This window comes from Cryptomeria japonica, chromosome 1 (assembly GCF_030272615.1).
Source record: "Cryptomeria japonica chromosome 1, Sugi_1.0, whole genome shotgun sequence".
In the NCBI taxonomy this organism is placed as follows: Eukaryota; Viridiplantae; Streptophyta; class Pinopsida; order Cupressales; family Cupressaceae; genus Cryptomeria; species Cryptomeria japonica.
In genome coordinates this window covers 381,559,675-381,631,763 of record NC_081405.1, presented here as the reverse complement: position 1 = coordinate 381,631,763, position 72,089 = coordinate 381,559,675, and positions in this window count along the sequence as shown.

Below are 72,089 nucleotides of genomic sequence, written 5' to 3'. Positions count from 1 at the left end.
GGCCAACAGAGCGTTTTCGAAGCCCTCGCTTTGAGCTCTCTCTTGTGCCCTCCATTTCTCCTCTCTCCCTCATTTCTTCCCTCCTCTCAACATTCTTCAACGTATCTCTCAACAATTCCTCCTTTTCAAAGACCGCCCCTACAATTTCATTAACAGCAGACATGTAAGGCTTTAATCTGCATTTCTCCCCCTTGTGAGCCTCCCACTCCTCCTTGCCCCTGTAATAATCATCATAATTTATCATTTCAACATCATTGTGATCTGCCTCATACCCCCTTGCAGCTGTTTCATTGCAAACCCTCGCTACTTCAATGAAAGGGTTATAATCCTCACAATCCCTGTCTTTTCGCTTCCTGGCCATGAAAGGATGCATGTGTTGAAAGAAAGGGTTACTATCCTTCACACCTTTGTAGGAAGCCACAAGATTCTCCCACTTGTCCCGGCAATGCCGGGCATCAGTACTCAAAGCCTCTGCAGATTCGTTCCATATCTCTAATTTCTTGCCCCGCTCTGAAAATCTGGGCTCAAATTCAGTCCTGAGCCTAATCAATTTCAAAGTTTGGGCCATTGTCCAATCCTTTGATCTTTTCTTATGATGTTGTCTCTCCTTATTCTCTTCTCCTCCTCCATCTTCCTCAGGGTTTGAAGCAGAGTAGGCAGAGATGGAGACCCGCTGTTCAGCCATTGTGTATATCTGCCCAGGCCATGGCGGGGATTTAACAGTCTGGAAGGAGAAATCATACTCAAACTGCCCAAATATCAGAGAGAGGCTGAGAATGGCAGGGGATTTGAAGGTGGGAATTTGAATGATGGTACTGGTACAGCTGTGAGTGATATGGAGAAAAAAATGGATACTGTGTAGAGTACATTTTTCACTGCTTGCTCAACACTCCCTGCTTGCTTATTTTTTGACAATTAATGTAATGGAAAATGAAATAAATAGATGAAGATGTATTTATGTCCTAGTTAATTTCCTAGTTTTAAGATATATATATTTTTTTTAGAAATAGACAACTCAATTACTAATTTTAAATTGTTTTGGAAAATGAGAAGTATTGTTCTAATTAACTTTCTTAATTTTGAGATATTTAAAGAAACAGAAAATTTAATTAATATATTTTTCTGCTTCTAAATGAATAACTGTATAAACTAGTATACCTATATTCTAAAAAAACATATGTAAAATAATGCAAAGAGATATCACATAATTTTCTTTCATGTTTATTAGTTGTCAAAAACGATAATGCTACACTCTTTCAATCTCATAACAGTTTCATATATTTAGAAACAAGTGGCAATGATTCTATTTTATTTAAAGTAATAAAATAATACTTATAGAGAAACTGTTTTAATTATTTAATTATTTTTTACGCCCAAATTTTAAAATTAAAAATTATATTTATTTTTGTTTAGGGAAGAACAAGATGATAAATTATTATTTATAGTTTTTATTTAAGAAAGATAATATTAGATTTTCTATTTTTTAATATCAAGAATGTTAGATTCTTATCTTTTAGGAAAGGTAATATTAGATATTCTAATATTTTAATATTTAAAATATTAGATTCTTGTCCTTAGTTTTATTTAGAAAAGATAAAATAATTAATATGTATTAGAAATTTTAGATTCTCACATTTTGTCTTATCTTTAATTTTAGTTAAGAAGTAATGTTTGGTCAAATTTAAAATATATACATGATGTCAGTGGTAATACTTAAGAATGGTAGAAGACACACGTTGATTCCATTAAAAGAGGGGGAATTGTAATAGCATCTAGATTTGTTTAGGGGATGAACATTTTACATTGATTAAATTATAGATTCATAAAAGATACCATGCAATAAGATTTGGACATTGTTGATAGCATATGTGGACATCATATGAAGCAATATACCAAAAGGGTTACCAAGTGCAAGAGGTATTTCATTACATGGATCCCAGGAAATCAAGTGATTCATAATAAAAGAGGTGTGTAGAAGCATAGGAATTTTTAGGGCACATGAATGAAGTATTATTAGAAGTAGAGTGTTAGTCAGAAAATATGAACGACATGTATAAGGTGAAAAGGAGACATAAATAGGGGAAAGGACCCAATAGTTGAGCATGTACCAATTGTTGTGAGGGTTGTTGATACCTTTTGTTCCAAAAATTGAACAAATAAAACCTATTGTTTGAAACAAAAAATATCAATTTTTGTTAGGAAATGTACCAACAGTTGTTAGGAAATGTACCAATAGTTGTTAAGAAATGTACTAATATTATAAAAAGTAACCAATCAGGTGATGCCATGTCAGCTGCACAACTATTGGGGTCTCTTTTGCACGCCTATTGGTCCTGAAACCTTAGTTATAAGCAGGGGACTTGCCAAGTAAGCTAATGTAAAAAAATCGGAGTGATTTGAAATTTCCAAGTAGGATTTTGAGAAGCGCGAAGTTAGGGTGCACAACTACTGGGTCCTTTCCCCTAGTTTATGGTTGGAGATGAAGTAAAGGTATCTTACAAAGAAAACATTTTTAAAGGAACATATTAGAAGTTTAAGATGAAGTTTACTCTTTCTAAAATTATCAAAAAGAATAGTAGTATTCAATATTACATATTTATATTAGTATTAAGAGAAAGAAAATAGTGGTTTAGAATAACAAAAAAGAAGAGATTGAGGATGTAGACACTAAAAATGAACTAATGGGATTTAAACTTGTAACCTCTCTTTCAAGAACACAAGTTCTCCACCATCAAACCAATTCAAATGTACATTAATTAAATAATTTTTAATTATTTAACTAATTCATTTTTATTTATTCTCTGGTTTGCTATTATTTAATTAGCTAGCCCCGTGTCTCTTGTAGCTGCTTATGTCAGTTTGATGATGATTGTAATGAATAACTTCATCATATGTTGTCATTGATGAAACACATACACATACATATGTTCATATTGTCTACCGGTGTGACTTCAAAGTTGTTTATACTACAACCGGTATACTAGAGGTTTATATCTAACTGGTACATGGTGACAACCGATATATACATGGAGACAACCAGAGGATATACATAACTCGACATCAACCTGAAGATCCAACGGAGATTATCAAAGGAGCATCAAAGGATAAACGGTTTATATGCTTAACTCCAACCGATATTCATTTATTATGTGATGAGTTATCACTAGTCGTGATGAGTTATCCTTACCGATAATTTTTTGGCGGTATTTTTGTGATGAGTTATGATTGTTTGACCAGATACACTGCACCTAGGAAATTGTGATATGATTTCTAGAGGCTGACATGAAATCTAAATGTCTATATATTGACATCGCAATGAATTATTTTGTATGAGCGAAGGAGATATGTTATGTGATGATTTGATGTGAAGGCAAAAGTGTTAAGTTGTAGAGTATGTTGGTAATGAAGTGTTGAGTGCGCAGAAGAGGATCTATACAAGCAAGTTGTGCTACTACTAGATCACACCACCTGTTGTTTTCTAATCACTGCAACTGTCAAATCCCCTAACCGGGTAAGCTCTAACAAGCTCCATTGTACAAATCCTCTAACCAGGTGATCCATTAGTTTGGATTTAGAAATCCTCTATCGAGGTTACTCCTTACAAGGTACTACCTTTTACAGGGTATAACTTTTAACTAAGCTTTGTGATCTTTAACAGGATTCGCTCCTAGCAGAGCAACTTTTTGTAGACCTTAACCGACCAGTTATCTATTACTGCAAATAGTTAACTTGCGAGTCCCATCTCACTATGGTTTTTCCCATTTGGGTTTTCCACGTATAAACACTTGTGTTATGGTGGATTTTTTACTTATTGTGGATGCTGTTATATCATTTTGGATTGCATGCATATTGTTTAACCAATTTGTTAAGTATATCTACCGGTTAGTGTTTAAAGTAGTATTATTTTTGGTGTCACTGATTCACCCCCCCTCTCAGTGCTTTACAAGTCCATCAATTGGTATCAGAGCCTAACTTCTTTAAAGCCTAATCGCTTGGAAGGAAACCCTAAAGCCACCATGGGGGATATGAGCTACTTTGAGATGGCTAGAGAGCTTGAGGCTAGTAGAAATGAGCTTGAAACCCTAAGGGTCAAACTGAAAGCTTCTTAAGTCAAAAGGAGAGAGCTAACTAAACAACTGTTAGAAATATCTGATAATAGTTCTTCAGATGAGGCCAATATTGATGCTTTAGCTGAGGAAGTTGAAAAACTAAACAATGAAAATCTAAATCTGAGGAGAGAGCTAGAAGGCCTTACTATCCACATGAGCCAGGAACTGGAAGCCAGGAGAACTGCTGAAGATCTCATCAAGGAAAGAGATCACGAGATTGCCAAGATCAAGCGAGAGAATGCTACTTTACAAGAGCATTGGAATGCAAAGAGAGAAGAAAAAGAAAACTTACAACTAGATCTTGAATTATCATCATCTCTGAGAGATAATCTGTCAAAACATAATGAAGATCTTACCAGACAACTCACTGAAGCGAATGGGAAACTGGAAAAGTTCAACAAAAGTTCTACCTTGCTGGATGAACAAATTCAATCACAAAGGATGAAAGGTGATACCTCTAGACTTGGTTTTCACACATCTGAAAAAGGAGAATCTTTCAGTACCAAGAGCAACACCCATAAGGACAAAACTGCTCCTAAGACTAAAAATCCTACCGGTAAGAAGGTCTTTAAATCTATTTTGTTTGTTTGCCATAAATCTGGTCATACTACAAATGTATGTAGAAACAAACCTAATGGAAATGCAAGCTACAATACAAATACTAGGTATATGTCCAAGAAATTTGAAAGTCATTGCTTCACATGCAAAATGTATGGACATAGATTAATTGAATGTAGATATGGAGCAAATAATCCAGTACCAAATATGAATCCAAGACCAAATGGCAACTGGATGAGAAATTATGATAACCAGGGTAAAATCAACCAGTTTAGTCCATTTGAGATGGAAAAGGTAACAAATGTCATTTGCACCATCTGTAACAACTTTGGTCATGTGGCTATGAATTGCAAAAGGAGAACTGGAAGAGGTAATGCAGGACCTTGGAGATCATCTAGAATGGCCTTCTATCACTGTCATAAACTGGGACACATGGAAAAGTTTTGTAGATCCAGAAAGAGCAAAGCGATTAATCCTTCTAAAGATCAGAAAGGCAAGAAAAAGGTCAATATTGAAGAAAACAACGAAGAAATGAATCGAATATGGAAGAAGAATGATGATTTACCTGGAGAAGAAACTAATTCTTCACCTAGTGTGGAGAATCCTACACCAGTGAACTAAGCCTTTTCAATATGGCTAAGGAGAGCATAGCGGTAAATCTACTTCGGGACCCGTTGAAAAGAATGAGTAGTAAGAGAATTTGAATGCATGAAATTTTGATAACTTTTTGTCAATTGGTTATCATTTGGTTTTACAACTGTCAATACTGTATGTATCTTTAAGCAGTGTAATTAGGGTTTGTAACCCTAACGGGCGATCATTTAATGCAGTAGGATAAAAGTGAGTTTCACTTTGTTATTTTTACCCTAATGCATTCGAGAAAGAATTTTTTAGCACTTGCAGAGCTAAGAAAGAATTGTTAGCTAATTTTAGTCAAAGTTGTATTGTGATTTGAGTGATCAAGTTGTTTTGAAGGTTAGTGAAGATTGAACTGGTGTGCACTTGATTATTCAACCGATAAATGAGGCAGCGTGCGTAAAATAAGGTATTTCTTTGAAAAATCCTGCTTCGAATCTAGTTTATCTGAAATGGCATCATCTTCTAAACCAGTAGAGAAATTGATGATCACATCTGAATCTATGGAAGTTGTAAAGTCGGAATGAATTGTGTCTTATAATGCTTTATCACAAGTTCCTAGTGGTGTCGTAGTGAAAGGAGATTTGTCCAACTACATTGATTGCAAAATTGAGGATTTAGGATCATTGTCGATATATTCTCAGTTGAAATCCCTTTGTGATAAAAATAGAAAGATTCAATCCGAGTATATTAGTGTTTATGAGAAAGGTTTTCATAATGCAACTTATTTTCTTGAAGATTTTGAAGAGGAACATATCCAAATTATTCTGAGTTGTGTTCATGGGGAAAACATGTATTTAGAAAGGACTCACACCATAACCAAGGAGGCTATTCAAGCAGTAACTGGTTTTTACTCAACCGATGAGGTACCTAAGCTGAGGCGAATTTCAAAAGAGAGAGTAAACACTTTAACCGGATCAACCTCTAATGGGTGTGCTTTTTCCATCAATAACATCAAGGACCCAGTGGTTAAGTTGGCAGCTATGGTTATAGACTACCGAATATTATATTCTAGCAGAATGAATAGTGTACCATCTGTAGCAGTGCATACTGCTTATAAAATGATAGCTGAAAATGCTAATTATGACATATGTGAGGCCATAAGAAGCCAATTAATGTTGAATCTTTAGTCTATCAAGAAGGACAACAGTCAAAAGTTTAAATTTGGATAGTTGTTGATTAGTCTATTCTTTTATTTCCAGAATTTCCTACCAGGAATTAGTGATCTTGAATGGTCTAAGGATCTACCAATAACTGCCCAAATTAAGAACAACATCAAGGCTGTGAGGAACACCTTCTCTACTGCAATGAATAAATATTTCAATGAATTTCAGAAGAAAATGAGTATGTGGTGAAACACTTCGCTAAGGACATTATTTTCATAGTCACCACTGATTTATGTTTGATGGAGGCTATTGAGCATAGAGAAGAAGAAATGAAAGACATGAGCTATGAAGTCAACTATGACTTATTGATCGGTTATGCCAATAACCTGTTGGCTTCTCCAGTGGACAAAAAGAAGGCAAGATTGGATACGGTTGAAGTTCAAACTGCAAAAGCTGAAACCAATAGTGTTCCAACCATAAGTGGTAAAGGTAAGAGGAAGAAGGCTAAGCAAGCACCTCCGGTGATAAAAAGTACAAGAGTTACACAGAGTGTTCAAACTAAAAATGAACCAAAACATAAAGTATATGCAAAGAAGGAGACTGCATCAAAGAAAAGAGGTCGAAAACTAATCCTCCAAGTAGAATCTGAAAGTACTAATACTGAAGAGGAACCCAAGAAAATGAAAGCAAATGGTGAAACAACCAAACCAATGAAAGAAGTGCCAAAGGCAACTATGCCTATTAATATCTTAACTTTTAAGCTTGGGATTAATTTTGAGAGAACATTGAAGACATTAGGAAGAAACATATTTGATAATGTCAAAGATCATTTTGATTCATTCAATGAAGATGAAAAGGAACAAATTATTCAATAGGTAATCAATTATTTGTGCCATTACAATAGATCACCTCATGATCTTGAAAAGGATATTTCTAATTCCTTATATATTATTCTGTTGAATAAATGGAAGGAAGTTGTGAAGAAAGAAAAAGAAATCATAGATGATGTATTTGTGTAATATTTTTCTAATTTGTCAAAGGAAGAGTTGAATAAATTGCTTGATAAGTACAAAGTCCAATTTGCTTTTGAGGCAAGAAGATTGAAGCTGCTTAGTGGAAAGGTGCAAACTGTTGAAAATGAGACTCATCAGATTGCTCGTAATATCCAACAGATGCAAGAGCTTATACATTCTTCTAAGGATGAGCAAGATACTGTTGATGCACCTGAAATGGATGAGGAAGAAATTGTGCAAGCTGATGTTGTCTATCTTGTCAAGGAGAAGGATGACACTATTTTCCAACGAGTCATACTTGTTAATGATATTCAAGATGCAATAGATCTATCTGGAAACATTATCGCACCAGATATGCAGCCACCAACAATTTCAGACTCACAGGTTACTTCAGTTGAGATAATGACAACTCAACCAGGAGTGGATATTCCACCAACCAAGGAACAACTAGTGAAACGCCAACTCCCACCGGTTTCACAGGCCACTCAGAAGGAAATTGATGGAAAAGTTGATACACAAATTTTTGAATAAGAACCAGAGAAAGAACAAGAGAAAGAGAAGATTAACAAGGTAACATATGCTGAACCGGTAAAATCATTAGTCATATAGCAGACTGATGATGATGATGATGATGACTCATTAGGCATCTCGGGGCCTATAATTATTGATAATATGAGTGCATCTGAAATGATGAAGATTGCAACTGTCATGCAATCTAGGGCACACAAGAAGAGACTTAAAGAACAAAGAATGGAAGCATAAACTATTCAGAATGATGTGGATATTCTGACAAGTCTACTACCGGAAATTGCTGCAGGACATTTGACAACTCCTATTTGAAAACTTGGTCAATTGGTTGCTGATGCATCCGATGAACTTAAGTCCCTAGAAGAAGTAGCACAAACTTATGCTGAGAAGAGTTACAGGAAGAAGCGTGGAGAGAAGCTTATGCAAGAGATTGATACAGGAAAACATGCTCTATCTCTTAATAAAGATTTATTAAGAAAAGCTATTGAAACAGGAGGGAAATTCCTTGCATCTACTTCAAATGTTTCACTCTTTTATTCTGATATCAATAACAGGCGAATTGAAACAGAGAAAGATCTAGAGAAGATATGAAATGCATATGTACCACTTCATGATTCTATTTTTTTTTTTGGCAAATTTGTGGATGATTTGCAAAATAGGTTAGATACCTATGATTTTGAAAAGGCAAAGAGATTCCGATCCCTGAAGGAATTGAAGAATCTACTCAAACTCCAAGTGGACATACTGCAAAGAGCCTACAAGAATGCAAAAGCTATTTTGGCTACTCCAGAAATATGTACACTTGATTCAATGGAAGAGTTCCATACTCAGATTATGACTACAATTGAGATCACTGAGAACTTGCTGGAGACATGGGAACATGCTTTTTCTCAATTGAAGAGAAACTTTAGTGACATTTTTCTAAGGATTGCACTGCATAAAACTTGATTTAGTTTTTCAGGTTTTTGTATATGTAAAACATTTTGATACAAATTTTTCTATATATATATATGTATTTTGCTTTTCAGTTTGGCATTGTTGTTAAAGGGGGAGTAGAAATATGTATGTGTGTTGTGAAAATTTTGTATGCTGTATGTAGTAAGGGGGAGTATATGTATATGTGCATAATTTTTTTTTTGTAAGCACACTTAGCGGTATTGCTGTAAAAATTTTAAAGTGTTGCCATCAATGCGAAAGGGGGAGATTGTTGGCTTGATGATGATTTTAATGAATTACTTCATCATATGTTGTCATTGATGAAACACATACACACACATATGTTCATATTGTCTACTGGTGTGACTTCAAAGTTGTTTATACTACAACAGGTATACTAGAGGTTTATATCTAACTGGTACATGGTGACAACCGATATATACATGGAGACAACCAGAGGATATACATAACTCGACATCAACCTGAAGATCTAGTAGAAATTATCAAAGGAGAATCGGAGGATAAACACTTTATATGTTTAACTCCAACCAGTATTGTTGTTCCAACTGGTATTCATTTATTATGTGATGAGTTATCACTAGTCATGATGAGTTATCCTTACCAACAATTTTTTGGTAGTATTTTTGCGATGAGTTATGATTGTTTGACCAGATACACTGCACCTAGGAAATTGTGATATAATTTCTAGAGACCGACATGAAATCTAAATGTCTATATATTGACATCAAAATGAATTATTTTGTATGAGCGAAGGAGATATGTTATGTGATGATTTGAAGCGAAGGCAAAAGTGTTAAGTTGCAGAGTATGTTGGTAATGAAGTGTTGAGTGCGTAGAAGAGGATCTATACAAGCAAGTTGTGCTCCTACTAGATCACACCACCTGTTGTTTTCTAATCACTGCAACAGTCAAATCCCCTAATTGGGTAAGCTCTAACAAGATTCATTGTACAAATCCTCTAACCAGGTGATCCATTAGTTTGGATTCAGAAATCCTCTATCGAGGTTACTCCTTACAGGGTACTACCTTTTACAGGGTATAGCTTTTAACTAAGCTTTGGGATCTTTAACAGGATTCGCTCCTAGCAGAGCAACTTTTTGTAGACCTTAATCAGTCAGTTATCTATTACTGCAGATAGTTAACTTGTGAGTCCCATCTCACCGTGGTTTTTCCCATTTGGGTTTTCCACGTATAAACACTTGTGTTATGGTGGATGTTTTACTTATTGTGGATGTTGTTATATCATTTTGGATTGCATGCATATTGTTTAACCAACTTGTTAAGTATATCTACCGGTCAGTGTTCAAAGTATTATTGTTTTTGGTGTCACTGATTCACCCCCCTCTCAGTGCTTTACAAGTCCATTAGCTTAAATCCAATTTGTGTAGTTAAGTGTTTCCATGCAAATTTAAAATTGTGAGAAAATGATAATTTAGAATGTTTTCCATATTTTAGTGGAGTGGCTAGGAAATAAACTCTGAAAAAAATGGGAGCTAGAAATAAGTAGCAATTGCATATAAAGACTAGAAATAAGTAGTTAAAATTGAACATGTGGATCCACAATTTCTCCCCCCTCCTTTAACATTTTATTTCCTTTTTTTTTTCTCAATTTTTAAGTGTAGGAATCATTATTAGTACTATTAATACAAATTTAATTTACCTTTAAATATGAAAGATAAATATGCGTGGGGCCACCTACTCCACAAATAATTCCTAAAAAAGTGAACATCTACTAACCAAAATAATTTAAGCAACAACATGGGAACCTACCCTAAGGCTGGGGTCCCATGGAGGGTAGCTTCCTAAAAAATAGAGCGGGCGCTACTGATATTTTTTAGGAAATTTTTTAAGGAGGTTGGTGGTCTCATGAATATCTTTTATAAGATGCACATAATAAAAACAAATAAAAACAATTCATTTCCTTATTCATTTCCCTCCAAAACTATTTTTTAATATAAATTAAATTTAGATTTTTGACAAGTGGCAGATAACATCCCTAAGCAGGTGGGGCAATTTCTAGCCCCACCCCTTTTGCACCCGCTCAAATTTGCATGCCTAAAAAGTAGGAGCTGCTATTTTTTTGGAAAAGATTCCAAATAATCACGTAGCACAAAAACAAATTCTTCATGAGACCACCTCTTCCACAAAAATAGAGCCCAAGCCCCTCCCATGGGACCCTAGCCTAAGTCTCTCTTCCATAATTAAATAAATTATTTTAATTTATTTAATTATTCATTTCCTAAATAAAATTCTTCTAAAAATAATGATATAATTTTTATTTATTTTTCCATCATGCATGTGGAATTAAATTATTTATTTATTTAATTCGATTTTATCCCTCATGCACCTCAACTTCTTCAGTTCATTTAATATTTTCTCTTACTTCTCTCATCCATTATTCTCTTCATTCAATTAATTCACTAAACAAGCAACCAATTAACTCCTATTTTTTGCCTCCAAATCCTCTCATTTATTTTTTTACCCTTAATCTTATGATTTGTCTCTCAAACAATCTCCATCCTCGATCAATATTATAAAAATTTACAAATTCGACCTTAATCCATCATCATTCTCTAACCACAATATTTGAGCTTTCATGCGATCATAATTGTAACTTGCTTGTGCGAAAATATGAGAGTAACACTACATTCATTCAAAGAGAGCTTCAATGGACAATGTAGATAAGTAAAGTGTTTGTATAAAGCTAATTTTATTGTTTGATTTATTTTTTATGAGTCTTATTTTACTAACATTTATATGAGAATTAAGCATTTTTATAGTCATAGGTATAGATTGACGCATATGTTCACAATTTCAACACAATTGACTTATCTTTGTACACATTAGTATCCTTTTTCTATGTAGGTGATCCCTAGCATTGTACTTTTGACCTTTACTATTAAATTCTTGACCTATGTTTCTTTGCATGTGTTTTTCTGGATTTTCTATATGTGTGTTGCCATGTGTGTGAAGTAGGGTACCTGCAGCTGCAACACAAACACTCAATAGATCATTACAAGCATGGTTAGCAAATTAAAATCAAACAAAAGATAAACCATGACAAAGAGACCTATCGCCTCCTAAGAGATGCGAGTATGAATTTGCTCTCAGAGATTAGATGAGCAATTCCAGTGACTTGACTACACCTAGATGGAGGATTTAAAAGGATATGATATGCAAACTAGATGAGTGTATGATTATGCTAGATTGATCCAAGAAGCTAATTAAGCTAATGAGATGCATGATTAAGCTAAGTGAGAGATTGATTATGCTAGAACATGATCAAATTAAGCTAGATCTAAGATGCAAAACATGATAACAATGCTAAATTAGAATGCTAGAAATGATATGCCTATAATAACAATGCATAAGATGAAAATGAGATGGGATCCTTTGTGCTCCAAAATGGGGGATATTTATAGGATTTCCAAGGCCAGGGGTGAGGTGGCAGGAATCAATGATCAAGATTGAGTCTGAAGATATCAAGGGTCAAATTGGAGGAGGTTGGAGAAGAGGTTGGAGGGAGAGACACTTCTCATCTCTATGGTGACAAGTGTCAAGGAGCCTTGCTCATAAGAGGGAAAGTGTCCAAGGGAGGAGACATGTGGCATAAGTGCCATGTGTCTCAAGGGGATAATATCCATCCCATAGGAGGTTAGGATGTGCAAAATAGGATAGGGTTAGTTAAACCCACGGTTAGGTGGAATGGGGTAGGTTAGGGGATGGTTCGGTTAGGTGGTTAGAAGTTAGGAGGCATGTGAGTAGTTTGAATTTGAAAATTCAAATAATAGGAAAAGGCTAATTAACTTTCAACAACTTATAAATTGATTTGTTTTAATTAATTAGGGGATTAGAAGAATAAATTAAATGGGGGAGGATTAATTAATTAATTAAGATTAATTAATCAAAGGGGATTATTGAAATGAACCCATTAAATAAATCCTTAGATTTATTAATAAGTAGATGAATGGGGAATTTAATCAATTTTATAATGAATTCAATTAAATTGGGAAGGGAGATTAATTAAATAATTACTTATTTAATTAATTATCTTCAGATTATTTTTAGGTGTATACATTTTTCCCCTCTTTGAAGCGAGGTCTGATGACGTGTTGATTCAAAGAATAATCTTATTTTGATGATGTTGATGTGATATTGGTTCATTAGGATGTCCCAGACATTGATTGATAAATTGAGATACAATGATGCCCCCTTGGGAGATCAATTGAGATAATTGACCTTTGGAGTAGTTGGATCATTGCAAAATTGATTTCCTGATTAGAAATGATTTAATTTCTGCAATGTTGATTGATGAAAGTGTGAGTTCTTTGAACACTATGATGTGGTTCTTGATGTAATGATTGATAGAGTTTGATTGAATTGATAAGATTGATAAGATCGAGATCTAGTCTAGTTTCAGGAATGACACCTCTTGTATAAGACAAAGATGATCAAAGCGTCTGGCTTCAGGAACGATATATCTTGTATAAGACATGATCAGAATGACTAGTTCCAGGAAAGATACATCCTGTATAAGACATGATAGGATAGATCAGATGAGATCAATTGATAGAATTGATAAGATTGATGAGATAAAGAACTGACATTTGGTTGATATCATGTTGCAAGAAGATTTAGATGGGTTGATGTTGGTACATTGGAGGGAATAGCATAAGATTCACTTTGGGTCGACAATATCCAGTGAGAGATGAGTCATCGTTCTGATTGCATATACACCTATGATGATATACTGATGATTCCTGCAATAGATTTGGCCTTGGATAAGATGATCTTTTGGGATCCTATGCAAGAATGAAATGCAAGCTAAATGCAAATGCAAAATGCAAATGAAATGCAATGCTGCAATCAGACCAATCACTGGGTTATTGCTTTGTGTCATCATTGATATTTTTAAAATGTGGGAAGTGAGTGTAAACATCGATGGTATAATTGAACCATGATGACCCGAGCACTACTTTCCTGGATGTTGATATTGCAAGATAGCACAAGCATCGAGGTATAATTGAACCAAGATGTCCTGAGTGTTGCTTGTGTAAAACAAGCAATATTAACCATTTCTATATGCAAATTGAAAATGTCTTCAATGCTACTCCGATGATCATGTCCTGAGACAAATTTGCACATATTAATGATTAATTTACAGAGAACAGACAAGAAAAATATCATGTTCCTTCCTTGTTCCTCTAGTCAAAGACATCCTTGAGTCACTCAGAAATCATGATAGTGAAAATCAAGATAAAATAGTTGAACCATTATTGTTAAAATCATTAGTCAAAAGGTATCATCCATTGATATGTGTGTGTCGTGCTTAGACTGACATGCGACAACTTGATGGTTGATAATTTAATCTTGTGTTCAATGTTGGATGTGTCTCAGTTTCGCTTGACAAGAGTTGCCTAACTATTAGTCTACTTGTTTGATGAAGCTCAAAACGATCAAATTTTTTTGCCCCCAGCTAGGTGCAAGATTTTTCCGCAAGTCTAGAAACAAATTTATTATGATATACCCAATGATCCAAACCATGGTGAGAAACCAGTTGCGATGCCTGCATAATTTACAAAGGCTTATTATGGATATGAATAGCATTGATGAAAATGAAATGCAAACAAAATGATGCATGAACTAATAGATGGAAGAGCTAGCTGACAGATATTGCTTGTTTCCAGGTTTTCACCATCTGTTTTTATTGCACTTTTTCCCATATTTGATTTTTTTTTCTTTTTGTTTTTTTCATTGTTTTTGTATTTTCTGATTTTATATTGTTTTTTATTTTTCTTCTTTTTGCATTGTTTTTTATTTTTCTGCTTTTTCACTGTTTTTTATTTTTTTGCTTTTTCACTGTTTTTGGATTTTCTACTTTTTCATTGTTTTTGGATTTTTTTGCTTTTTCATTGTTTTTGGATTTTTCTGCTTTTTCAGACATAAAACTTCTTCAGATGCATGCTATTGATGAGTTCCTCAAGCTGATCCTCGTCCTGTTTTGATAGCCGATAGGCTCCTGATCCAAATGTAGTTGTGACCACAAATGGACCTGACCAATTTGGTTCAAACTTCCCTTTCTTTTCTCGATCTACTTGATTGCGTGAATTTTCTTTTAGAACTAGTTCTCCAACTTGAAATGCTCGTGGTTTGACCTTGTGATTATAACTACGACACATTCTTTGCTGATACACCTTCAAATGATCAAAGGCATTTTGTCTTCGTTCATGGATCAATTCTAACACTTGTAGTCTAGACACTCATTGTTCTTCATCTGGGATAAGACCTTTTAATGATACTCATAGAGAAGGTATCTCTACTTCTATTGGCAGTATTGCTTTTGATCCATAGACAAGAGAGAAAGGTGTGGCGCCTGTTGGTGTGCGGATACTGGTACGGTAGGCCCATAGAGCAGGGTTCAATTAAATATGCCAATCTCTGCCAACATCATTTACTATCTTTTTGAGGATTTTCAGAATAGTTTTGTTTGATGCTTCTGCTTGTCCATTTCCTTATGGATATTAGGGTATGGAAAATCTTTGTTGGATCTTGAATTTCGCACATAGCTCTTGTACATCCTGGTTCTTGCATGGTCGCCCATTATTAGTGATAATGGTCATGGGTATGCCATAGCGACATATGATGCAGTTTAAGATAAATGCAACAATTTGTTTTCTTGTGATATTGATGAGAGGTACTGCCTCAATCCATTTGGTGAAATATTTTGTAGCTACAAGGATGAATTTGTGACCATTGGAGGAAGGAGGGTGTATCTTTCCTACTAGATCAAGACCCCATTGGCAGAAAGGCCAAGATGTTTCCAAATCATGAAGCTCTTGTGCTGGTGCATGGATTAAATTTCCATGGATCTGACATTGTTTGCATGTTTTAGCTATCTGAAAAGAATCCTGTTCCATAGTTGGCCAATAATAGCCCAAGCGTATGAGTTTTTTTGAAAGGGTAAGACCACTTGAATGAGTGCCACAAATGTCATTATGGACTTCATTTAAGGCCTTCTCAGACTCTTCTTGCTCGATACATCTTAAGAGAGTATTGTCCAGAGCTCATTTAAAAAGGGTATCCGCGACAAGAGTATAATGGGAAGATTGGCGAATAAAGTTTCTCTTTTGTTTCTTTGACAAGACAGGAAGGAGGGTGTTATCTTTTAGGTATGTATAAATTTGGCCATAGCGGGAGGAATCATGCCCAACAAGGTAACAAATAGTTTGGGAATCAGAACAATTATGTGTTGGTAAAACAACTCTTCTACCAGGAATTCGTAATGCTCTTGATTTTCCTGTGTCTGAAGTAAAGAAGCAAGTGTTGCCATGCCATCTGCTACTTTGTTGTCATTCCTCAGAATCTACTCACAATTTATTTCGACAAAGTAAATATTGACATCATCAACCATCTTCTTATAAGGCATTAGCTTTTCATCCTTTGTTTGATAATCATCATTGATTTGATTGATGATGAGTTGAGAGTCTCCAAAGACTTGAAGTTGTGTAATGTTTCATTCTATAGCCATTTTGATACCTGTAACTAAAGCTTCATATTTTGTTTTATTATTTTTACATGGAAAGCTTAATTTATATGATTTTGGAATTGTATGACTTTGTGGTGTGATGAGTAGAATGCCTGCTCCTGATCCATGTTATGTTCCATTATTGATGCTTGCTCTTGGACTGATATTTAGGTGATGTATTAAAAGATATGGATCTAACCCTTGAATGTCTGCATATGACCATGTAAAATTGATTTGCCATCTTTTGAAGGGTTCCAAATATTGTTGCACTTCGTGTTCTGATAGAGAGATTGCTGGATGTAGATCAATTGTGTCAATGGTAACTGCCTCTATTGGTTCTATTAGGATAGATGACCTCTGTTGATAGCATTCAAGTAAGGTGTCAAATCTCCCATCTTCTGGTGCCTCGAGGAGGTTTTCACCATTAGACGTGTCCTTTCTTTTTACTTTTTCTCACTCTAATGTTTCTAATAAATGGTTTTCAGCAGTAGACCTGATATTGTTTTCTTTATTTTCACTTTTGCGGCTAGGAGATTTGGCACCCACTTGACTCAAAGATACGTTAGTGAAATCCCTGGTGGGAGTTGTTGTGATTTCGATTGCATTAAGATATAAGGATATAGCATGGTCATTAGGAAAGGTATCAATGGTGGTATGTCTTTCATTTTCCCAGTCCATAAGTTCAGGATGGATTAAGGGTAAAGGATCCTTAGGTTGAATTATTTCAAAGATATTAGGGGTCATGATAGAGATGTCAAAGCTTTCAATATGCATTTCAATGTTTGGAATGATACTCTCATCAGAATGACCTCGCGCAAGTAGGTCCTGATTATCCTCGATTAAGTCTAAGACAACTAAAGGTGATCCTGATTCAAGTGGGCTAGTTCCTAACATTTGCCCCACATACACATGAACTACATCGACATCTACATCTTATTCTTCCCTTGCAATTTTAATTTTCTCTTGTTCATAATCATATTCATTTTTTTGTTGCTTAAAAGATGTGTCCTCATGTAGAGTAATTTGTCCATACCCTAAGTTTGATTTGTTTGTAGTCTGTTGAGTATGAGGTTGTATAGGTTCTGAGATACCTTCTTTTCTTTTCTCTATCTATAGAACATCTTTGTCTTTTGTTTCCTCTGATAATGTCCCATCACTGATAAATGGTCCATCAAATACAGGAAGTGTAGACGTATGAATCTGACCACTTTCCCAAATGAGTATTTAGTATTCATTTTTAACCCCATTTCCTATTAATTAAATTCTATTTAATTAATTTCTTCATATTTATCTATTTTATTAAATAAATTACTCAATTTATTTAATTAAGTTCACCTAAACCTTTCCTAGCCTTTAATTAAAAAAATCACTTTATTTAATTAATTCCCCTTTCTCCCCTTTTAATTAAATTTACATTTAATTAAATTGATCCTTGCAAATAAATAAATCTAATTTATTTATTTGAATCTCCCACTTGTATTTTTACAAGTTGCATCTATTTGGTTGAAATAAAGTAATTTTATTATTAATTAAAATCCTTTTTCCTCCACTTACATTTTCCTACATCTCCCACTTGCCTCCTAAAACCCCTTCTAGATTCTTCTAATCCCTTCCAATTTAGCCTAGCTCATCTCCTAATTATTGTCACATTCCTAAGCAAAGAGAAGTCACTTCTCAAAGCCTCCAAAGTCTTCAATAACCATTAAAGGCTTTATGTCCTCAACAAGTTAACCCTCAAAGTTTTCCAAACCATTTAAGGCTCTTACATAACCATTAATGGTTAACTCAACCTTCTTGCATGATTAGAGACTTTCTCTCTAACTCAACCCTCATCTAACCCAAGGGTCTCATCAAGCATTCATAGCTTTAACCTTGGTTATCCCTTCAACCCTTGCACAAGAGTTTACCCCTTGGGTAAAAGCTTTATCCATTGGATAACCCTAACCTAACCTTAACCCTTACCTCCTAAGGTAACCTTCATGTCTTCTCAAGCATTTAATGCTTCTTTCATCTCCTCTCAAGCAACCTCTTGTTGACAATTGTCACCATTTCATTGGTGAGAATTGTAAACATGGATTGATAACTTTCAATCCTAGCCCTTGTTCAGATTATTCAATCTCAACCGTCCATTGCCCTATTTTCCCTATAAATAGAGATCTCATTCTTCATTTTCATAATCCAAGTCTTTGTGCATCAAACTTATAGTCATTTTACTAAGCATTTTAGCCTCTCTTTGTTAAATCATCATAATAACATTTAGAAGCATTTTAATATCATAGAATATCCATGCTAGAGTAGTATATCATATTAGGATAAATTTGCTAATCCTTAATCTTATCATCATCTTTATGCTAGCTTAATCATCATAGTTTCAATATCATACATATCTTAGAATGCATTCATGCATATAAATCAAACATCACTCGTTCTTGGAGTTGTCATTCCTAAGTCGCTTTGCTCAATAATTTGAGAGCAAAGCATTGACTTTAGGGATCCTATGAGATAGAGAACAATGGGACACCCCTTGGAAAGTTGAAGTATTTTAAATAGTTCCTATAACTTGCACCAAGAGTCTCATTGGTGTGTGGGTCTTTTGAATTTGACTTTTATGCTTTTGTCACCCTCATTCCATGCATACATTTTTGACGCCCACTATGGGGCTTATCCCTATAAATCACATCATTTTTGGTGCAGGTCAAAGATTACAAGCACGCTGGAATACTGTTTTAGCATGTTGGGAACTTTTGTTAGCGCGTTCGTGGGAAACAGTAGTGCATTCATCATACTGTTTAGCGCATAAGAACCTTTTTGTAGCGCTTTTAAGCTTAGTGTTAGCACATAACACTTCAGTTTCTTTCTTGCACGTTGAGATATCAGTGTAGCGCGTAAGAGTCATTCTGTAGCGCATTTGTACCTTTTTGTAGCACATCTATATAGAAGTCCAATGCGTGACTCTGGGAGAAAGAAAACATAATTTGTAATAAAATTGAAAGTTAGGCTTGTATAAGCTCACCTAGGACCTTAATTTTTCACTAACTTTTATTTTGCTGCAGGTTACTGTTAGAGTAAAGTAATTAATTAACTTTGCTCTCCTCTTAAGATTTCTCTTTATGCATACATTAGTCATTTAATAATTAATATTTAATTATTAAATGCTCACACCTTAGGGTTAGGTTTTCCTTTTGGTGTTGATCTCCTTTATAAGGATTGATCTCTTGTATTATTCATATTCTTGATTCATTTTTTCTCTGATAATACATCTTTTCTCTTTGTCAGAGCCAAAACCCTTGTATTCGTTCTCTCTCTTTCTCTGTGACAGGTTTCTTGCATGCAGGTTTCTTTTGGGTTCTGTGGATTTGTATTTTTCAAATCCTACATGGTATCAGAGCTGGATCTGCTGCAGCTTGTTCAGAATTTTGAAAGATTTTGAGATCCAGGTTTTGGTTGCATCAGATCTGTGTTTGTCTTCTGTTTTTTATTTTGGAATAGGGGTATTTTTTTTTCGGTGCACTTTGAGCCCAAACGGACCTCACCGTTGAGCTCGTAGCGCCCAAAAACCCCTATTTCCATATAAAATTCGTCCGATTTGGATACAGTTGCACCAGGAGGCAAATTTTTTTTGGCCCTAAGGCCGTACGGCCCTAGGGCACGAAAACTGAGGCGGATTTTCAAAAAAAATCAAAAAAAAATTAAAAAACGCAATTTTTTTGTTTAAAAAAAGCGCAGCCAGTGTAAACAGCCCGCTCCGTCGGTGCGCAGCCCGGCGGCCACTACTCGGCCACCGCCGCCGGCGGAAACCACCGGCCGCGGCCAGGCTTCCACCGCCGCGCCGCCCACCGCCCACGCACAGCTCGCGCCCAGCCCGCGCTCCGCCCGAGCGCCGCTCTCCGCCCGCGCGCCACCACAGCGCCGCCCCCTGCGCCCGCCCCTGGTCGCCCAGAGGACCAGGGGCTTTTTTTTTTTAAGCCCTTGAGGGCTTAAAGGGCCTATTTGGGCTTTTTTGGAGCAATTTTACTAAATCGGGTATAACTCGGGCATTTTAGCTCGGTTTTTCGAATGAAAATAGGCGTTGGAAAGCTGGTTCCGTTTTGTAGTGTTTTTTGCCAGTCGAAGTCAGAACAAGTTTTTTGCCCTCCAGGAGCCATATCTTTTGCATACGGACTCCGTTTTTCGAAAGCGAATAGGCGTCGGAAAGGTGGTTCTGTGCTCTTTCCAGATCTACAATCTATTTCATCAGAAAACTCTTCAGGTGCTCCAAATTTTGTCTCAACTCGTTATTTCTTTCTATCATTTTCTGGCTTTCAGTTTGTACTGGGGATTAGTTTTTTGCATTGTGGGGGGGTGTTTTCTCTTGCTTTCTGTTATTTACATCAGAAAACCAGAATTTACAAACACCAATACAAAAAAATCAAACCCCCTTCTGCATCTTCTGTCTAGTTCTGAAAGACCACTTAATAATAATTAAAAATTCAGAGCAGTTGAGGCACAGTTCACAGGATGGCAGACAGACCTATTGAATCTCTCACACCGCATAATTACCACACTTGGAAGGGTCGCATGATGACTCTTCTCCAGTCAAAAGGGTTATGGTCCTGTTTGGATGAGGTTCAGCCTCAGTTGACACGTCCTTTTGAGATTATGCAGCACAAGAACAATATGGATCAGGCTATGGGATTGATGGCTTTACACATTTCCGACAGTCTTCAGTTTCATCTTGAGGGTTGTCTCACTCCTCGAGCCATTTGGATCAAGTTTGAAGGACTTTTTGGTACTGTCAACGAGTTCAGAGCTTTGCAGCTTGAGGCAGAGTTAACTTCCTTGGTACCTGATTCGTTTCCTTCTATTGAGGACTTTCTGATGAAGTTCAAACAACAAAGATCAATCTTGCAGGGTTGTGGTAAGACTACGACTGATACAGAGTGCATTTTCCTGATTCTCTCCAAGCTTCGGGGTCCATTTCAGATCTTCTCTTCAACCTTCTATTCCACCATGGATGCCTTGGGTGCTCGACATGTCATGCCTTCTTTTGAGGTCTTTTGTGATCGTCTGACTCGTGAGCAAGCTAAGCTTAAGCAGTTGGATTCACTTTCAGGTTCACAGAACCAAGCATTGGTAGCCCAGTCCTCCAAAGGAAAACAGAAGCAGAAACCGAAGCCTAAGAAAGATTCAGAGGCTAGTGAGAATCCCTCCAAGCCTCCACCTAAGTCTGATTCAAAACCACAATTCAATTCTAAACAGGGCAAATCTTCAAAGTCTGGTGAGTCTTCCTCCAAGACTAAGAAGAAATCAGGTGATCCTTACAGTTTTTGTGGCAAGGAAGGACATCCCGTTTCCAGGTGTTGGAAACGTTTAGAGGCTTTGGAGGAAGCCATGCAGCAGCATAATATCAGTGCACCACAGCCTCCTTCACAGCCCACAGGGAAAGGTCATGCTCTTTCTGCACGAGCATTGTCCTCAGCGTCCACTTGGATTCTAGATTCTGGTGCCTCTCACCATATGACACACACACAGGATTTGGTCACCGCTCTTGCTCCTACAGGCACTCGACATATTACAGTTGGTGACTCAGCACAACTTTTCGTTCAGGGTTCTGGTACTGTTTCATTGGATGGTGGTTGTCTTCAGGATGTGCTTTTGGTTCCTGACATTTCGACAAACCTTCTATCTGTTTATCAGATTTGCCACTCTGGCTCTGGTAAGACAGTTGAGTTCTCTCCACACGATGTGGTTATTCGAGATCTTCATGATCCTGACTTGGTTGTGGCTACTGGGAGTGTGGATTCTGCATCTCACTTATATAGTTTTGATGGCTTTGAGAGTTCAGACACTGTTGGTTCCTCTCTTATAGCACATGCAGATTCAGTGAGCAGGCTTTGGCATGAGCGTTTTGGTCATGTCAATTACAGATATCTATAGCAGATGAGTACACAGGCACTTGTGATTGGGCTTCCATAGATTTCTTGTACAGATGGTGTATGTCGTGGTTGTGTCCTTGGCAAACATCATCGAGATCCTTTTCCTAAGGGTCGAGCCTCTCGTGCTAGGGCAGCCCTAGAGTTGGTACACAGTGATCTTATGTCCTTTCCGACTCCTTCTTTTTCAGGGGCCCGTTATGTACTCACTTTTATTGATGACTTCTCCAGACGTACATGGGTGTACTTTCTTAAGTACAAGTCTGATGTCTTTGACTCTTTCAGGAAGTTTAAGACATTTGTGGAGAAGCAATCTGGACTTTCTATCAGGAGGATACGCACAGATAATGGGGGGGAGTATGTAAATCAGGCTTTCAGAGATTTTTGCACTGAGCATGGTTTACAACATCAGTTTACAGTTCCTTATACCCCTCAACAGAATGGTGTTGCTGAGAGAAAGAACAGAACCTTACGGGAGATGGCAAATTGTATGATACAGTCTTGAGCTATGAGTTCTTCATTTTGGGCTGAGGCAGTCAATTGTGCCAATTATATTCAGAACCGGATGCCCCATAAGGCATTACGACATATAACTCCTGAGGAGGCTTGGACCCATGTCAAGCCTGATGTTTCTACATTCCGAGTTTTTGGTAGTGAGGCTTGGGCATTTATTCCTGATGCTCAGCGGATAGCCATGGAGAGGAAGAGCCGACCACTCATATTTGTTGGCTACTGTGAGGATGTTAAGGCATACAGGTTGTTTGATCCTGATTCTAGAGAGGTCTTGTTTCGGTGGGATGTCCAGTTTGATGAGTGCTATCCTCAGATGGATTCTCCATCACCAGCTTCTCCCTCATTGCCTACTCCTTCCTCTTCATCTCTTGAGGATTACTTATCTCTTGAGGATGATGTAGATCATGATCCACCATCTCCACCACCACCAGTTGCTCCGTCTTTGCCGAAGTGGGCCCGTGATACTGTTGATGCAGCTGGTTCTTTGGCAGGTGATCCTTCAGATACTCGTCGCACTCGTGCTCAGACATCTGGTTCTAGTCTTTTGAGTCATACCCTTTCAGATGATCCTCAAAAGTTTTCAGAGGCGATAGGACACCCAGAGTGGGATAGGGCCATGGATGAGGAGTATTCTTCTTTGATGAAGAATCATACTTGGGATCTTTGTCCTCTTCCTAAGGGAAGAAAGTTGGTTCGGTGCAAGTGGGTGTATCGTACCAAGTATGCTGCAGATGGTTCTATTGATAAGTATAAGGCCCGTCTTGTTGCGAAGGGGTTTTCTCAGGTCGAGGGTATTGACTACTCTGAGACCTTTGCTCCTGTCGCCAAGATGAATTCTACACGCCTGGTACTTTCACTTGCAGCTTCACAGGGATGGAAAGTGTTTCAGATGGATGTGAAGAGTGCCTTCTTGCATGGAGACCTACATGAGGAGATCTATATGGAGCAGCCTCAGGGTTTTGTGCAGGACACTTCTTTGGTTTGCAGACTTCAACGTTCATTGTATGGTCTCAAACAAGCCCCCAGGGCTTGGTATGAGAAGATGGACTCCTTCTTGCTTTCCTCGCACTTCACACGCTGTCATTCCGATCACACAGTCTATATTCAGCGTCAGGAGGGTGATCTTTTGATTCTAGTGCTGTATGTAGATGATCTCATCATTACAGGTAGCTCATCCTCCATGATTCAGAGTGTTCAGAGAGCTTTGATGGAGTAGTTTGAGATGACCGATCTTGGTCTCTTGCACTTCTTTCTGGGTCTACAGGTTATTCAGTCTTCGGATGGGATTTCCATTTTTCAGGAGAAGTATGCTCTTGATATGCTTCAGCGATTTGGCATGCTTGATTGCAAGTCTGCCCCCACTCCATTTCAGTCAGGTGTTGTTTTGTCTTCCACTTGCTCTACTCCTTCAGTAGACCCCACTTTATACAGGCAGTTGGTTGGCAGTCTGTTGTACCTGACACATTCTCGTCCTGATCTTTCCTTTGCGGTTGGCCTTGTCTCTCGGTTCTCCCATGATCCTCATGAGAGCCATTGGCAAGCAGCCAAACGTATTTTGAGATATATTCGGGGTACCACACATTATGGCATTCACTACTCTTCAGGATCCCCTCACATCATTGGCTTCACTGACTCCGATTGGGCTGGTGATGTCAATGATCGGAAGTCTACTTCTGGCTTCATTTTTTGCCTTGGTTCTGGTCCTATCACATGGTCTTGCAAGAAGCAATCTGCTATTGCATTATCATCTACAGAAGCTGAGTACCGAGCAGCAGTGTTAGCCAGTCAGGAGGTTTTATGGCTTCGGCAGTTGATGACAGAGTTTGGGTTTCCTCCAGATTGTCCCACTATTCTTTGGTGTGACAACCAGAGTGCCATTCACATTTCACGCAACCCAGTGGAGCATCAGCAGACAAAGCACATTGAAATCCACATGCACTTCATTAGACAGTTGATTCAGGATGGTTCTCTCATCTTGGAGTATATTCCTACAGAGGAGCAGGTTGCTGACATCTTCACTAAACCTTTGGCATCTCCGCGCTATCTTCAGTTGCGCTCAATGCTTGGGGTGAAGGAAGTTGTCCTTGGGGGGTCTCAGTGAGGCCTTCCTTCCTTCATGTTTTCTTTTCAGCATGATTCTTTATCTCTTTTTGGAGAGGAGTTTTTTCCCACTGGGTTTTCTCCTTTATTCCACTTTATAGAGATTTTCTTGTATTCGGGTACCTCATCAGGCCTTGTTGCCGGGACCCTCTTTTTCATTGTAGTTCCTTTTCTTTCTTCTGCATTGTTTGTAGCTGCATTGTAGCTCATCTTAAGGGGGGGTGTTAGAGTAAAGTAATTAATTAACTTTGCTCTCCTCTTAAGATTTCTCTTTATGCATACATTAGTCATTTAATAATTAATATTTAATTATTAAATGCTCACACCTTAGGGTTAGGTTTTCCTTTTGGTGTTGATCTCCTTTATAAGGATTGATCTCTTGTATTATTCATATTCTTGATTCATTTTTTCTCTGATAATACATCTTTTCTCTTTGTCAGAGCCAAAACCCTTGTATTCGTTCTCTCTCTTTCTCTGTGACAGGTTTCTTGCATGCAGGTTTCTTTTGGGTTCTGTGGATTTGTATTTTTCAAATCCTACAGTTACTAATCATTGTTTGTAGATGGGAGGAGTTTTATTTAGGCATTTGATTATTTTTGTTTCTAGCTTTTTCAAGTTAGTTTTAAAAAAATTCATTTCTTGTTGGTTAAAAATAACTTCATTACTCCTTTGGTGCTTAAAACAAAACAAACTTTCATTTTTCAAAAGGGTTAAAAAGAACTACAAACAAACTTTCAGTTTTGTAAAAGTAAAAAGGATCCCATTTTCTTTTGGTGTTGGTTAAAAAATAACTTCATTACTCCTTTGGTGCTTAAAACAAAACAAACTTTCATTTTACAAAAAAGGGTTAAAAAGAACTACAAACAAACTTTTTTTGCAAAGGTTAAAAAGAATCTCACTCTCATTATTTTTGTACAAGGCAAAAGAGAGCTTCATTGAGTATTGATTGCATGATTTTCATTTTGTTGATCAAATTCACGATTTACTTTGTTGACCAGGTTTGTTTTTCAAGGTTTTGAAACACACATTTTTGCTATGAAAAGTTAAAAAGAACACCATGCTTGTTGGAGCAACATCTCCAAATAGAAATTAGAAAATCATTGTCTTCAAGGCTAAAATAAAAATTGTTTGCCTTGTCTTGAAAGTGGAAAGTATATGCCCTCCCCTTAATTGGGTGACCAAAAAGCCAAACGAATCCTTTACAAGGCCCGCCCTCTCGAGTTACCCTTAGGACGCCATTAGTGGCCGGTGAGAGGGAACGACCTAAGTGGGAAATGACTTTATCACCAAGTGTTCCAACCCACTATAATCAAAAGTGGAGGCTGACAAAAGTCCCCTTCAATGGTTTTGCTCAGCGATTAGCCTTCCCCCAGTATCTTTAAGATACGTAAAGCCTTTGTTCTAAAGGTTGGGAAGTCTCCTGAAGGAGTTTATCACTGAAGAACGAATGAAAGCCTGATTAAGAACTTTAGCATTAGAAGATTTGAGCCGAGTCAGTTACCAAACATTGACAATATCATAGTGCAAGGGTGGCGAAGAATCCGCCTCCAAGATCACTCACCATATATCTCCCAAGATAACTACTCGATTTGTAAAGCAATTCACTTTGAGTTAATTTATGGCAAAAGGCAAAAAAATGGGCGCCCTCTAGGGGGTGACACGACTGTTTGAGCTAACGGAGTATCGAGACTAGTGGGCTATGATATTGTTGATGACCCTTGAATAAAGAGTATGCTTGATCTGTCTTATTGTTATCCAAACTAGTGAAAACATCGAGGATTTGAACACATCCTCAAAAGAACATACACTACTTGTTTAGCTTAGACAAAATTGTTATCTCTTCTATGTATCGTGTTTTCAAGTCATTATTTTTAAGAAAATCATCCATCAAAATCACAAGTGTTATTTTTCAAAATGGCAGAAACAAAGAAATCAGAATAGTTAGCGCATTGGAGCAACATCCTAGCGCGTAGCCAACATTCAGTAGCGCATCTGAACCAAAACATAACGCTTTCATCTCTCAATTTAGCGCATAATCAGTATCATACTGGTGAAATTTCCAATAGCGCTTCTCAACATCGATGTATCGCATTCAAATATTATCCTAGCACATTCAAGGTATATTATAGCGCTTAGCACGTAATCAGGACATATTGGTGCATAACCTATCCGACCAAGTTAGTTTCATATAGTCTAAGATAACGCGTAGGAAAGCCAGCATAGCACATAGGGAACATTTTGCATTGCTTTGAGAGAATTCTTTAACGCATCGGATCTCTATCTTAGTGCATGATCAAAATTAGGGAAAGACAAAGAACAAATCCTGCACTTTGGGAAAATTTTATCAACAACTTCAAATACCCTTTCAGGTCCTTTAGCAAACTCAACAGAAAAACTTCGAATCTGATCATTAGTGAGAAAATTTCCAAAATCAACAAGCCACTTTTAGAACGAGTTTTCAAATCATTAAACTAGTTTGAGATCAGACTTCATCCAACAAAATCAGGAAGTATCAAAGATAGTGATCAAAGTTTCACCGTCCAACGAATTCTATCAAAACAAAATACCTAGTTTAATCCTTAAGTTGTCAAATCAAGTTTCCATATCGGGAGACTTTATCCATATCATTTGACACACTTTGTCGTGGAGGCAAATCTAACTAAACCTCTACTTGATAAATTAAACTTGAGTATTCAAACGAAGTATCCAAATCCAACATCAACGTCAACCTTTGATCATTCATGTATGACCACTCCTCATATTTTGAGAAGAACAAGTCTTCATCACAAAACTAAGTTGAAGAAGAGACAACCTAGTTCTAAGGCACTTGCAAAAAGGAATAAATTTCTCTATATAAATTTTCAACTCTTTGCATCACATCATGCATTCTTGTGTCATATGCGATTGTATATCCAAGGGAAAACAAATGAGTTTGACAAGGAGCCTTTGAGAAGTAGGGCTTACATTCAGAAAGAGGCATTCAACCAATGCCTAAATCATGGAGGAAGGATTAACCCTGCTTCGTTTCCAAAGTTCCTTATCACTTATAATGAATCTCAACCCGAGCCGCCAACACCACCCAGAACTCCCATAGAAGAAGAAGAATTCATCACGGTAGAAATATATTAAATGCCCATTGTCACTTGATCTCAGAGAAACAAATAAAAAGAATCACAACCAGAATCGAGTATGGGTCGTAGATTATCCAATCATTTTGATGAGTATGCCAATATGGGAGAAACAAAGATCACAAAAGAACTTCTCCAAGAATGTCAAGAAAACACAACATTCCAAAAACTCATGGAAAGACTTATCAAAGCAGACAAGGAAAAATATCTACTCATGCTAACTAGCAAAGGAGTCAACATTCCTGAAGATTTTGATATAGAAAACCTAAGGAGTATTGATGAGAGAATTTCAAGAACAAGGTCAAGAAATTATGCCTATCAAGAAAAATGAAGAGAAGAAGAGACATATGATCTGACATACGCGAACAAGACAACACCCACGAGCAAGACCATTCCTACAATCGGGACAATCTTATTGAACAAGGGGAAGCTCTCCCTTGGAGGACAAATGCACTTATGGTCGCTCTTACCCAAAAAATCCAAACACTGCAAAGGCAAATGCAGGACATGCAACAAGGAACTATGGTACGATACTTCTTGGACGAAATCTGTCCTTATCCTTTTGATAGGAGATTGAACATGCTACTTTTTCCCCCAAATTCAAATATACCAAAGTATGACAAATACGATTGTAAAAGTGATCCCCATGATCGATGAATACTAAGAGGGGGGGGGGTGAATTAGTATGCCTAAGAACTTAACCAAACTCTTGAACAATTTTCGAGCAGACTCGTGTAGTAGTTTAAACAGCAAACTTATTAAAACATAAATAAGCCAAATAACAAATAGAGAATTCACCCACAAAAGAAAAATCACCATAAAACAAGATATTTTGATGTGGAAACCGAAATGGGAAAAACAACGGTGAGTAAAACTCACAAGACAACTATCCACAGAATAGTAACCAAACCGGTTAAGGTCAGACCATTTAAGGTCTTACAATGCTCTCCACCAAAACAGATCCTGTAGGAATCCAGATCTCTGTTAGGAGATAAGTCTTGTGAAAGACTACCTTGTTAAAGGATTTCAGATCCACAACTGTTTACCACCTTGTTAGAGGATTTACAAAAGGCTTGGTTGGGCCTACCCAGTTAAGGGTTTTAGACTTGTCGACGAGATTAGTAATCAACAAGTGAATGATCTAGAAAATAGCACATAATGCTTGATTAGATCCTTGACAATTCTTTGTTAATGCATTGTACCATTACTTCAGTCTTCTAACCTTTGCACTCACAATCGCTGTAGTGAGATACCCTTTTAACACAGACCTATTCTGTTCTACAATACTCACACACATCAACTCTCTTCAAAACCCTAGACATGATGTCCTCATATAGGAATCTGATTTCTTGTCGGTCCAATAAGATTAGACTATAATTTCCTAGGTACAGTGCATCCAGACACATTTGGTAACACGACATAGAAACACCGCCAAAGTGTCGATGGATGATAACTCATCACACTTTACAATTATACCGGTTTAACGCAATATACCGATTACCGATAAGCAAAGACTGGTAAAGTGGAACATAGTGTTACGATCGAAAAGATTAACTGCCGCTAGGGGTCCTTGTTCTGCTTGAGGTCTTCATACCGCTTGATGTCTTCATGCCGCTTGAGGTCTTCGGTCATGCTTTGATCGGTAAGCATCTTTTGCAAAACACTGATAGTCTTCTACAAACAAAGACTATACATTTAATGGCATATAGTACTGGTGTGAACAACACAACACATATTATCGGTTGAGAATAGCTCATACATAAAATAAGTGTGTCCATCAATGACAATCACAACTAAACATCATCAAAATACCAATATTCTCCCCCTTTGGCATTGATGACAACACTTATGAAAATTTTGACATCTAAGTGCTTACAAAAAGATGCCATAATCAAAATTACTGTCCCTAAGCATACACTACTCCCTTTGCAAAAATTACAAGTATGTGCATGAAATTGTCAATACTACTCCCCATAAAATTTTAATACTACTCCCCCTTTGCCAACAATGACAAAGTAATGCAAAATATTCCCCTTTTGCATAACATAAAAACAGAGTATATGTTCATGACAATAAAGAGTAAAACTTCTCAAAAAGAGATTTAAAGTTTGTTAGAAAATTCTTCATGTCTGAAGACCATGAATCAAGAAGTGAGGCAAAAATTTCACTCTTGGTCTTCATCTGGAAGGCTAATTCTTCCCTTGCATCGATAGTGCTCATCTCCTATGTTACAGTAATAGCCTCCAAGTTTAGGAAGCACTTTGAAAGAACTTGCGATTTTGGTAATAGAAGCAACTGGAGCTCCTGCAGATCTTTGAGTCAAGCTTTGCAATCTGATGCTGGTGAGTATGAATAGTCTGTCCATACACTATGAATAGATCATATGGCAATTTGAAGTTGCCGATATGCTTCTGTAGCTCCGATTGGAGTTGAATCTTCTATTTCAGAGCATCTTCACAAAATAGGTGAGGTTGGCAGATTTTGCTCAAGAGTAGGTTACCTTCACCCATAGCTAAACTTATATCAACCTTTTGCTTAATCAATTTTGCTCTATCTGCATCCATTTGCTTTACTAATGAAACTTTTAGATCCTTTTCATGCTTCTTCTCTGCAGAAATCTGGGCAACATCTTCTAAATATTGCACTTGATCATCTACTACTGTGCAAAGAAGTTTTAACTTGGCTAGTGAGGAATTGGTACTGGGAAGGTTAGTACCGGGGATTAGATTGGAAAGAGTGTCAATAGAAAACTAAATGACATCCTATTCTTTCTTTTTCCTCAGTTCTTCCAGTCTGACATGCGCTAGTTGAATTCTCCTCAGTAGCTCAGTTTCATCAACCGATTGAGTCAGACAGGCAAGATTCAAATCGATGGGACTTGTGGGATCAACCTGCTTGGCTTGATCTCTGGTTGCCTTAGGAGTCTTTCCTTCCTTTTCCTTGATCTCCTCTTGTCTTTTCTTCTCCTCTTCTTCTTTTTCCCCTCTTTCTCTTTTACTTGTTTCTCTTTCTCTACTTTTTCTCTTTCTAGTTTCTCTTTTGCCGCTTTCTCATCTTTTTCTTTCTCCACTCTCTCCTTTTCATCTTTCTCCTTATTTGGAGTGGTGTCTTCAACATCTAGTACATAAACATCAATGGGGTCATATTTTTCTATTGTTCTTTCACTCAGACTATCGAAGATTTCATCTGATTTGGTTGTGGATAGGTCAGGCTCTTGCTCAGCCTGCTAATTAGCTTCAGATACTTTTTGCATTTTGACAGCTTCTTTAACATGTAGATGGGTGTCTTTTTCCATTTTAAAAGTTTTTCCTCTGAGTAGTTGAAGTCTTCTTCTTCGCATGAAAAAGATGCCTTTGTACTTATCAATAATCTCAAATAATTCAGAATTTGAGGCATCTGGAAAATATTGAGCAAACATTTTCTCCCTGATTTCTTGTTCTTTTTCAATGGCAATGCACCATTTATTCTCCAAATAATCATATAAAGATTTAGAAGTAACTGATTTAATATCGGTAGGTGACCGATCATTATTACATAAATATTTAATAAGTTCTTGTTCAATATCCTCCTTTTCACTATCATTGAAATCATCAAAATATTCTTTTAAATCATCAAGAACTTTCCTTCTAATATTGTTTATGGTCCTTTGACAATGTTTCATAGGCTTGTAAGAGGAAATAGCTATATTTACCGGTGTAGAGGTTGCTGGTACATTACTGGTTGACTTCATCTTTTTACTTGATTGCCTTGTCTTCTTCATTTCTACCTCCGGTTCAGTGCCTTCTGAATCCAGTGAGTTATTCCTAGTTTTTCTCTTCCTTTCAAATACCTTTGGCGGAATAGCCTCTAGTTTCTTTTTGGCTGGTGACCTCTTGGCCACTTTAGGACTGGCAGCAGATGTAACCGGTGCCGATGCCAATGGCACTACTTTACTCTTTTTTTGCTTCAGTACCTCAATAGGTTTGATCCTCTCGAAGTAAGTACCAGTCCTCTTCTTCTTGGGATCTAGTGGTAAAGTAAGTAGGGTAGAGGCATACCCTGATAGTATATCATTTACCACTTCATAGCCCATAGGTTCAACTTCATCTTCTCTAGGCTCAATCGCTTGCATTATGCAATGATCTATTTTGATTGTGAAACATATATCATCTTCATATTTTATAACTAGATCACTAGATATTCTCATTCTCTGGTTCATCTTTAGTCTGAATTCATCAAAATATTTGTTCTGAGTCTCCGAATACGCAGATCCCACTACTTGTAGACTCTCCTTTATTTGTCTAGAAACCGGTAGGTCACTCGACCATTGAACATCACCAACTCCAGGAATTTTTTTTTGAAAATAGAAAAATAAACTGACAAGCAGTTGTCCGAACTTAAACCTCAGTGTTTTGTCCACTTTGATGGACTTCAAATTTTCCATTAGTTGCTTTTTCATGCAGGTACATAAGTCACATTCTACATTCTCCTTGATCATCCTATAAGCATCATGCACCGCAGCTATAGGAACAAAATTCACTCTGCTAGCATAGAACACTCTATACCCGATTACCATGCACGCATATTTCACCAAGTCATCTTTTATGGTGTTTATAGTCATTGCCCATTGGTCGCTCACAAAATCGATGAGCTCTATCATTTTGGTTTTGGTGATCTTTCGAAGAACAGGGACTTCCCCAACATTGCAGAAACCGGTCACGACATGAATTACCTCCGGTGTAATATCATGGGTTCGCTCAAGGTACATCTTATCACCATGAACCCCACTTAGAATAATCCTAATGTGTTCTTCTGTAAATTCCTCGAGAAAATATACTACATTGTGTAGTTTCTTCTTCTTGATTATGCTGTACTCAGGTTTAATCTTCTTATCATCTCCACATAACAGACTCAGCTGGGAGTGAATCACTAGAAACCCTAGGTCTTCTAGTTTGCAATCAGTATATCCTGAGACATCCCCTTCGACAATGACTCCAACGTGAATTTTTGATAGGGCATTATATTTCACCTTCTTCCTAAGAAACTCATATGATTCCTCATATTTAGTAGAACTAGAAGGAATTTTAGATGTAGAAGCCATATCTAGATGATTCCAAATGACAAGAATGTTTCAACAATAAATACCTTCACACTCCGAGCTAGGGTTTACCAATGTCGAGCACAATGCACTTCTCCAAGAGCTTACTTTACCAATCTGATTTCCACACTGATAGCTTGAGATGGCTGCAAAATCTTGTGCAAGATTTCTTTCTGAATTCTTTCGAATGCAAGATAAATCGCTCTTGTTGCTCTGCTCAAGATAGAAAAATTCTTCTTTGAGAATAGGTAAGTAAAAATGATGATGAAAGTCACTTTTAAATAAGCTCCTACCTACCATAATAAATGTATCACCATTAGGGCACAAACCCTAACTTTACCTTTTACCACTTCATTTCTTTAGTCGATCAACAAGTAACCAATACCGATAAAGGCACTTTACCGATATACTCTAGGGGTTCAAAAAATTGTTATCGATATGTTCCTCCTAAGCTTTTTGAAGCTCAATTTGCCGGCTCAGGGATCTCCACACTAGGTGCGGAAACTGGCACATCTTGTGGCTTCTCTTCAGATTTCTTTTTCCAAGTTTTATCCATATCTGCTTGAACGGTTGCAGCATCAATCTCCCCTTCTGGGTCGACCGGTATGTCACCCGACGGATTCTTTCTCATTCTGCATGCTTTGGCAATGTGTCCCGGTTTGTTGCAATGATAACATACCATACCAGGTGTTCTCCATGGTCCAGGATTCATATTTCCATTCTGCCTTCTGCATGTTGCAGCAGTGTGGCCACTACCATGACAGATCAAATAGGTTTCTCTCCATTTGTTTGCCAGTCCATAACCATTTGACCAGTGGTCATAGGTTCTATACCGGTTTGGGTTCTGGTTCATAGGAGGTTCTGGGACAACTCTTTTAGATCTTGGTGCATAACTTCCAAAGTTGTTCATAACCGACCTGGACTCAAAAGCTCTATGCCCAAACTTGTTGCATGCATAACAGTGACCATTAAATCTACCAGTTCTAGCTACATTGTTTTGCATGTAAGGAAAATTATTGTAAGCCTTGCTCCTACATACATTGGCAGTATGTCCTTCCTTATGACAATTGAAGCATACAGGTTTAAACTTTCACTTACCTTTTCTCTTGATGTTGATCTTAGGTGCCGATTGCTTCTTTGGTGCACCAGTCTTGGTTCTAGAGGTTTGACCTTCCTCATATGCAAAGAAACCAAGTCTAGAGGTATCCTTTGATGGTTTCATTGTTTCCACCTTTTGGTCCAACTTTGTAGCACTCCGGTTGAACTTCACAAGTATCTCCTTTGACTCAACAAGTTCCTTGGAAAGAGCATCATTGGTTTTCATCAAGGTTTCATTCTAAGAGATACCAACATTTAGGTCTGCTTGCATTTCTTATTTCTCTTTTGTTTCAACTTAGAGATTTCATGTTCCTTGTCCTTCACTAAATCTTCAGCTTTTCTTCTATTTTCTAGCTCCTGACGCATCCTGATAGTCAGTCCTTCCAACTCCCTCCTTAGGTTAGTTTTGGATTCCTTTAGTTTCTCCACTTCTTTGACTAGGGCCTCCATGTCCGCTTCATCAGATAGTTATTTTCAGTAAATTCCATCAATTTCTCAGCAAGTTCTCTTCTCTTGGCTAAAGAGGCTTTATACTTGATCTTGAGTTCATCATAGGCTCTCTCAGACTCAGTTAGACGGTGAGTGAGCTCCCTCATGCTGTATTCCCCCATATCTCCTTCTAGGTGGTTAGACTTATAGAAAGATAGGCTCTGATACCAGTTGATGAATACTAAGAGGGGGGGGTGAATTAGTATGCCTAAGAACTTAACCAAACTCTTAAACATTTTTCCAGCAGACTGCTGTAGTAGTTTAAACAACAAACTTATTAAAACATAAATAAGCCAAATAGCAAATAGAGCATTCACCCACAGAAGCACAATCACCATAACACAAGATATTTTGACATGGAAACCCAAATGGGAAAAACCATGGTGAGTACAACTCACAAGTCAACTATCTGTAGAATAGTAACCAGACCAGTTAAGGTCTTACAATGTTCTTCACCAGAACAGATCCTGGTAGGAATCCAGATCTTTGTTAGGAGATAAGTCCTATTAAAGACTATATTGTTAAAGTATTTCAGATCCACAACTATGAACCACCTTGTTAGAGGATTTACAAAAGGCTTGGCTGGGCCTACCCAGTTAAGGGTTTCAGACTTGTCGAAGAGATTAGTAATCAACAAGTGAATGATCTAGAAAGTAGCACAGAATGCTTTATTAGATCCTTGACAATTCTCTATTAATGCATTGCAGCATTACTTTAGTCTTCTAACCTTTGCACTCACAATCTCTGTAGTGAGATACCCTTTTCACACAGACCTAGTCTGTTCTACAATACTCGCACACATCAACTCTCTTCAAAACCCTAGACATGATGTCCTCATATAGGAATCTGATTTCATGTCGGTCCAATAAGATTAGAATACAATTTCCTAGGTACGGTGCATCTAGACACATTTGGTAACATGACATAGAAACACCGCCAAAGTGTCGGTGGATGACAACTCATCACACTTTACAATTAAACCTGTTTAACATAGTATACCGATTACCGATAAGAAAAGACTGGTAAACTGGAACATAGTGTTCCGATCAAAAAGATTAACTGCCGCTAGGGGTCCTTGTTCCTCTTGAGGTCTTCGGTCATGCTTTGACCGGTAAGCATCTTCTGCAAAACACCAATAGTCTTCTACAAACAAAGACTATAAATTTAATGGCATATAGTATTGGTGTGAACAACACAACACATATTACCGGTTGAGAATAACTCATACATAAAATAAGTTTGTGTCCATCAATGACAATCACAACTAAACATCATCAAAATACCAACAGTGATCACATTCGGGAATTTTGTATCATGAGCCTAGAGTTTGCTCATGATGACACTAAATGAGATTATTCCCAAGAAGTTTGGGAGGGCAAACATTGGAGTGGTTGTCTAAGCTTACACCTCCCATCAGATCATTTGATGAGTTGGTAAACAAATCCATAACATAATACTCCTATAACATCCAACACGCAATCACCATGCTGGATGTGTGTAACACAAAACAAAAGAGCAATAAAACATTCATGGTGTTTCTTCAGCGGTGGAGACACATGGTTTCAAGATATCCTCAGGACGTGCCTAAAAAGGAAAAGATGGAAATCTTCATCGATAACCTAAATAGTGAGATGAGTTATCAACTCAAACTCTAATGTATACCATCTTTAGGCAAATTGATAGAAAACAGAATCCAAATGGAGGAAGCCTGCATCAAGAAAGGAACGTTGAAGTTCTTTAAGGAAGATGTTAATTCATCAAGCACTAACCCCATTAAAAATCAAAACAATAACAACACTTTAGACAAATCTAGATTTCGGAAAAGGAACAAAAACATTGTTAATGATGGAGTAGTTGATGCCAGCAATGTGAAGTCTAAATAACCAGTATTGGCTTTATCAGGTAACCCACCCTCCAACAAAGATAAAAAACGTGTTAATCAAGGCACTAACACTTATCTGCAAAATACCAATCAAGGAACTTCAACATCAAACACCAACAAAAATCATCAAGGCAACACCATTAACCAAGGCAACAACATTAACCAAGGGAATAATGCAAACCAGAGAGGCAACACCAATACTTTCCCATATCGACGCATCTACACACCATTAGGACAAACCTTAGAATCAATGTTACAGGAGCTCTTGGTGAATAATATCATCACATTGCCAACCGTGAACAACTTTGAACCCCAGATCGAACCACCTTGGTGGAATGACTCACATTTTTGTGATTTTCATCGAAACAAAGGCCATCAAACAAATGATTTCATGAGGCTGAAGAACATCATTCAGGAAATGATCGATAGGGGTGATTTAACAGTTGATAGTCACAAAATGAATGGTGACTATGAAGCCTTCAAAAATCCTCTTCCAAATTACAACAAGGGAGGAGTTTCAACATCACACAATAATAGAGGAGCTCGTATAAATCACCTATACGAGAACACCATCAATCACATATCGACATGCGACAACCAAGTAAATGTCATAAAAATCAAGGACAAACAAGAACATGCATCAATCAATGTGATAACCAGAGCGCAAAAATACGTCTTGAAAGGGAACACATCAACATCCACAACTGTCCCAAAGACTCAATATAACTTGGTTGATCAACTGCAAAGAACTCCCACTCAGATATCCATACTTAAGTTGGTCAAACTCTCGACAAAACACAAAGATATCTTGGAACAAGCACTTGTCAAAACAAACATTCCAAATGATCTGGGCATTAATTGATTCCAAGCCATGGTGGCTCATATGACATGGCTGCATAACATATCCTTTTTCGAACATGATGATCTTTCCTTGAATCAACTGCATAACACTCTACTCCATATCGAATTCTTAGTCTATAAACATTGAGTTAAAAGAGTGTTAATAGATGGAGGAGCTGGTCTCAATATCTGTACTTTAAAGCTTATCCGTGCATTGGGATTCTCTGAGCAGTCTATTGATCCAAACAAGAAGTTCCCCATAAAGCCTATGATGATGAAGAAAGATCATCCAAGGGAACAATAATACTACATATTCAGGTAGGACCAATCCAAAAGGACACCATGTGCCAATTATTGGACATAGACTTGACATACAATATTCTATTGGGTCGTCCATGGATCCATGAAATGCAAGCAATGCCTTCGACATACCATCAATGTATCAAGTTCCCATATAATGGACAAGAAATTTCCATATCTACAGATAATAACCCTTTTCAACATTGCAATGCTACGGGGGCAACCCAAGATAACCTGGTTTTACACAATAGGGAGGCCCAAGCTTCCTCAGTATCCAGTCATCATCAAGAGGAACTCAAGTCTCTATCCATAGATTTCAAAAACAAAAGATGAAAATAAAGGATCAAGGCATGTGGGAGTACTCTTTTGAACCCTTATGTCTATCAAAATTGCCAACATCACCAAAATATTATGGACAACCTTCTACATCAACACATCAGGCAACACAACCTATCACCAAGTTTAATGGTAAATTTATCCAATTGGGCACACTGGCCAATGAATCCAAAGAAAAAGACATCCTTAGTTGGCTATACAAGGATGAAGAAGAAGTCAGAGTTGCTGCCATAGAAGTGGAAGTACTGACACAACAATATGGAAAAGGGTTCCAGATCATGCAACAGATGGGATACAACAACAAAGGACCTATTGGCAAGCGCCAAGAAGGCATTATAGAACCTCTGTAACTTCCTTCACAATTTGAAAGAGACAAAACAGGACTAGGGTATGGACAAAATATACCACCTTGACAGAAGCAAAATAACTATCGAAAACCTCACTAGAGAGCAAAGAAAAAATATAATGAAAACTCATGGCAAGAAGCACTACACCAAGCAGTAGAAATGACAAGGAAAGAGCAAGAACATCAAGAAAAAGAGAAACAACAAGAATAACTAGCCATTCAAAGGGAAGAAGCCTCTTATAAGAAAGTACATCATGTGCAAGAACCTGATCAAACCAAAGACCACCCGAAGCAATTAATACTCACCAAAGGGAAATAGTGTATGAACAAATGCAAAAAGCACAAGAAGGCTCCAATTCTGAATCAAAAAAAGCTACAAAACTGGTATCAATTGTCAGAGATCTTTTCTCACCATACAACATACCTGTTAGAAGCAACGAGATAATCTGGGATAGTAATTCGGAAACCGATTCTAATGAATATGAGTGGGGTAGCTATTCTAATATTACTGAGGACATTGAGGTAGATACCATCCACTTATACACATCCCTTTCTCAGGAGGGACAAGGCTCATAATCTCGACCACTTGAATTTGGACCATGGCATATCTACGAGGCTAGTGAGAATGAACAATGACAATACAAACAAGGCTACATCAAAGATAATACCATCAAAGACCTTGACAATATCATAGACCTAACCAGTATCCCGAACAACTATAACGATGACTCTATCATGACACTTACCGCAACTGATCTCAACCCACCAAATGACTCCTTACCGCTCGTATATCATGATCTCATAGACTGGGAAGAAATTGAACACCATGATATACCAATATTCCCAGATGATGAATCCATTGTCCAATATCTATGTTCAGTCAACCCAGAAACATGCACTACCAGCGAACAAAATAACTATATCTGCAATCAAGGGAGTGCCAAGTCTCTCAGTTGCAAAAATGAAAGAAACAAAGGATCTACTGGTGAAAACCATTCAATGGCAGTATTAGATCACAAAAAAGTAAAAATAAAGGACACATTTGCAAGTGAAAACCTTTTTGAGGCACCTAACGATGGGAGACTTGACACTCTTCCTAAACATTATCAAGAAAGGTCACCCATATTGATTGAGCCAACTCAATCAATAAACATTGGTACTGAAGCAACAATCAAAACCATACACCTAGCCGAATCACTGACAAAAGAGGAACAACTAGATTTTATCAAATTTCTCAAGAAAAAATAAATCAATTTTTCTTGTTCTTATGCAGACATGCCTGAAATAGATCTGAACCTGATCATGCATCATTTATCCATCACTCCAAGAGTTAAGTCGGTCAAGAAGAAATTAAGAAAGATGAACCCACATGTGGAATTATTGGTCAAAGCAGAACTAAAGATTTATTGGACGTCAGATTCATTCGACCTATAGACTATGCTGAGTGGATCTCAAATATTGTACTAGTTTCAAAACCTGATAGAAGCATCAGAATATGCACAAATTTTAGAGATGTCAACAAAGCATGTCCAAAGGATGACTTTCCTTTACCAAGAATCGACATAATTGTGGATCTAATAGCAGGCCACACAATGTTATCATTAATGGATGGTTTCTTTGGCTATAATCAAATCAAGATAGCTCCAGAGGATCAAGATAAAACTGCATTCACCTGTCCATGGGGAACCTATTGTTGGAACGTCATGCCTTTCGGCTTGAAAAATGCTGGGGAAACTTATCAAAGAGCCATGACGACAATCTTCTACGATATGATGCATACCTTCATGGAAGACTATGTGGATGATTTTCTAGCTAAATCATTCACTCGAGCATAACATCTGGGCATATTAGATAAAATGTTTCAAATATTGGAGCAATTCAAGGTCAAACTAAACCCTAAGAAGTGTGTCTTTGAGGTCATATCAGGCAAACTGTTGGGCTACATTGTATTAGAAAAAGGCATTGAAGTAGATCCAACAAAGGTACAGGCCATCATGGAAATGCTACCTCCCAGGAACATTAGCCAACTAAGATTTTTGCAGGGACAACTGCAATCCATCATGCAATTTATAGCTCAACTAGCAAATAAATGTCTACCATTCAATCATCTACTTCATAAAAATATACCTTTCAGATGGGAAGACAAGTGTGCAGAATTATTTCACCAACTCAAACAATGTCTAATGAATCTGCTAGTTTTGGTACCACTGATAGCAGACAAGCCACTCATTCTCTACATATCAACAACAAAAGTATCATTGGGGGAACTTCTAGCACAAGAAGCTCCAGAAGGCAAATAATGAGCTATTTATTACATCAACAAAAATTTAAACAAATATAAGCTAAATTATACATTCATTGACAAGGCTTTCTTTGCAGTGGTGTTTGCCTCTCAAAAATTATGCCACTATATGCTAGCCCATACAATCAAGCTGGTAGAAAAAATCGATCCTATCAAGTATTTACTCAACAAAGAAGCTCTTACAGGATGATTGGCTAAGTGGGTCATGATTCTCAGTGAGTTTGATATTCAATACACAAAATGTTGGGCTATCAAAGGACAAGTAATTGCAAATCAACTAGCAATAGCACCACTACCAGATCAACAACCACTGCAGGTAGAATTTCCAAACATGGATGTCCTCACTGCCACACCCAAGTAATGGATCCTATAAACAACATGGATCAGGTGTCGACATATTATTCATCACTCCAGAAGGACACACAATTCCATAATCTTCTAGATTGATGTTTCCATGCACCAACAACATCGCTGAATATGAAGCTCTGGTAACAGGAATCAAAATGGCTATGGAATGGAGAATTACATAATTGAGAGTCTATGGGGATTCTCAATTAGTTATCAATCATATCAATGATGAATATCAGACAAAGGATGATAAGCTAATTCCTTACAAGAGAATGGTGGATGATTTCAAACACTACTTTGTACATATCACCTTTGAGAAATACCAAGATTGGATAATAGAGTTGTCAATGCAATGGCCACTATCGCTTCACTGCTACAAATACCAGATAAACGGAGTCATTATGAGTTCCTAGTAGAGCAATTATTTTCCCCATCCTAAAATAGTACTCTCCCACTTGACCTATCTCGCAACCAAAAACACAACTTCATCCGGCAAGCCGCCCGCTATAACTTAACTGCTGACACACTTTACCATCGATGTCTAGATGGTACTCTTCTTCAATGCCTTAATTGTAATGAATGTGACTCTACCTTACACGAGCTTCACAATGGTATCTATGGTACGTATTCAAGTGGTCCTACTCTCACCAAGAAACTTTTGAGAATGGGATATTACTGGTTGACAATGGAGAGATAGTCCTATCAATTTGCAAAGAAATGTCCTAAATGTCAAATTAATGGCAATCTTATCTATGCACCAACATAGGAGTTGTAGCCATTCACCACATCTTGGCCTTTCTGTCAATGGGGACTTGATTTAGTAGGGAAAATTCATCTTTCTTCTTCAAATGGACATAAGTTCATTATCACTGCAATAGAGTATTTCACCAAGTGGATTAAAGCAGTCTTGATGACCACTATAATCAGAAAGCAGATCTCCTCATTCATTCTCAATTATCTCGTTTGCAGATATGGCATTCTGAGTTCCATCATAATAGATAATGGGCATCCTTTCAATAATCAAGATGTGTGAGAGCTATGTGAATGATTCAAAATCCAACATCGCTTCTCCACACCATACTACCCACAAGGGAATGGCCAAGTGAAAGCATCAAATAAACCAATCCTGAAAATCCTAAAGAAAACATTAAATGATGCGGGCAAGGATTGGCATGCATAATTCAATCTGGCACTTTGGGCATACAAGAATAGTATTTAGACACCTACAAGGGATACACCATATTCATTGGTGTGTGGTTCAAAAGCGATTCTACCTCTTGAGGTAGAAATCACATCTCTCCGAGTATCTTTGAAGGGCCTCATGCCAAATGAGGAATATTAGGTAAATAGACTCCATGAAATCGAGCTTCTTGATGAAAAATGATAATATGGCTATGACCATCTCAAGGCATACCAGAAGTGAATGTGCAAAAGCTATAATCACAAAGTCATCCCCAGGGCTTTCAAAGTCGGTGATCTCGTGCTAAAGAAAAATACAAGAAATCAACAAGATCGAGAAAATAAGGGGAAGTTTGAACCTAACTGGTTGGGTCCTTTTGTCATCATATCAGCCTACAGATCAGGTGCATATCAATTAACAAATTCAAAAGGGGATGTGCTCGATAAATCAACCAACAGTATCCATCTGAATAAATTCTACACTTGATTCGTCTAATGCATGGAAAAAGCGAAAAATACAAAAAATCAAAAACAAAAAAGTGTAATAAAACAAGTAGTGAAAACCTGGCAACATGCGCTATTTGTGAGAGAAAAACTCCTCTATCTATCAGTACTTATATCTTTTAATCCATCTAGTCTCAACTAAAGGCCATCACCAGAACACTTGTTCACAGAACATTATCTTGGACATACTTAGCGTAGTCACTGTCCTTGATTATCCAAAAATAGTTATTCATATCATATCCCACCATGGCTTGGTGATCAACATGTATAGCCACAACGATTAATATCTGTGACTAGGGGAAACATTCCTCTCACTTTAGCATTCTGACAAAAAACGACAAGGATCGCAACATACTAAGAGAACTAATATCAACAATTGCTCATCAGGCTAGAAACAAGGACCATTATCCAACTGCAACTTTAACACACACATGATGGATGATTTTCTAAATTATGATTTTCTTACATATGGCATGGATTTTTGACTATTTTGTATCTTAAATTTGAATCATTAGATCTCCTGAGCTACTCAAGGATGCATTGAGCTAGAGAAGCAATGATGGAATCTAATATTTTTCTTTGGTTTTCTGTCTATGAGGTGATCATTCGTATAGTGCAAATTTGTCTCAAGACATGATTGGAAACATATTATTGAAGATATTTTCCACTTTTCATATGCAAATGGTTAACTCTTGTCTGTTTTATGCAAGCAATACACAGGTTATCTTGGTTCAATTATACCTCGATGCTTGTACCGCCTTGCACTATCAAACATCCATGTAAGTCATACTCAGGTCATTATGGTTCAATTATACCATGACGCTTGTATTAAACTTCCAACATATCAAAAGCTCAACGATGACAAAACAAAGCACAAACAAGTGACTAAACAGGAATGATAGTGACAAAATCAAAATCATACATTTAGTTGCATATCATTTTAATCATGCATTTAGTTACATTCATTCTTAAATCTTGCATTTAGTTGCATATCATTTTAATCTTGCATTTAGTTGCATATCATCTTAATCTTGCATTAGTTTCACATCATTATCATTATCATACATCTCATTTTCAAGATACATCTCATCAATCAAAGTAATCAATCCAATACATCATCACATTCTAACTCATTTTGAATTATACATTCACATCATCATCAAAATCAAGAGCATTATTATCAAAGCATCAATCTCATATAAAAACATAATGCATATCATAAATCCATCATCATCAATAAGCACATCACATGTGGATAAGAGAAAATCAATGCTATCTATATATATCTAAAAAATGATCAAAATGTAGAAGGGATATCATGTTTGTCAAAATACAACAAAGTGATCAAAATACAACAGAGACGGGTCTCTTAGGTATGACTATCTCCTGAGGCTGATGGTCTAGCAGTAGATGTCCCAGCTCCTAGATCTCCACTAGATGGATCATGTCGGGCAGGCCCTATAACACCTCTGCTCTCTATCCTCGTATGATTGTGGCTAGATCAAGCGGATGCAACTACAACATAGCTAGGAGCTTTGTGATATCAAGGGACCACCTCCTCATATAGATACCTATAATACTCAGCCTCCTTGGTTGAGTAATGTATCTCTCTTAGTATGTCCCAAATTAGGGCACCAGTCATCGCTCTCTCCAACCTATTAGCAAGGTCCTTTGCCTAACCCCAACATTCTCTCTCCGTATCCCGCTCTATAATAACTTGCATAATCTGGCCCTATTGTGCTAACACCTGTGCCTGCAGCTCTCGCACCATGACCTGTAGCGCTCTAATTTGTGAATCTTATCGATGGGTGCGTACCCTAATTTGAATGGGTACCTCTGTTGTGGTCCCACCACACATGTCCCTATCTGAGGCGTCAGTGGAGGTAGAAAACAAGATCTCCTCCTCTAGGTAGGTCACCTATCATCCTCTATACCACCCACCACAGCTAGAAAAGAACCTACCCTACCAACCCCATCAACACCAAGAACGAGCCCACCTCCTCTATCTCTTCCTCTCCCTCTATCTAATCCACCACCTGCTCTACCACCTCCTCTATCTCCTCCTCTCCCACCTCCACCACCTCCTCCACCATCTCCACCTCCCTCTCCTACCTCCTCTCCCTCCACATCTCTTTGTTTGACTCCCCCTTGCCTCTGTGGCTCCTCATCCTCATCATCATCAAAAGCAAGTAGGATCTCTATTGGATTAGATATACGTACCACTGCATGTGCCATGAAGTAAGCTGGAAACTGCTCTATCATCCCAGCATCCGCAACCCTAGCCCCATAGTCCCAGTTCTATCCTACCAGCGTCATATACTCCTCAACCACTGCTATGCTATCCAAAGTGGGTCCCCACTCTGACACATCCTATCGCCGATAAGCATATAAACAAGCTCCCTATGGCATCCCCTGTTGTCTACCATACTGCCACTGAACTAGGTTGTGCAAGAATTGCTCAATAATAAAGGGCATTTGCCCAATCAGGTACCTTGACATATATACATAGGGCATCTCTAGCCTGTCCTCTTCCCTAACCTCGCAATCCATATACAGTCTCCAAATGATCATATCGATATCATATAGTGCCCTCTGCCAATTCTCTAGTTTTCCCTGATTACACTGGATAACTACACTTGTATACCCATAAACATAAGCTTGCTCAACTGGCCTATCCCTGTCTGCAAGCGGTCTCAACACGAGAATATGCTCCCATGCCCACACCTTTAACAATGTCACCCAAGCGGATAAACTACTATATCCCAGATATACCACCTGGTGAAGCTCTCGGTATAGATGGGCCAACATACATGACCCCCATGCAAAACTGCATCCCTGCGTCACCATGTCCTCCAGCACCAATCCCATCCAATGGCTAGTCCCTTCAACCTACGATTGGGACACAAAAACCCACCAATGAAACCTACTAATACAAATGGCAGCAAAGCATAACCAAAATCCAAAAACTCCTGCCACAGAATCTCATACCCACTAATTTGATCATCCTTGAAGATGCGGCAAAGAGCCTCTATCCCATCCTCCTCAGTCTGCTCATAAAGTAACAGTGCCCCAACTATAGGAATCCGCAGAATCCAATAACAGTCCTCTGGTGTAACTGTCATCTCGCCCCTAGCCAAGTGAAAGGTGTTCGTATCAATGTGCCACCTCTCTGCGAACCCTATCAATAAACCTTGGTTAATGATATACTGAGGCATGTCTAATAAAGAGGACAACCCACATCTCTCAATCACATCTCTGTCAGGCTGTGACAAATGTGGAATCAATGTCCATGGCCTCAGAAATCACTATTGAGACTGGAGCATGCCAAGCTCTGCCTGAAAAAATAATGAGTATCCATCATCAGTTCCCAAATATATCTGATATATCAAATCAAAGCACAATCAACTTGATATAGCGAAGCATCTCAAGAACACATCATAAACATATTCACATCAATCCGAGAAATCAATCAAAGACCCATATCAAGAATCAAAGACCCATATCGAGAAACAAAGACCCATATTGAGAATCAGAAACCCATATCGAGAATCAAAGACCCATATCAAGAAATCAATCAAAGACCCATTTCAAGAATCAAAGATCCATATCGAAAGCAAAATCAAAGACCCATATCAAAAAATCAATCAGAAACCCATATCGAGAATTAAAGGCCCATATCGAAATCAAAAATCAAGATCCATATCACAAGCAACAAATAAGGACTTATATTGCAAGCATCAAATCAGGACTCATATCAGATATCAAATCAGACTCATATCAAAAATCAAAAACTCATATCGAAAAATAACATCAAGATCCATATCTAACTCAAAATCAGGATCCACATCAAAAATCAATCAGCTTGGCACTCCATATCAAAAGCAAATCATGTCGACAACAACAGACTCAGATCATCCTACACCAGCGTATCAGAATTGGACATCATCACAAAGCAGTCCTCACATTGGATCGGGAACCATAACAAAATAATCAGAATACATGTATCGACATATACACCATCTATCTAATTTATTCAATTCATGATGCATTCTTCACAATCACTTTTTCATCAACTTTGGACCCTATGCGCTAAACCAAGGCTCCTAAGTGCTACACTGCCACCTATGCGCTAGCCTTTTTCATCAAGGCACTAGCAATCAAACCCTACGCGCTAAACCTAACCCACACGCTAAGTAGAACTTCCATTGCACTACCTTGTTAACCCTATGCGCTAAACTATCCTATGCACTACCCAACCTACCCATTGCGCTCCTATGCAGACCTATTGTGCTAAATCATCCTATGTGCTAACCTACCCCTTGACCACACTATAATGAGGTCCCCAGATACTAAAACACTTAGGGTTTTGCTATGCGCTAACAGTCTTATCGTATGCGCTAAGAAAATTACCTAATGCGCTAATCCAACAAAATCCGGCCCAAATTTGCAAAACGTGATCAAAATGAATAAAATCAATAAAAAACACAGAGGGATTTTGACCACTTATTGGTGGGTCATAGGCGGCTGGTCTTCGGTGTCGCTCGAGGCACTCAAATTGGTGTGAGGAATATGGAATCAACATCGTCATCAAAGCTCCAAATGTCACAATCGCAAAGAGACAAGTGTGCAAATGATTTTTTAAAATCACTTTTTACCTTTTTATAGGGTAAAATAAAAAAGGTTAATAAGTGGGGCATGTATTTTTCTCACTTTTTCCTTTTTTAACCTTATCAATATCATTTTCGGGAGATGAATCAATACAAATACATTCAACACAGTCAATATTCTCAAATTACAATTAATCCAAAAATGCTCATCAACTTGACAATTTTTCTTTAAATCCTTGATTCATCTCCTGAGGGGGCATCATCAATATCATTCATCAAATTAGGGGCATCATATCGACATTTCAACACACAACATCATATCGATCAAACTTTGACAAAATATTCGACAAATTTTCTTTGAATCAACATGTGCACGCAGGTCACTTCAAAGAGGGGCAAAATGTAGACGTATAAATCTGACCACTTTCCTAAATGAATATTTAGTATTCATTTTTAACCCCATTCCTCCTATTAATTAAATTCTAGTTAATTAATTTCTTCATATTCATCTATTTGATTAAATAAATTACTCAATTTATTTAATTAAGTTCACCTAAACCTTTCCTAGCCTTTAATTAAAAAAATCACTTTATTTAATTAATTCCCCTTTCTCCCTTTTTAATTAAATTTACATTTAATTAAATTGATCCTTGCAAATAAATAAATCTAATTTATTTATTTAAATCTCCCACTTGTATTTTTGCAAGTTGCATCTATTTGGTTGAAATAAAGTAATTTTATTTTAATTAAAATCCTTTTTCCTCCACTTGCATTTTCCTACATCTCCCACTTGCTTCCTAAAACCCCTTCTAGATTCTTCTAATCCCTTCCAATTTAGCCTAGCTCATCTCCTAATTATTGTCACATTCCTAAGCAAAGAGAAGTCACTTCTCAAAGCCTCCAAAGTCTTCAATAACCATTAAATATGTCATCAACAAGTTAACCCTCAAAGTCTTCCAAACCATTTAAGGCTCTTACATAACCATTAATGGTTAACTCAACCTTCTTGCATGATTAGAGACTTTCTCTCTAACTCAACCCTCATCTAACCCAAGGGTATCATCAAGCATTCATAGCTTTAACTTTGGTTATCCCTTTAACCCTTGCACAAGACTTTACCCCTTGGGTAAAAGCTTTATCCATTGGATAACCCTAACCTAACCTTAACCCTTACCTCCTAAGGTAACCTTCATGTCTTCTCAAGAATTTAATGTTTCTTTCATCTCCTCTCAACCAATCTCTTGTTGACACATGTCACCATTTCATTGGTGAGAATTATAAACATGGATTGATAACTTTCAATCCTAGCCCTTGTTGAGATTATTCAATCTCAACCCTCCATTGCCCCATTTTTCCTATAAATAGAGCTCTCATTCTTCATTTTCATAATCCAAGTCTTTGTGCATCAAACTTATAGCCATTTTACTAAGCATTTTAGCCTCTCTTTGTTAAATCATCATAATAGCATTCAGAAGCATTTAAATATCATAGAATATCCATGCTAGAGTAGTATATCATATTAGGATAAATTTGCTAATCCTTAATCTTATCATCATCTTTATGCTAGCTTAATCATCATAGTTTCAATATCATACATATCTTAGAATGCATTCATGCATATAAATCAAATATCACTCGTTCTTGGATTTGTCTTTCCTAAGTCACTTTGCTCAGTAATCTGAGAGAAAAACATTGACTTTAGGGATCCTGTGAGATAGAGAACAATGGAACACCCCTTGGGAAGTTTAATTATTTCAAATATTTCCTATAACTTGCACCAAGAGTCTCATTGGTGTGTGGGTCTTTTGAATCTGACTTTTACGCTTATGTCGCTCTCATTCCCCACATACAGGAAGATTTTTCACAAAGGGTTGTTGTTTAGAGTTTGATGGTTTTTCATAAGATTTAGGAGAAAGTGGTATCTGTGATAGTGAATATTCTTCGTTCCCTAGATCTCTTAGCTGCATTTGTTTCTCCAAGCTTGAAAAAATCAAGGCAAATGATTTTTCCTTGGATTACGTATGTGAAGATGCTGCCTCTTTGTTATGTGAAACAATAACCTCTTGAGCCGGTTTCAGATTAGTACAACATTGTAATGGATTTGAGTTTGTTGAGATCATGATTTCCTGCCCATTGTATGGAAACTTGAGGCACTGATGATATGTGGATGGAATAGCTTGTATTTCATGTAGCCATGGTCTTCCCAAGAGTATGTTGTATGGTAAGTCCAATTCTAGAACTTGGTATGATATGTCTTTTTGCAAAGGTCCCACTCTGATGGGTAATATCACAAGTCCTTTAGAGAAACACTCTTCTTCATTATATGCTTTGAATGTGATCTTTTTTCGGGGATCAACTGCATTTTTAGAATAACCTAGAGCACGGACAAGAATCAATGAGCAAATGTTTAAGCCAACTCCCCCATCTATTAAGACACATTTAACAAGCATTTTATGAATGAGGAATTCAATTTGGAAGGGAATGTTATGGGGATGTTGCAAGGAATTAATTCTTGGATATGAAGGAGATGGGATTTGAATATGATGCTCTGAAATAGGTTTGATGGAAATTATGGATATCCCTTGGGGAAATTCATCCTTGGTTGTATTGTTTGGTGAGGATTCTATGGAAGGTTCGTGCAAGTTTTCAAGAGATGTAGGAATAGATTCCTTTGGAGAGTCAATTTGCTTATGGGGGGATGGGCCATTTCTAGACATAGATGCGCGATTTTCATCTTCCTTGAAAAAATCCCTTAGGGATCTCTTTAAGAGTTGCATAAAAGAGCCACCTTTCTTTGGAGATGTATTTGAATCCTTGTGAGGTTTTGACATAGTTGGCTTTTGATTTTGGACTTGTTTGATTCTTCTGATATGTTGACCTATTATGTCTTCTTCTTGTATTTTGATTTGGTATGCCATGTTTCTATGATCTTCAGCCATTTTGAATGTTTGTATTTCTGTTTCTTTGATCTTATGCCTCTGCGTTCTAGTTAAAACGAGCATACATGTGTGTTGAATATTGTGCAAGGATTTGATTGTCTAAAAGGTGTTTCGATAAGTGACCGACTGTTAATGTAGATATGATAGAGTGATATGACACGAAAAGATAATTCAAATATTTGAAATTTTGTAAGTTTTTCGATCTTAGTTTGGAGTGCAATGATGATGATTTTGATAAGACCAAGTCCAATAGGAACGATATATCCTACGATGTGGGACAAGGTTATCCTGACCAAATGTTGTAGTTTCATGATAGAGGATGATAGATCTTGATGATAAACTATGTTTTGAGTGATCAATTTATCAAAGAGGTTGATAATGCACTTTAAGATGTTAGATCTTGAACTTGTTGAAGGTGAATACTTGAAAATCTTGGGGTGTCTAGTTCTAGAATCCAATTTTGACAGAAGATAACTTGATCGAGCAAACTAAGAAGACAACCTAAGCACAAAATGACAGATATCAGGTGTTTATGCTCACTATAAATTGACAAAGCAAACATGACAGATCTGAAAAAAAAAATACAGTAAGACAACTGTTGACTGACAGAGATAGAAATTCGTACGACAATTTAGATAGTCTGAGATGACAATTCACATAGACCCATACAATAAACTAGGAATCTCATACGATAATTCCCACCAAACCAAACGACAATTGATAACAAATAAGCCTCTACTAATCTGACTCGTACGACAATTCCCACAAAACCAGACGATAAACTAGCTTTGTTGTACGACAAACTAGAAAGCTCGTATGACTGAGGATAAAAATTTACTTTGACAGATTTTTGACAAAAAATGTTTGATGTTTCGATTCTGTTTTCCAGTTTTAGATGTCTGAGTTTCTGTTTCAGGGATGAAAACACAACAAACACGTGATATGATAAGTGACCTCAAGCACAACACACTAAATCCTAAGGAAGTTTGCTGAGAGAGAAACCTTTGCTTGCAAACTTAGGTACACACCCAATAGCTAATCAGAATACGACAGATGAGTCTCATGCAATGGATTCTAAATGCTGTATTATCTGACTCCAGATGCTAATGGGGGAATGATATGGCAAGTGTCTTGGGAGAGTCACTGTCTCTCTTGCACAAATATTATCCCCCTTTCGGAGGTGAATCAAGTAGCTTCTATCTTAGGATTCGTAGTAAGGATTTCCATTTGGAATTACCCCTTGTAGTCGCGCAAGCACGATTGAGGCCTATAGCCCAAGAAGATACCAAAACAAGAATTAATCATGCAAGCCTGATTGAGACCACGAGGCCCTACTAAACGTATGATATGAGAGATCTCAAAAGAGAAAACTCAAATAATCCCATCCTTTGAGAGTGAGCTGAAAAGCTTAGGTCTAGCTGTACTCACTTGGGTCATTCTCATAGGGTGATTAATTTTTCCCACTATGACGGGCCCTCTAAAGGTATTCAAATATCAAACATAGAAGCGCTTCAAGGGTCAGGATTCATGATTGTCCAAATGGACAAGAGCATACTCTCCTACCTTTTAGATAGCTTCTCAAGCATAGAAAACAAGATGTTCATTAACCATTAGCAAAATAAGTGTGCCTAGAAAACTTAAGAATACACAAAGTCTTGTTGATTTTCCTTAGGCAACCTACAAAATAAATACGTTAGTAATCATGTTGTTTTGAGAAATCAAATCTTTAGCAAGCGTAATCTTCGACAATCATCCTGCAAAAACCAATTAGGCTGCTAGAAAACTCAAAATCAGGCAAGGGTTAGCATTAGTGATATCAAATTTAAAGCACAAAAACCCTAAAATGCAAACTATTTTGAAAACACATAAACATAAATTTGTACGAGTATTATCACTTGATCCTATGAGTATTCTCACATACTCGTACGAGTGCACAAAGAAACCCATACGATACTGTAAAGGTACTCGTACGAGATTCTAAAATAGGCCCGACCAGAAACCTGTGAGATTGATGATTTGATGATGAGAGAGGCCAAGAAATTAGATTTCTTGCCCCATGGTGGGTGCCAAAATGTTGTGTGTGTGAAGTAGGGTACTTGGAGCTGCAACACAAACACTCAATAGATCATTACAAGCATGGTTAGCAAATTAAAATCAAATGAAAGATAAACTATGACAAAGCGATCTATCGCCTCCTAAGAGATGCGAGTATGAATTTTCTCTCAGAGGTTAGATGAGCAATTCTAGTGACTTGAGTACACCTAGATGGAGGATTTAAAAGTATATGATATGCAAGCTAGATAAGTGTATGAGTATGCTAGATTGATCCAAGAAGCTAATTAAGCTAATGAGATGCATGATTAAGCCAAGTGAGAGATTGATTATGCTAGAATATGATCAAATTAAGCTAGATCTAAGATGCAAAACATGATAAAAATGCTAAACTAGAATGATAGAAATGATATGCCTATAATAACAAGGCATAAGATGAAAATGAGATGGGAACCTTTGTGCTCCAAAATTAGAGATATTTATAGGATTTCCAAGGCCAGGGGTGAGGTGGTAGGAATCAACGATCAAGATTGAGTTTGAAGATATGAAGGGTCAAATTGGAGGAGGTTGGAGAAGAGGTTGGATGGAGGGACACTTCTCATCTCTATGGTGACAAGTGTCAAGGAGCCTTGCTCATAAGAGGGCAAGTGTCCAAGGGAGGAGACATGTGGCATAAGTGCCATGTGTCTCAAGGGGAGAATATCCATCCCATAGGAGGTTAGGATAAGGAGGTTAGGATGTGCAAAATAGGATAGGGTTAGTTAAACCCAAGGTTAGGTGGAATGGGTTAGGTTAGGAGATGATTATGTTAGGTGGTTAGAATTTAGGAGGCAAGTGGGTAATTTGAATTTGAAAATTCAAATAATAGGAAAGGCTAATTAACTTTCAACAACTCATAAATTGATTTGTTATAATTAATTATGGGATTAGAAGAATGAATTAAATGGGGGAAGATTAATTAATCAAAGGGGATTATTGAAATGAACCTATTAAATAAATCCTTAGATTTATTAATAAGTAGATGAATGGGGAATTTAATCAAATTGCTAATGAATTCAATTAAATTGGGAAGGGAGATTAATTAAATAATTGTTTATTTAATTAATTATCTTCAGACCATTTTTAGGTGTATACATGTGCAAATATAGGTTCGAGGCAATTGATCTATATTTTGATGCAACTTTTTGATCCTTTGGTGCATGTGTTAGGTATAACTACACAATCATCATTATTTTCTACACAATTGTTTTATACTTTTACACAATGATTTTCTATTTTAGAGCATTTCCATTGATTATCTTTTTTGCTAACCAAATTTATAATTTTTGGGGTACTAATTGTTGGTGTATAATCATGCTTTAACATGGCAAGTTAGTAGGGGTGGTAGGTAGGATATTTGTGTTTTATATACCTTCACTCCTCTCCTAATGTACTCCTTCATTCAATGCAACCAATATTTTTGTTTGCAATTTCTTCTCATTTGTTGTTTATATTTGCCTTGTCTTCCTAACAATCCTCACATGGTATCAGGGCCTTTCCTAGTGCAATGGAGATGCAATTGATTTGAAAATAATTTCTTCATGAAGATTTGGAGTGAGGGTTGCAATTTTGGCTTGTTAGTGGAAATTCAACATAAATCAACATTAATTTGGTGAAATTTGTTTATTATTTTCAACTTCTCTTTATTTTCAACAAATATCTTCAAATAATGTTGAAATATAGTGAAAATTTGTTGTTGTATGAAAATATTTATTGAAATATTAAAACAATTTGTGTAAATTTCAAAGAAATATGCACTTGTTTCCATTAATTGAGTGATATATGTCAAAATTGATTTCATATTTGCAAGTTGGGATACCTTTTGAAGCTATATTTGCAGGTCAACTTGAAAATATGTGTGTAGAATTTGGAAAAAAATATGTAGGTTTTTAAATCGTCCTTTTTCAGCTTGTATCTTACAATTCAGTTTTGAATTTTGTAAGCCGAGTCAATTTTTTTGTAAATCAACTTCAACTTTTCGTATTTTCTTCTTTTAATTACAAATCTACTTGCTATTTACAATATTTTGGCTTTTTTTTCCTTGACATGCTTTGTTTGGGAGTTAAAACCTGCAAAGACATCAAATTGAGCGTCTAAATTGGCATTTGACATGCCATTTTAGTGCAAAATTTTGTGGCCTATGGTGCTTTTACATGCTAGAAAGAGGCATTTAATATTTGTTGTGTTTGCCCCTAGTTGAGGCATCAAAACCTACACATCAACCTTTTTGGCATAGTCCTAAAATAGATTTAAATATTTCTGAAATATTTTAGTAAGGTGGCTTGTTATGGACTAAAGTTGACTTGTTATTTACTCTCTTATGAATATTAGTGGTTGATATAGTATTGTAAACCAACACTTTTCACACTTAGTGGAAAAAGTGGAATCAAAATAAATTTTTCTAATTATATGGAGTCTTTTTTCTCATTTTAGCAATGTTTAAGATAGTAACAAAGGTTATCTTATAGATATTTATTTTTAATTAATTTTTTTAAGTTTTAAATTGAACATATTTTATCAACATTAAAAATCTATGTTGGATATGGTGAGTACAGGGAGTGAGGAGATCAGGTAGGTAGGCGATATCGAAGGAAAGACATGGAGCGAGGTGGAGGAAGTTGAATTCCTAAACAATAATCACAACATATATGGAGTAGGGAGAAACACCCTACAATGGTTCTATTAAAACAATAGGTGGGTGGATAAGTACTTCAATACCAATCAGGATAGGCAAAGATTTGATAAGAAAGAAGTGTGGTAGGAGAAGGGGAGGTATGAACATCCTAGAACCTTAGAGTAGGGAAGGAACTGAAAGGAAATACAAGAGCAAGAAAATGAAAAAGAAATCGAAGTAAATATGTTGATTGAATTAATGTTACCAAATTAGAGATCAACTTGAGAGCAATTGCCTAGAACTTAGAGAGGAGACACAAGAGCTTTTGAAAGGGGAAAAGCAAAGAAACCCCCTTATGTATTATGAATGAAGGAAAATCCTAGAGAGAGAGAGAGAGAGAGAGAGAGAGAGAGAGAGAGAGAGAGAGAGAGAGAATCTCATTTCAATGGTATCAAAAGTGAAGAATGAGAGGAGAAGCATCTTTTAAATAGAGATGAGGAGAGGAGTTACAAAGTAACTCCCAAATCTATGAATTCCACCATTCACAATATGTGTGTGCAATGTGTCAACATCCTCTTAAGGAGGAAATCTAGTATTTCTTAATAAAGAAAAATAAAAGAAATGATTTGTCTTCACACATGTACTAGATGACATATTACCTATAGGGATTCCAAAAGAATATCCCAAACTAAAATACAAATAAACCTAAGACAAGTAAAGATTAAATATTCTAACACCCCCCCTTAAGCTTTGCTTGGGGAATTTACATCAAACCCTTCAATGGGTTGCAAACCAAGATTTTTATAATGAAATTGGAACTTTTCTTTACAAAGTGGCTTCGTTAAAATATCAACAACTTGGTCTTGCCCTTGCAATATAGAAGTGAAACTTTCCTGTCTTCAATTCTTTCTCTAATAAATTGGTGTTGGAGAGCAATATGTTTGGTACTTGCATGGAAGATAGGATTCTTAGCCAAGGCAATGGAACTTTGATTGTCACAATACAAAGGTGTTGGATCTTTTTGAGCTAGCCCCAAACCTTCAAGCAATCTTCTAAGCCATAAGGCTTCTTTAGAGGCATTAGTGCATCCTTATATTCATCTTTGGTGGAACCAGGTGAAGTAGATTGTTGTTTTTTACCATTCCAAGAAATGGTACCTAAACCAATAAAGAAACAATATCCACAAGTAGATTTCCCCTCATTGGGATCTCCCCCTAGATCTGAATCAATAAATGCTTTTAAAGTAAAATCACAATTTGCATCATAAAATAAACCAACATTAAAAGTTCCTTTAATATATCTCAAAATTATTTTTTCAACTTTAAAGTGAGTTTGTTGAGGTTTAGACATAAATCTAGAAACTAAACCCACACTATAAGCAATATTTGGTCTAGCAAGAATTAAATAATTCAAACTTCCAACAAGTTGTCTATATAATGTAGCATATTCAACTAAAGGATTTTGCATATCAAGCATTAACTTTGTGCCTAATTCACATGAATTAGAAACATAACTAGCATCTTTCATTTTAAACTTGTCTAAAAGATCTTGAGCATATTTTCTTTGAGATAGAAAAATACCATTACTTGTTTGCCAAATTTGCATTCCTAAAAAGTAATGTAAAAGTCCTAAATTAGTCATTTGAAACTTTTGATTGAGTTGAAACTTAATTTCAGAAATCAAATTATTGGAACTTGAGGTTAGAATTAAATCATCTACATATAAAATAATAATCACAATGTCATCTTCACTATGTTTAATATAGAAATTTGGGTCATTTTTGCCTCTAATGAAACCTTGAGAATGAAAGAATGCATTAATCTTAGAATACCATTCTCTAAGAGATTGTTTCAAACCATAAATTGATTTCTTTAACTTGCAAACTAAAAGTTCATTACCTTCCTTAACAAAACCGAGAGGTTGAGACATATAAATTTCCTCATGTAAATCACCATTTAGAAAAGCACTTTTAACATCCATTTGATGAATAGGCCAATTCATATGAGAAGCTACAAAATGTTGAGCTATGGATTACTGAAATTTGACAGTCTGAAAATTTCTAAGATCTTCTAAAATCTAGAATTTGCATTATAGTTCCTAGATATCTAAAACCACTCTCAAACTTCCTGCAAGAATATATACATGAAATATAACTTAAAGTATAAGAAAAAGACAAAGGGAAATGTTCTTATACTTAAATGTTATAGTTCATGTATGTATGCTAATTTTAATAATAAAAAAAAAAAGATGCCATTTAGTTTAGTTTTGGAAATGGGATCTCATTTTCAAAATGAGTTCTTGTTTTGTTTTCGAAATGGGCTCCCATTTCCTAGATTTAGGCTCGGGATCCCGATGCAAAACAGGATCCAGTTTCAAATTTTGGGTTGGGATCCAGAACCATAATGGGATCCCGTTTTGTTTCCCATGTGCTCTGCACGATTTGCCATTTTTTTCTAAGTGTAAAACTTCCACACAAAGTGGAATCAACTTCTTGCACTTACTCGTGTTCTGATTTATTTTTCAATAAAAGTTGCATAATTGAATATTGTATGAGGGTCTCTAAAATATGCCTAATCGAGCTTGAATCAATTTTATAGTTGTAATTTGAAAAGAATAGAAACGGTTAATTTATATGCACAATATAGAAGCTTTGCATGAGAATGGAGTAAGATGCAAATTTTGGCTTATTCCTAGATCCTCTCTATGTCAATACATATATCTTTAAAGACTACTTTCAACAATAACAAAAACCCATTTCAGAAAATTTTGTTTGCAAGTCTTGAATTATTATTTTCTGAACTTATTATTCATAAATTCCATGGATTCTAAGAATTCAAAGACCAATGGATTGGGTATAACTTACTATTTAAGCTTTACCTTGATTATCATGGATGATTGTGCTATTTGTGCTATAAAATCCTTTGAACACCAATAATTTATGTGGTTCTTTAACCAAATTCTTTAGTTGAATGGTTGTTAGTTTTGATATCCTTATGTAAAATTGGTTATCAATACATAGATGTATGCATAAGCTTGGATTTGTAATTTTTTTTTTTAGGAACGAGTATGATCTAGAGGGAGTTTCATGTGGTTATTTGAGTGTTGAAATTAGGCCAACATTACAGTGTTGCAATTTTTTGGTGGAGGACATTGTGTATATTTGTATCATGAAGATTGATTTTGGATGATTCATGCACAAACATATGGATTTTGATTCTTCTTTGTTGGATTTTATTGAACAATGTACACGCTCAACATACTTTTATGTATAAATTTTTGCATATTTCTTTTGAAATCAAGATTAGATTTTAAGGTGGATTATTGTGAATGGTGAATTATTGTCTATTTTTTAGGCTTCCACTAACCATGAATCATTTATGATTGAAGATGAAATGCATACACAAATCTCTTAGAGATAAGAAAGTGATTTTTATTAGCCATTGAATTGGAGGTCTGATTGAAAAATGCTTTGTCTTTTTATACTGATGTAAGCTAAATGTGTATGCAATATGTTGTTTTCTTCTCTTTCAATTTGTATTGGGAAACGATCATACGAAATTATTGTATGTATGTTATTTGTTGCAACATGATTAACAATACTATATCTTTGCCAACATTTGAGATGACTGCCAAAGAACATTGTAGCTTAAGAGCTTAGTTAGAATTCAAAAAAAAATCTTTTCAATATGGATATCTCTTGGCATATTTTATAAACATTTTTTTAAATATAGGTATGCTAGTTGTATTTATTTATATAAAATTTTCTAATTATATGCAGTTTTTATTCAATTTTCTCATTTTAGCAATGTTTAAGATATTAATAAAGGTTATCTTATAGATATTGTAACTATTTTAGAGTAAAATATTTCATTAATGTGGCATGCTTCTAAAGTTTCAAATGGTCAAAGACAAAAGGGGGCTCAGTCTCAATTTTGTTAAAATATTGTTTGAGATATTGATATTAGATTCTAGCAATAATGTTAATTTGATTGAGTTTGAGGGTAATAAACTTATGATTGTTGGGAGCATGAAGTTGAGGTGAGTTATCCATCAATTTTTAAGAGCAAATCTGAGGAGGCTTTCCCTTTTTTAGATATAAAAAAATATTATTTAATCTATTGATCTAGGGAAGCTACTAGATTGGTGAAGTTTATATCGACCATGGCATTGAATTCACTGTGCATGCCACCTTAAGCTTACTCTCCCTTTGTGAGCTTTGAGATGACTTCTTATGAGGGCCTCACAACCCTTTTTCCAATGGATCCTCTTGCATTGAATTCTCATATTTACACCAAATGTGAACCTCATCCTTTTTCCATTGAAATTTTCATAATAATAAAGATTCCCCAATTCAAAAGAAATACTTGTTCTGGATGTGCATATCAAAACCTCATTTTCTATTTCTGAGAGAGGGTCTACTTTGATGGTACTTCATCCAAACAGGTAAAAATGGTTTGGTAGGATGATCAATTGTTATATTTCTTTATGTTTTCATTGAAACTACAATATATGATTTGTTCTATTGAGTTTACCAAAGCTAGAGCCCTTGTCAAATTTATAAATGATATTATTTTTTAAATAATATAAGTTATATAAAGTTTAATAAATTTATATTATTTAATAATCTTGTAAAGCTAATATAGAATTCAACATGATTTGTAGACACCTAAAATTGTCAACCCTTTTTCAAATTTAAATAAATACTTTTATTTATTTAAATTGTCTTTTTTCCTAAATGAAATAAATATTTTTATCTATTTAATTGATCCCTCTTTCTCTATTAATTCATTAGCCTATTCTATCCATGACATATGTCACTCATCTCTTGATCCTTCTCTTACCTACCCCCTTTATCATTGAATTATTTTCTCTGCCTACCCTTTAATCCTAGCCGACCATTTATCCTTACAACTTTTAATATTCTTCCTCCATTTCCTAAAGTATTCTCTATATAAGAGGATACTCTCCTTCTAATCGTCAAAATCTCTTATGCAATCAAGCCTTCTTGTGATCAAGCTATCAACCATATTTTCGTTCTTTGTTGAGCTCTTGTGCACACATAAATTCTGAGAGCAAATATATCAAACAAGATCAATGGAGATAGGAAGAAATGGAGATTGAAACCCTACTAGACATGCGAATGATATACTTTGTTCTATTTTGTTGATTTGCATGATCTTAGGTATCTTCATTTGTTTATGGTGGATCCTTTTCATTTTTAGGCTAGGGTTTTGTAGTTGGATCTTTGTTAGTCTTTCAATATTATTGTTTTTCATCATCCATTTTCACCATATACATTTTGGCATGCCCGGTGGGACTCTTGTCCCTTTTATTTTGACATCTTGTTTGCAAATTTGTGTTTTTGAGAGTTGCAGGTACGACATTGTGATGATTCTAAAAAAATTTGCGTCTGTGACAGATAAAAGCGCGTAAGTGATTTCTTTCCACATCTGTGATAGTTCTACTTGCGTTTATGATTTTGATATTCATTTTGCATATCACAAATCCTAAAATCACGTATGTGACCTTTCTAACCACGTTTTTCATTTATTATTGCATCTGTGTCCTCTATTTTTGCGTTTGTGTTTTTGTAGGTCATTCTGTTGTTTGCAAGATGGGTTTTTTTTTTAAATTGCGTAAGTGGTTGGTGGAATTGTATTTATGTTCACAAATCACGTCTATGCATTTTCTATCATATTTATGTTTATTTGTCTGTTTTGCATGTCTCATATTTGGAAATTACGTCTCTATTATGTCTTTCTGCGTCTATGTTCTATAATCGCTTCTACATCAGATAAAATCATGTCCGTGATTTTCAGATTTTCATTTCCCTTTCATTTAGGGTTTTCAATTTTTTTTTGGCCTAACCCCTTTTGATCGCACTAACAAAATGGTGCAGCTATTTGAAAAGGAGAAAAAAGTCTTGTCGAAGGCCCCTATTTCACAAAGCCATTTGGGATTTCTAAAATTTACCTAACTTGTGTGATTGAAAGAGGGGTATCATTTCAAAACTACTAACAGGTTTGGTGCAGGACCTTTGGCAAAGATTTGATTTTGAAATTGCTTGCTTTGTCTTCTTTAGTATAGAAGACACTTCGATTGGTGCTCTAAAATTAACAAGTGTCTTGTGTGTCTTGAGCAATAGGATCTTTTTGTTTTACCTTTAAAGGGCCTACCTCTTGAGTAGCCCATAAGGCCAAGTGAGAGGGAACGACCCAAGTGGTAACGGGGTAAAGCCAAGCTCTTCCAAGCTACTATAAATAAAAGTGTTTGTGACAAAATTTGCAAGCAACGGGTGTTACATGCTATGATAATGACGTTATGACTCCCCATAAACCCTATAGAGCATAACCTCTATAGGTTGGGAGGCCTTCCATTTAATGGAGCGTAACACACTATTAATTATAGCCACCCGAATGAATGCCCTTACTAGACATCTTTTATGTTAGAAGCCAAAAACCTTCTAGTTGTTGGTACAGGAGGTCGAACCTCTGATGTCATCTCACATTCTTACAGTTCTTAGTAGAGATACAAAGTTCACCATGAAGGGTTTTCATGGGGACTGGTGCTTGGTTGTCCCGAAGAAGTGAGTGCCATGGAGGGGAGCCAGTGGGGTCAAGTATCTAAGTATCCACTTTGAATAAGCATAGTTAGGAAACCAAGTGAGATCCAACAAGTATTGTCCTAGATAGCCTTAGGATTTGTGCTTGTCTTCATTCATCAAAGAATCGGTAAAAAAATTTAAACAAATATTGTGTCTACTGTGTCTTCCAAGTGTATGCAAAACAAACAAGGACATTTTACAATCATACTTGAAATTGAAACACTTTATCATTTTTGGACAAAAATACCTTCACACATTGGGTCTTGACTATTTTGCTATGTTTTCTTGCCACTAAAAGTTGGAACATTGAGATTTGGTCACATTCAACAACTTTACAATTGGACATAATTGCAAAACATTTTCAGAACTGTGTCTGTCTCAATTTAAATCACGTTTGTGTTGGGAAATCGCGTCTGTGCAGAGTAGAATCATGTTTGGGTATTAGAGAAATACACTGTCACATTTACTAGAGAATAAATGTAAAATTTGGTTTGTGTTGTCAAAAACCATGTTTGTGTTGGATTTTCACGTCTATGCAGAGCAGAATTGCGTCTGTGACTTTAAAGCTAAAAATTATCATTATCACTAGAAAACGTGTTTGTGTTTACTGTAACTGCGTCTTGCATCAAAAATCACGTCTGGGTTTGCTAAAACTATGTCTTTGATTTACAATTGAGATATTACAAAAAATATTCAAGAGAGAAAAAGGACTTAAGTTTTCAGACTCAAAGAGCTTCTAAGGCTTCTTCCTATAGGGCTTCATTTTTCAATCAATTTGTCTTGGTCATACATACTCAACCATTTCCCTTCACTTGCATTTCCCTCATACATATTTTCTAAATTTGAGTCAAAAGGTTACTTTGCTTGTCCTCATCACAATTTGCAAACATACTACAACACAACACTAGTTGATTCCCGCATCAAGGTCTATCATCTTAGGGTTTCATTTGGTCTTCTTGAGTCAAGGTCAACTTACCTCATCAAGAGATACATCAACTCTTTGGAAGCCACACCTTACTCTCAAACATACATAATTTGTTCTTACACTCTTGGACATTGCAAGTTTACCCTAGATTCATCTACATTTCGTACACCTCTTGGTCTTCCATAGTCTTTGCATTTTCATCCTACCTTTCATTTTTTGTCAAGACTTTAGTCTATGGTTGAAACCCATTCACAAAGATCTAGAAGGGAAGCCGAAGAAGATTTAAGGTCTTTAAACATGAGTATCTATGAATTTGATGGCAAATTTTACAATCCATTCGACAATCGCAGTAATATACCAGACAATGACAATGAGAACAATGAGAACAACAATGGAAATGATGATGACAATGACAATGTATATGTGGATTCTGCAGAAGTTGAGGAAACCATTATGGATCCCCATTTTAACAAATTGGTTCAAGAAATCATGAAAAGGGATAGACAATACTTCTTTCAAGTCATGGCACAAAGTAGAACAAGACTACCTCGTGATTTTGATGTCACAAATATTGGAGGATGATCCAACTCAAACAAATCAAGCTAATATAGGGCATACGAGGCCTAATAATGTTGGTAATAGGAGAGAGTGTCTTGTGCTTGAGTCACCTTCCTCCCTATTTCAAAAACCTGAAATTCCAAACACATACACTCATTCTCATGCTAGTTATGATAGAACCTCTCATGAACAACCACGTAGTCATCCTTTCCCATGGAGAAGAACTACCACTACACATGGCCATGATAATACCCAGGATTGTACCAATGCATACAATTACTCTCAAGCAAACATTCAAAATCATGACAGGAGGAGACCCTATGTCATATTTGGGGGAAATACTCAAGACCACTCTTATGATACCTCCTATCCTCATGGTCATGACATGTATTGACTTGGCCCTAGTGCTCCTCACTATAATACCATACCAAGTGGTCCATATGAAATCTATAACTATGTTCCTCCATATGAACACATCTATGATCAATATCATCCATACATGCATTATATCATTCCCCCTCCACCCGGTGGCTCGGGCATGGGACTAGCTCAAAGAGAAAAGACACCACCCCAAAATGACGTGCAACAACAAATGAAGGATTTGCAAAAGAAAATGGAGAACATGAATACACCAAAGAAACAATACACAATGAAAGATATATGTCCTTACCCATTTGATAGAAGCATTCCAATTACTCCATTTCCTCCATATTTTGTGACACTAAAGTTTGATAAGTACAAAGGCAAAGGGGATCCTAAGGCACACATAAGACAATTTTCCACAGCTTGCATTGAGGTAGCAAGAAAAGAAATATCCTTGATGATATTATTCCCACAAATCTTAGGTGAACAAGTAATGGAATGTTTCTCCCAACTTCCACTTGGAATTAAATCATGGACTGATTTTGCAAAGGCTTTCATACAACACTTCTCATAGAACATTGAAATAGATGTGTCAGTGGCTACCTTGTGTAATACTAAGTAGAAGAATGGGGAATCTTTTGCTTCATTCTTGCAGCGATGAAGAGGTCTTGCTAGTCGATGCTCTTGTGATATCCCACAAAAGCAAATGGTATAAATGTTCACTCAAAATGTCAACAAGGATATGGATATTAACTAAGAAAATCTTGTTTGTCTACATTCAAGGATGTCATTGAGAAAGGAATGGCAATAGAAAAAGTCTTTATTGAACAAGGTGTCATCAAGATATCCAAATGGAAAAGAAAAACCCCACTTTTGGAACAAGAATAAGAACATAGTTAATGATGGGGTAGAAGATGCAAATGTTGTGAAACCTAAGATAACTTTCCCCAGTGTAAGTTCTTCTAATACAAACAATCAAGTGAACAATCAAGACAATCAAAACCTCAAAGGAAATATGCCACTTTGGGAAAACCGATTGAAACAGCATTCAAGAAGTTAGTGGCAAACAAGATAATAACACTACCAAATAATCCACCATATGAGCCAAAAGTAAAACCAAATTGGTGGAATGATGATGAATATTGTGAGTATCACAAGAGTAAAGGGCAATCAACTAGCAATTGTCACAGATTAAAAAATATCATACATGATCTCATTGATAGAGGGGACATAGAAGTTGATGGACATACCTCGAATGAAGAGAATGTGATGTTTAGGGAGCCATTTCCTAAACATGACAAAGGGAAAGCCAAAACTATAGATAATCAAGCTAATTATACCAAGATGTCCTATGACTATGATTCCACTATTAATCATATTTTAATGGATAATCATCTTTCTACTATCATCATAAAGGACAAAGCTCCCGAAGGTTGTTTTAAAAGGCATTCAACCTTCTTCCTCATCCTCCAAAAATGAAACCTCTGAATTTAATGTCACAAACCGTTGATGTAAAGTCACCTTGCAAGGTGTTTCATCGAATCCCACAACCTCTTCATCCATCAATAATGTGTATGACCTTGTAGATCAGTTAGGGATAACACCCACCCTCATTTTCATCCTTGAGCTTTTACTCATATCTCCTGCACATAAGGTCATTCTTGATAAAAATTTGAGAGAAACCTCTATACCCACTGATCTGAATGTGGACCAGTGTCAAGCCATGTTGGGATACCTTTCCATTTTGCATAGCCTTATATTCACAGAAGATGACAATGCATCTGTAACTCAGCCTCATAATGCGGGTCTGAACATTTGTACATTGAACACTATTAAACAATTTGGATATTCTAAAAATGCTATGAATCCTACACATGCAATCACCATTAAGGCATATGATGATGAAGAGAACTCATCCAAGGGCACAGTCACCTTACCTGTCAGAGTTGGGCCAGTTACAAAGGATGTGGTATGTCAAGTCCTTGATTTAGAACTCACATATAATATACTCTTGGGACATCCATGGATTCAGGAAATGAGAGTCATTCCTTCTACATATCATCAATGCATCAAGTTCCCAGACAATGGAGTTGAAGTGTCCATTAATGGCAATCCAAGTTTGTTCATATATTGTAATAACCTGCGGCCAAAATTGGAAATAATAATACCAATCAATAGAGAAGCAACTCCATCATCCACATATGTTGATCCTGAATCATTAAAACTTTCAACATCAAAACAAGGTGAGCTTAAAGAGAAATATTAGGACAAAGGCATGGGCGAGTACACTCTAAATCAAACTATGTACCTAAAATAAGTAATGGATTCTTCAAAAGAGTATAGACGACCACATCCTTCTAAAAGGATATCTATCATTACACTAAAATGGGATCCTACTATATTCCAAAAGTGGGGTGAGATGGAAGAAGAGGACTTATACAAAATGCTTTATAAAGAGCTTGAAGAGGATACACAAGATCACATCAAGATACCATTTGAAAAGTATGGTAAAGGATTCAAGTTCTTGCCAAAATTTGGATATGATGGAAAGAGCCCTCTTTGATTACAAAATAAAGGAAGAGTTGGACCATTGCAACAAGAGTTAACATTAAAAAAGCAGCGCTCCAAAGGACTTCGTTTTATACCTTTCATATTAGTTACTCACAAATCTAAAGAAGAATTTAAAATCATAGACTCTAACGACCAACAAGAAAAGAAATGCTACTCCACAGACTCTAATGAATGAGAATGAGGTTCAAATAAGGCATCTAGTGATTATGAGCTCACTGAAACATTCAAAGAACTAGGTGAACCCACAGAAGAAGAAGAGTTCAATAGAAAATTCAAGGTTGGTTAAGCTACTTTACCAAAGTCTACGTCACAAGAAAATAATGATAAAGAAAACACTTCACGGGATCCCAAACAGTCCCTGTTTCTAGGTTCTAGGTCGAAATTACGTAGAGTGAGGACTCTCGTTGCTAAATGTGCTTCTAGTGCTAATGATGACCTTGACAACTAAATTGATATACTTGAAGACACTTGTGTCTTTACCATTACTCCCATTGACTTTGAAAACATTGATGGTCTTCCCCTCATTCACCCACAACTCATTGATTGGGACCAAGAAGGACCTTTACAAATAGACATATTTGAGAATGATGATGCTTTCATAGATTATTTGGGCATACAAGATGATATTTTGCTTGGGGACCATAAATTAGGATACACTATAGAGCTCAATAGCGCGACATACTTCGGTGAGGGTGTTGGGCCTTCTAGTCGCAAAAAAATAAAAATAAATCATGGGTCTTATGGTGAAAACCACAACGTGGCGTTGTCTAACTCTAAAAAAGTAAAAAGAAAGGACGTATTTGAGGGTGAAAAACTCTTTAAGGCCCCCGAAGATGGAAGGCTTGACATTCTCCCGATGGCATCGTATGAAGAGAAATCATCTATGTTGGTGGAGGAAAATATCAAGAACAACATTGGCACAAAAGAGATTCTGCATAACATATTCTTAGGACAATCTTTGACAAAAAAGAAAGACCGAAGTTCATAAGTTTCTTCACAGAACGAAAAATTGATTTTGCATAGTCATATGTGGATATTCTTGGATTAGAACCTGATCTAGTAATGCATCATTTAACAGTTACACCAGGAGAAAATCTAGTAAAACAAAAAATAAGGAAAATGCATCTGCAAGTGGCACTATTAGTAAATATAGAACTTGAGAAACTATTGGACATTGGATTCATAAGACCGATTGATTACCTTGAGTGGATCTCTAATTTAGTACATTTCATCAAGATAGATCGCAACATCAGAATATGTATATATTTTAAAAACATCAACAAAGCTTGTCCTAAAGATGATTTTTTGTTGCCAAATATTGACTTGATAGTCGACCTTGTAGCTGGTCATGCAATGTTATCTTTTATGGATGGATTTTTCGGCTACAACCAAATAAAAATCACACCTAAGGATCAACACAAAACAACATTCACCTGTCCTTGGGGAACTTTCTATTGGAATGTCATACCCTTCGGACTAAAGACTGCATGTGCTATATACCAAAGAGCTATGACTACCATCTTTCATGATCTTATGCATGTTACTGTGAAAGATTATGTTGATGACCTCCTAGGTAAATCATTAGAAAGAGAAACATATTTGGACATTGTTTTAGTGGTCTTTGATTGGATAGATTAAATCCTAAGAAATGTGTCTTTGGAGTAACCTCCCAGAATCTCCTTGGATACATTGTCTCAAAGAGAGGGATTAAAGTTGATCCAACAAAAGTCAGAGCTATATTAGAAATGCCACTACTAAAGAATATCAGTCAACTTCAGTCTCTACAGGGAAGAATCTAGTTTATACAAAGGTTCATTGCTCAACTTGCAGATAAATGTCATCCTTTTCAACACCTACTCCACAAAAACATCAAGTTCAAGTGGGATGATAAGTGTCAAAAGGCTTTTCAAATACTTAAAGATTTTTGATGCCACCAATTCCAAGGAAACCCATGTTGCTCTACATATCACCCACACAAATAGAACTGGGGGCACTCTTGGCACAACTGGACAATGAAGGCAAGGAAAGAGCAGTATATTATATCAGTCACAAATTGGTTGGCTATGAGATTAATTACACACTGATTGAGCCTGCATGTCTTGTTGTGGTTTTTGCCTCGCATAAATTATGACATTACATTATAACTCACAAAACAAAGCTCGTTGCAAGGATAGATCCACTAAAATATCTTCTTAATAAGGCAACACTCATTGGAAGATTAGCTAAATGGGTTATGATCTTAAGTGAATTTGACATTGAGTATGTTGACAAAAAATCCATCAAGGGACAAGTTATTGCAAATCAGTTAGAATATGCACCTATGAGTGATGATACTCCTATGTCTTCAGAGTTTCCGAACGAATCTATTATGATGGTGACACACATAAAGTCTTGGCAATTATACTTTGATGGTTCATACATGCAGTATGGCAGTGGATTTGGCATCTTCTTTATCACACCTCAAGGGGATTCCATTCCTAAATCCTATCGATTATCATTTCCTTGCACTAACAACATAATAGAGTATGAGGCATTAACAACAGGTTTATGAATTGTGGTTTAGTGGAAGATTGGAGAACTTCATGTTTTGGGGGACTCTCAACTTGTAATTTGTCAAGCAAACGATGACTACCAAACAAAGGATAAAAAATTGTTTCCTTATAAGAAAATGGTAGATGACTTTGTTTTCATGCTTAAAATATCATTAATGCAGAAATAGGAAATAAGGACGAATCACCAAATCCTTAACTATAAAAGCAATTTAAAACATAAACCAATAGAAATTAACACAAGATAAGATAAAAATAAATGAAACTCCCTCATCCTGCATCATGGCTTCCATTGTGCTTCTCTGAATTGTGCTTGTAGGTGGCTCTTAGGTATTGCACTAGGATTCCTACATAGATTAGACAATTATTTGAAGACTGTGATTCTAGAATTTTGGATGTTGTGATTCTATCTTGAAATGAGAAAATGTCGTTGAATTTATAGATTTTCAACACAAAGGAGGTGAGAATTTGAACTTAAGTGTTGATTGACAGATAACTGAAATTGATTGATCTGTTAACAGAATTGATTGAGGAGTCAAATGAATTGATTAACCAATAGACTGAATAGACTAGCTAGTTGACTGAGTTGATGAATCAGATGACTGAATTGATTGGAGAGATAAGTGGATTAATTGATTAGTCAAAAAAGGTGATTGAGAGTTAAAAAGGGTGATTGATGAGTTAACTAATTAGATAACTGACTTGATCAATCAGTTCTAATTTTAGCATGTGTTGTAGGATGTTGAAATTGAATTTCATTTTCATTTTCAATTTGGATTTGAATTTGGACTTTCAAATGCTGAGATGCACACCAAATTAACTGAAATTTAGATTTGGTGAAATATGAATTTGGAAGAAATGAAATTAATTGGAATTAAGTGAAATTCAAATTTGGGGAAAATGACATGAAATTAGATGGAATTATTTGGAATTTGAATTTGGGGATTTGGAAGAATAATTTAATTAATAAAATTACTTAAATATTAGAAATGAGCTTAATTAAATAATAAAGATTATTTAACTAAGGAATAAATCATAATTAATTAAATAATTAATATTTCCTTAATATTTGAAATAGGGTTAACTGATTAAAATGATTTGAGAATGAAAATAGAATAATTAGAAGTGTTGAAGGGTTGAAGATTAGAAGTAATTGTTAGTTTAATCAAATAATTAAAGAATTACTTAATTAATTAGATGAATAATTAGTATACGATTAAAGAGACATTTTTAGGTGTCTACAAACTTCAAACAATACTTCATAGAGATAATCTTTGATAATATTTCAAGGGATAACAATCAAGATGTAGATGTCATGGCTACTATTGCTTCATTGATTGATCTACCGCAGAATGAGATCCGCTATGAGTTCTTGGTGGATAATATTTTGGTTCCCTCGTATGAGATCACTCTCGCTGAGATGATATGTTTCATTGGTCCATATTCCCCTTGGTATGGTACCATTTTCACATACCTTCGCAACAATACCCTTCCCCATGACCTTCCCAATAATCGACATCATTCTTTCATCCACCAATCCTCTCGCTATGTCATTCTAGCCAATACCCTTTACTGTTGAGGTATAGATGACACTCTTCTTAGATGTTTAGAATGTGTCGAAGCTCAAATTGTGTTAAGAAAATTTCATGAAGGTATATGTGGTGCCCACTCTAGTGGTCCAACCTTAGCCAAGAAACTTATCAGGACTGGATACTACTAGCCCACTATGGAAAAAGACTCATCAGTTTGTCAAAAAATGTAAGAAATATCAGATTCATGGAGACCTCATTCATGTGCCATCTCGGGAAGTTCAACAAATCATGACTCCTTGGCCCTTTTGTTAATGGGGACTCAATCTCATAGGCAAGATCCACCCTCCTTCTAATGGCCATAAATTCATTATCACTACCACAAAATATTTCAGAAAATGGATTGAAGTCATTCCTCTCACCCAAGTCACTGGAAAATAGATTGCAACATTCATCCTCAACTACATTATCTTCCGATATGGTGTCTCTCTTTTCATCATCATAGATAACGGGCGTCCCTTCAAAAATCAACATTTTCAGGAACTTTTTGATCACTACCATATTAACCATCGCTTCTCCACATCCTAAAAAAACACAGTCAATGACATTGGCTGAAATTGGCACATCCAACTCAATCCTGCACTTTGGGCTAATCGCACAAGTGTTTGCACACCTACTGAAGCCACTCCTTATTCACTTGTCTATGGTGCCAAATCTATCTTTCCTATTGAGGTCGAGTTACCATCCTTATGAGTCTCTTTACGCAATATAATCAATGATGAAGACTACAGGGTCTCTCGCTTACAGGAACTAGAACTATTGGATAAATGAGGACAAACTGCTTTTAATCATCTTAAGGATTATCAACAAAGAATGAGTCGTAGCTACAATCATAAGGTAAAGCCTCATACATTTGAGGTAGGTGACTTAGTATTGAGAGAGAATCCTAAAAATCATCAGGATTGACAAAAGAAAGGAAAATATGAGCCCAATTGGCTTGGTCCTTATGTCATCACAACAGTCTATGAATCAGGTGCATATCAACTCTCAACACCAGATGGAGAACCTTTGGAAGATCAAATTAACAACATGTACCTTCGTAGGTTTTACACAGATTTTCAAAATATCCTAATTCAAAAATACAAAAAAAATATTAAAAAAATAAAAAAATAAAAATACAAAATACAAAATACAAAAAAAATCAAAAAATCGTTACATGGTGAAAACCTGGCAAACAGGCGCCTCGTGACATAAAAAAATTGAAAAAATAAAAAAAGTAAAGAAAAATAAATTTGTCTAACAGTGAAAACCATTTTTGTGGCGCCCTAGACAAGTACCATAGTGAAAACCGGGTTAGCGACGCCATGTGTAGAGACATTGCTCCTCTCTCTTTTAGGATTCAATCTCATCCTTTCACTTTGCACACACTCACAGTCTATCCATCCATAATAAACTTACTCATTCCCATCATGGCTTGTTGTTGATCTACCTAAGATTGGTTAGCCATTCACAATAAATCCTCCCTTTTCACCCCTTTACTTCCATAATAATTTAGGTCCAATCTACAACTAGGGTAAAATCCTAAATCTAGTGATGGAAGTGGTACCCTAATCATCACATGTTTTGAGGAGCATCATCTTTTCATTCCTCCTCCTTTTCACACACAATCCACAATAAAAGATCACTTGTATCGCCAATATGCCATAAAAATCCGATATTCTTCACAATAAAATATTAGTTTCATGGATTTAGTCAGTTTCATATGAGACGCAAGTAGAAATGGACTTTCAACAAATCAAATCTTTTAGGAAACTTTGGTAGCAAAATGGTTTTCAACATGATTTGTTCTTTATCAAGGATGGCAACATTGTGACCAAATCAAACATGTTAACATATGTGGCAAGAAACACAAATAACTTGAGGATTTCATTGTATGTTGGTGTCAAGTCTTGG